Below are 70,809 nucleotides of genomic sequence, written 5' to 3'. Positions count from 1 at the left end.
TCGAGAAAATCCAGGAGGTTTTGCCCTCCAGGCGAGATGAGGCCCATTTCCGCTGAGGCTTCTCGAGGCTAATCACGTCTAACCACTGGAACTTCCAAAGGGTCCTTCACACCCTTGCTGCAACTCAAGAAGTTCCCCGACATACCCGTCTCCACTCGAGAGGAAGCACGTGGGGTCCCGCACACATCCAGGGGAGCCCCGTTTCCGCCTCCTAGCTCGAGATGAGGGATCCTTTCCCTGTTTCGTAGGGAAAGAATTCCCGGCGTTCCCGTCGCATCTCAAGAGGAGGCGCTCTCCACAGGAAAGGCGAGAGGAACTCCAGGGTCGTGCCACCATTCCAAGAGTCCCCCAGATGTGTCAGTCCATTCCAGAGGAACCTGTTTTCCCTGCACTGCCTTGACATTCAAGCCGAGGATCCACTCCCACCACGTGTGCACGTGGGACAGCCCTGTGGGAAAGCCTCGGGGGAAAGCCTCGTGGGAAAGACTCGAGGGAAAACCATAGATCCTTTGATCCACGCGGCGGACAGCGTGACACTGCTGCTACCGCTCTGGAGGAAAGCGCAAGTGCATGCCCGCATTCGAGACGAGGACTGACTCCCCTGGGGAGACTCCAGAAGTACCCCAAGATCCATGTCAGCACTGGAGAGGAATCCTCAGGTTCCGGCCCCGACTCCACACAAGGTCTTAGGCCCCGGCATCGACGGGAGAGGAATGCCGAGAGGCCCCTGAGGAACTCGAATGGGGACTGGCCTTTCCTGAGGCCACCAGAGCGGGTCCCTGAGGTCCCCGTCGTAAGTCGAGAGCACCTGCCGCAACTCGAGAAAATCCAGGAGGTTTTGCCCTCCAGGCGAGATGAGGCCCATTTCCGCTGAGGCTTCTCGAGGCTAATCACGTCTAACCACTGGAACTTCCAAAGGGTCCTTCACACCCTTGCTGCAAATCAAGAAGTTCCCCGACATACCCGTCTCCACTCGAGAGGAAGCACGTGGGGTCCCGCACACATCCAGGGGAGCCCCGTTTCCGCCTCCTAGCTCGAGATGAGGGATCCTTTCCCTGTTTCGTAGGGAAAGAATTCCCGGCGTTCCCGTCGCATCTCAAGAGGAGGCGCTCTCCACAGGAAAGGCGAGAGGAACTCCAGGGTCATGCCACCATTCCAAGAGTCCCCCAGATGTGTCAGTCCATTCCAGAGGAACCTGTTTTCCCTGCACTGCCTTGACGTTCAAGCCGAGGATCGACTCCCACCACGTGTGCACGTGGGACAGCCCTGTGGGAAAGCCTCGTGGGAAAGCCTCGTGGGAAAGACTCGAGGGAAAACCATAGATCCTTTGATCCACGCGGCGGACTGCGTGACACTGCTGCTACCGCTCTGGAGGAAAGCGCAAGTGCATGCCCGCATTCGAGACGAGGACTGACTCCCCTGGGGAGACTCCAGAAGTACCCCAAGATCCATGTCAGCACTGGAGAGGAATCCTCAGGTTCCGGCCCCGACTCCACACAAGGTCTTAGGCCCCGGCATCGACGGGAGAGGGATCCCGAGAGGCCCCCGAGGAACTCGCATGGGGACTGGCCTTTCCTGAGTCCACCAGAGCGGGTCCCTGAGGTCCCCGTCGTAAGTCGAGAGCACCTGCCGCAACTCGAGAAAATCCAGGAGGTTTTGCCCTCCAGGCGAGATGAGGCCCATTTCCGCTGAGGCTTCTCGAGGCTAATCACGTCTAACCACTGGAACTTCCAAAGGGTCCTTCACAGCATTGCTGCAACTCAAGAAGTTCCCCGACATACCCGTCTGCACTCGAGAGGAAGCACGTGGGGTCCCGCACACATCCAGGGAAGCCCCGTTTCCGCCTCCTAGCTCGAGATGAGGGATCCTTTCCCTGTTTCGTAGGGAAAGAATTCCCGGCGTTCCCGTTGCATCTCAAGAGGAGGCGCTCTCCACAGGAAAGCCGAGAGGAACTCCAGGGTCATGCCACCATTCCAAGAGTCCCCCAGATGTGTCAGTCCATTCCAGAGGAACCTGTTTTAGCTGCACTGCCTTGACGTTCAAGCCGAGGATCCACTCCCACCACGTGTGCACGTGGGACAGCCCTGTGGGAAAGCCTCGTTCGAAAGCCTCGTGGGAAAACTCGAGGGAAAACCATAGATCCTTTGATCCACGCGGCGGACTGCGTGACACTGCTGCTACCGCTCTGGAGGAAAGCGCAAGTGCATGCCCGCATTCGAGACGAGGACTGACTCCCCTGGGGAGACTCCAGAAGTACCCCAAGATCCATGTCAGCACTGGAGAGGAATCCTCAGGTTCCGGCCCCGACTCCACACAAGGTCTTAGGCCCCGGCATCGACGGGAGAGTAATCCCGAGAGGCCCCCGAGGAACTCGCATGGGGACTGGCCTTTCCTGAGGCCACCAGAGCGGGTCCCTGAGGTCCCCGTCGTAAGTCGAGAGCACCTGCCGTAACTCGAGAAAATCCAGGAGGTTTTGCCCTCCAGGCGAGATGAGGCCCATTTCCGCTGAGGCTTCTCGAGGCTAATCAGGTCTAACAACTGGAACTTCCAAAGGGTCCTTCACACCCTTGCTGCAACTCAAGAAGTTCCCCGACATACCCGTCTCCACTCGAGAGGAAGCACGTGGGGTCCCGCACACATCCAGGGGAGCCCCGTTTCCGCCTCCTAGCTCGAGATGAGGGATCCTTTCCCTGTTTCGTAGGGAAAGAATTCCCGGCGTTCCCGTCGCATCTCAAGAGGAGGCGCTCTCCACAGGAAAGGCGAGAGGAACTCCAGGGTCGTGCCACCATTCCAAGAGTCCCCCAGATGTGTCAGTCCATTCCAGAGGAACATGTTTTCCCTGCACTGCCTTGACGTTCAAGCCGAGGATCCACTGCCACCACGTGTGCACGTGGGACAGCCCTGTGGGAAAGCCTCGTGGGAAAGCCTCGTGGGAAAGACACGAGGGAAAACAATAGATCCTTTGATCCACGCGGCGGACTGCGTGACACTGCTGCTACCGCTCTGGAGGAAAGCGCAAGTGCATGCCCGCATTCGAGAAGAGGACTGACTCCCCTGGGGAGACTCCAGAAGTACCCCAAGATCCATGTCAGCACTGGAGAGGAATCCTCAGGTTCCGGCCCCGACTCCACACAAGGTCTTAGGCCCCGGCATCGACGGGAGAGGAATGCCGAGAGGCCCCCGAGGAACTCGCATGGGGACTGGCCTTTCCTGAGTCCACCAGAGCGGGTCCCTGAGGTCCCCGTCGTAAGTCGAGAGCACCTGCCGCAACTCGAGAAAATCCAGGAGGTTTTGCCCTCCAGGCGAGATGAGGCCCATTCCCGCTGAGGCTTCTAGAGGCTAATCACGTCTAACCACTGGAACTTCCAAAGGGTCCTTCACACCCTTGCTGCAACTCAAGAAGTTCCCCGACATACCCGTCTCCACTCGAGAGGAAGCACGTGGGGTCCCGCACACATCCAGGGGAGCCCCGTTTCCGCCTCCTAGCTCGAGATGAGGGATCCTTTCCCTGTTTCGTAGGGAAAGAATTCCCGGCGTTCCCGTCGCATCTCAAGAGGAGGCGCTCTCCACAGGAAAGGCGAGAGGAACTCCAGGGTCGTGCCACCATTCCAAGAGTCCCCCAGATGTGTCAGTCCATTCCAGAGGAACCTGTTTTCCCTGCACTGCCTTGACGTTCAAGCCGAGGATCCACTCCCACCACGTGTGCACGTGGGACAGCCCTGTGGGAAAGCCTCGGGGGAAAGCCTCGTGGGAAAGACTCGAGGGAAAACCATAGATCCTTTGATCCACGCGGCGGACTGCGTGACACTGCTGCTACCGCTCTGGAGGAAAGCGCAAGTGCATGCCCGCATTCGAGACGAGGACTGACTCCCCTGGGGAGACTCCAGAAGTACCCCAAGATCCATGTCAGCACTGGAGAGGAATCCTCAGGTTCCGGCCCCGACTCCACACAAGGTCTTAGGCCCCGGCATCGACGGGAGAGTAATCCCGAGAGGCCCCCGAGGAACTCGCATGGGGACTGGCCTTTCCTGAGGCCACCAGAGCGGGTCCCTGAGGTCCCCGTCGTAAGTCGAGAGCACCTGCCGTAACTCGAGAAAATCCAGGAGGTTTTGCCCTCCAGGCGAGATGAGGCCCATTTCCGCTGAGGCTTCTCGAGGCTAATCAGGTCTAACAACTGGAACTTCCAAAGGGTCCTTCACACCCTTGCTGCAACTCAAGAAGTTCCCCGACATACCCGTCTCCACTCGAGAGGAAGCACGTGGGGTCCCGCACACATCCAGGGGAGCCCCGTTTCCGCCTCCTAGCTCGAGATGAGGGATCCTTTCCCTGTTTCGTAGGGAAAGAATTCCCGGCGTTCCCGTCGCATCTCAAGAGGAGGCGCTCTCCACAGGAAAGGCGAGAGGAACTCCAGGGTCGTGCCACCATTCCAAGAGTCCCCCAGATGTGTCAGTCCATTCCAGAGGAACATGTTTTCCCTGCACTGCCTTGACGTTCAAGCCGAGGATCCACTGCCACCACGTGTGCACGTGGGACAGCCCTGTGGGAAAGCCTCGTGGGAAAGCCTCGTGGGAAAGACACGAGGGAAAACAATAGATCCTTTGATCCACGCGGCGGACTGCGTGACACTGCTGCTACCGCTCTGGAGGAAAGCGCAAGTGCATGCCCGCATTCGAGAAGAGGACTGACTCCCCTGGGGAGACTCCAGAAGTACCCCAAGATCCATGTCAGCACTGGAGAGGAATCCTCAGGTTCCGGCCCCGACTCCACACAAGGTCTTAGGCCCCGGCATCGACGGGAGAGGAATGCCGAGAGGCCCCCGAGGAACTCGCATGGGGACTGGCCTTTCCTGAGTCCACCAGAGCGGGTCCCTGAGGTCCCCGTAGTAAGTCGAGAGCACCTGCCGCAACTCGAGAAAATCCAGGAGGTTTTGCCCTCCAGGCGAGATGAGGCCCATTCCCGCTGAGGCTTCTAGAGGCTAATCACGTCTAACCACTGGAACTTCCAAAGGGTCCTTCACACCCTTGCTGCAACTCAAGAAGTTCCCCGACATACCCGTCTCCACTCGAGAGGAAGCACGTGGGGTCCCGCACACATCCAGGGGAGCCCCGTTTCCGCCTCCTAGCTCGAGATGAGGGATCCTTTCCCTGTTTCGTAGGGAAAGAATTCCCGGCGTTCCCGTCGCATCTCAAGAGGAGGCGCTCTCCACAGGAAAGGCGAGAGGAACTCCAGCGTCGTGCCACCATTCCAAGAGTCCCCCAGATGTGTCAGTCCATTCCAGAGGAACCTGTTTTCCCTGCACTGCCTTGACGTTCAAGCCGAGGATCCACTCCCACCACGTGTGCACGTGGGACAGCCCTGTGGGAAAGCCTCGTGGGAAAGCCTCGTGGGAAAGACTCGAGGGAAAACCATAGATCCTTTGATCCACGCGGCGGACTGCGTGACACTGCTGCTACCGCTCTGGAGGAAAGCGCAAGTGCATGCCCGCATTCGAGACGAGGACTGACTCCCCTGGGGAGACTCCAGAAGTACCCCAAGATCCATGTCAGCACTGGAGAGGAATCCTCAGGTTCCGGCCCCGACTCCACACAAGGTCTTAGGCCCCGGCATCGACGGGAGAGGAATGCCGAGAGGCCCCCGAGGAACTCGCATGGGGACTGGCCTTTCCTGAGGCCACCAGAGCGGGTCCCTGAGGTCCCCGTCGTAAGTCGAGAGCACCTGCCGCAACTCGAGAAAATCCAGGAGGTTTTGCCCTCCAGGCGAGATGAGGCCCATTTCCGCTGAGGCTTCTCGAGGCTAATCACGTCTAACCACTGGAACTTCCAAAGGGTCCTTCACACCCTTGCTGCAACTCAAGAAGTTCCCCGACATACCCGTCTCCACTCGAGAGGAAGCACGTGGGGTCCCGCACACATCCAGGGGAGCCCCGTTTCCGCCTCCTAGCTCGAGATGAGGGATCCTTTCCCTGTTTCGTAGGGAAAGAATTCCCGGCGTTCCCGTCGCATCTCAAGAGGAGGCGCTCTCCACAGGAAAGGCGAGAGGAACTCCAGGGTCATGCCACCATTCCAAGAGTCCCCCAGATGTGTCAGTCCATTCCAGAGGAACCTGTTTTAGCTGCACTGCCTTGACGTTCAAGCCGAGGATCGACTCCCACCACGTGTGCACGTGGGACAGCCCTGTGGGAAAGCCTCGTGGGAAAGCCTCGTGGGAAAGACTCGAGGGAAAACCATAGATCCTTTGATCCACGCGGCGGACTGCGTGACACTGCTGCTACCGCTCTGGAGGAAAGCGCAAGTGCATGCCCGCATTCGAGACGAGGACTGACTCCCCTGGGGAGACTCCAGAAGTACCCCAAGATCCATGTCAGCACTGGAGAGGAATCCTCAGGTTCCGGCCCCGACTCCACACAAGGTGTTAGGCCCCGGCATCGACGGGAGAGGGATCCCGAGAGGCCCCCGAGGAACTCGCATGGGGACTGGCCTTTCCTGAGGCCACCAGAGCGGGTCCCTGAGGTCCCCGTCGTAAGTCGAGAGCACCTGCCGCAACTCGAGAAAATCCAGGAGGTTTTGCCCTCCAGGCGAGATGAGGCCCATTTCCGCTGAGGCTTCTCGAGGCTAATCACGTCTAACCACTGGAACTTCCAAAGGGTCCTTCACAGCATTGCTGCAACTCAAGAAGTTCCCCGACATACCCGTCTCCACTCGAGAGGAAGCACGTGGGGTCCCGCACACATCCAGGGGAGCCCCGTTTCCGCCTCCTAGCTCGAGATGAGGGATCCTTTCCCTGTTTCGTAGGGAAAGAATTCCCGGCGTTCCCGTCGCATCTCAAGAGGAGGCGCTCTCCACAGGAAAGGCGAGAGGAACTCCAGGGTCGTGCCACCATTCCAAGAGTCCCCCAGATGTGTCAGTCCATTCCAGAGGAACCTGTTTTCCCTGCACTGCCTTGACGTTCAAGCCGAGGATCCACTCCCACCACGTGTGCACGTGGGACAGCCCTGTGGGAAAGCCTCGTGGGAAAGCCTCGTGGGAAAGACTCGAGGGAAAACCATAGATCCTTTGATCCACGCGGCGGACTGCGTGACACTGCTGCTACCGCTCTGGAGGAAAGCGCAAGTGCATGCCCGCATTCGAGACGAGGACTGACTCCCCTGGGGAGACTCCAGAAGTACCCCAAGATCCATGTCAGCACTGGAGAGGAATCCTCAGGTTCTGGCCCCGACTCCACACAAGGTCTTAGGCCCCGGCATCGACGGGAGAGGAATGCCGAGAGGCCCCCGAGGAACTCGCATGCGGACTGGCCTTTCCTGAGGCCACCAGAGCGGGTCCCTGAGGTCCCCGTCGTAAGTCGAGAGCACCTGCCGCAACTCCAGAAAATCCAGGAGGTTTTGCCCTCCAGGCGAGATGAGGCCCATTTCCGCTGAGGCTTCTCGAGGCTAATCACGTCTAACCACTGGAACTTCCAAAGGGTCCTTCACAGCATTGCTGCAACTCAAGAAGTTCCCCGACATACCCGTCTCCACTCGAGAGGAAGCACGTGGGGTCCCGCACACATCCAGGGGAGCCCCGTTTCCGCCTCCTAGCTCGAGATGAGGGATCCTTTCCCTGTTTCGTAGGGAAAGAATTCCCGGCGTTCCCGTCGCATCTCAAGAGGAGGCGCTCTCCACAGGAAAGCCGAGAGGAACTCCAGGGTGATGCCACCATTCCAAGAGTCCCCCAGATGTGTCAGTCCATTCCAGAGGAACCTGTTTTCCCTGCACTGCCTTGACGTTCAAGCCGAGGATCGACTCCCACCACGTGTGCACGTGGGACAGCCCTGTGGGAAAGCCTCGTGGGAAAGCCTCGTGGGAAAACTCGAGGGAAAACCATAGATCCTTTGATCCACGCGGCGGACTGCGTGACACTGCTGCTACCGCTCTGGAGGAAAGCGCAAGTGCATGCCCGCATTCGAGACGAGGACTGACTCCCCTGGGGAGACTCCAGAAGTACCCCAAGATCCATGTCAGCACTGGAGAGGAATCCTCAGGTTCCGGCCCCGACTCCACACAAGGTCTTAGGCCCCGGCATCGACGGGAGAGGAATGCCGAGAGGCCCCCGAGGAACTCGCATGGGGACCGGCCTTTCCTGAGGCCACCAGAGCGGGTCCCTGAGGTCCCCGTCGTAAGTCGAGAGCACCTGCCGCAACTCGAGAAAATCCAGGAGGTTTTGCCCTCCAGGCGAGATGAGGCCCATTTCCGCTGAGGCTTCTCGAGGCTAATCACGTCTAACCACTGGAACTTCCAAAGGGTCCTTCACACCCTTGCTGCAACTCAAGAAGTTCCCCGACATACCCGTCTCCACTCGAGAGGAAGCACGTGGGGTCCCGCACACATCCAGGGGAGCCCCGTTTCCGCCTCCTAGCTCGAGATGAGGGATCCTTTCCCTGTTTCGTAGGGAAAGAATTCCCGGCGTTCCCGTCGCATCTCAAGAGGAGGCGCTCTCCACAGGAAAGGCGAGAGGAACTCCAGGGTCGTGCCACCATTCCAAGAGTCCCCCAGATGTGTCAGTCCATTCCAGAGGAACCTGTTTTCCCTGCACTGCCTTGACATTCAAGCCGAGGATCCACTCCCACCACGTGTGCACGTGGGACAGCCCTGTGGGAAAGCCTCGGGGGAAAGCCTCGTGGGAAAGACTCGAGGGAAAACCATAGATCCTTTGATCCACGCGGCGGACAGCGTGACACTGCTGCTACCGCTCTGGAGGAAAGCGCAAGTGCATGCCCGCATTCGAGACGAGGACTGACTCCCCTGGGGAGACTCCAGAAGTACCCCAAGATCCATGTCAGCACTGGAGAGGAATCCTCAGGTTCCGGCCCCGACTCCACACAAGGTCTTAGGCCCCGGCATCGACGGGAGAGGAATGCCGAGAGGCCCCTGAGGAACTCGAATGGGGACTGGCCTTTCCTGAGGCCACCAGAGCGGGTCCCTGAGGTCCCCGTCGTAAGTCGAGAGCACCTGCCGCAACTCGAGAAAATCCAGGAGGTTTTGCCCTCCAGGCGAGATGAGGCCCATTTCCGCTGAGGCTTCTCGAGGCTAATCACGTCTAACCACTGGAACTTCCAAAGGGTCCTTCACACCCTTGCTGCAAATCAAGAAGTTCCCCGACATACCCGTCTCCACTCGAGAGGAAGCACGTGGGGTCCCGCACACATCCAGGGGAGCCCCGTTTCCGCCTCCTAGCTCGAGATGAGGGATCCTTTCCCTGTTTCGTAGGGAAAGAATTCCCGGCGTTCCCGTCGCATCTCAAGAGGAGGCGCTCTCCACAGGAAAGGCGAGAGGAACTCCAGGGTCATGCCACCATTCCAAGAGTCCCCCAGATGTGTCAGTCCATTCCAGAGGAACCTGTTTTCCCTGCACTGCCTTGACGTTCAAGCCGAGGATCGACTCCCACCACGTGTGCACGTGGGACAGCCCTGTGGGAAAGCCTCGTGGGAAAGCCTCGTGGGAAAGACTCGAGGGAAAACCATAGATCCTTTGATCCACGCGGCGGACTGCGTGACACTGCTGCTACCGCTCTGGAGGAAAGCGCAAGTGCATGCCCGCATTCGAGACGAGGACTGACTCCCCTGGGGAGACTCCAGAAGTACCCCAAGATCCATGTCAGCACTGGAGAGGAATCCTCAGGTTCCGGCCCCGACTCCACACAAGGTCTTAGGCCCCGGCATCGACGGGAGAGGGATCCCGAGAGGCCCCCGAGGAACTCGCATGGGGACTGGCCTTTCCTGAGTCCACCAGAGCGGGTCCCTGAGGTCCCCGTCGTAAGTCGAGAGCACCTGCCGCAACTCGAGAAAATCCAGGAGGTTTTGCCCTCCAGGCGAGATGAGGCCCATTTCCGCTGAGGCTTCTCGAGGCTAATCACGTCTAACCACTGGAACTTCCAAAGGGTCCTTCACAGCATTGCTGCAACTCAAGAAGTTCCCCGACATACCCGTCTGCACTCGAGAGGAAGCACGTGGGGTCCCGCACACATCCAGGGAAGCCCCGTTTCCGCCTCCTAGCTCGAGATGAGGGATCCTTTCCCTGTTTCGTAGGGAAAGAATTCCCGGCGTTCCCGTTGCATCTCAAGAGGAGGCGCTCTCCACAGGAAAGCCGAGAGGAACTCCAGGGTCATGCCACCATTCCAAGAGTCCCCCAGATGTGTCAGTCCATTCCAGAGGAACCTGTTTTAGCTGCACTGCCTTGACGTTCAAGCCGAGGATCCACTCCCACCACGTGTGCACGTGGGACAGCCCTGTGGGAAAGCCTCGTTCGAAAGCCTCGTGGGAAAACTCGAGGGAAAACCATAGATCCTTTGATCCACGCGGCGGACTGCGTGACACTGCTGCTACCGCTCTGGAGGAAAGCGCAAGTGCATGCCCGCATTCGAGACGAGGACTGACTCCCCTGGGGAGACTCCAGAAGTACCCCAAGATCCATGTCAGCACTGGAGAGGAATCCTCAGGTTCCGGCCCCGACTCCACACAAGGTCTTAGGCCCCGGCATCGACGGGAGAGTAATCCCGAGAGGCCCCCGAGGAACTCGCATGGGGACTGGCCTTTCCTGAGGCCACCAGAGCGGGTCCCTGAGGTCCCCGTCGTAAGTCGAGAGCACCTGCCGTAACTCGAGAAAATCCAGGAGGTTTTGCCCTCCAGGCGAGATGAGGCCCATTTCCGCTGAGGCTTCTCGAGGCTAATCAGGTCTAACAACTGGAACTTCCAAAGGGTCCTTCACACCCTTGCTGCAACTCAAGAAGTTCCCCGACATACCCGTCTCCACTCGAGAGGAAGCACGTGGGGTCCCGCACACATCCAGGGGAGCCCCGTTTCCGCCTCCTAGCTCGAGATGAGGGATCCTTTCCCTGTTTCGTAGGGAAAGAATTCCCGGCGTTCCCGTCGCATCTCAAGAGGAGGCGCTCTCCACAGGAAAGGCGAGAGGAACTCCAGGGTCGTGCCACCATTCCAAGAGTCCCCCAGATGTGTCAGTCCATTCCAGAGGAACATGTTTTCCCTGCACTGCCTTGACGTTCAAGCCGAGGATCCACTGCCACCACGTGTGCACGTGGGACAGCCCTGTGGGAAAGCCTCGTGGGAAAGCCTCGTGGGAAAGACACGAGGGAAAACAATAGATCCTTTGATCCACGCGGCGGACTGCGTGACACTGCTGCTACCGCTCTGGAGGAAAGCGCAAGTGCATGCCCGCATTCGAGAAGAGGACTGACTCCCCTGGGGAGACTCCAGAAGTACCCCAAGATCCATGTCAGCACTGGAGAGGAATCCTCAGGTTCCGGCCCCGACTCCACACAAGGTCTTAGGCCCCGGCATCGACGGGAGAGGAATGCCGAGAGGCCCCCGAGGAACTCGCATGGGGACTGGCCTTTCCTGAGTCCACCAGAGCGGGTCCCTGAGGTCCCCGTCGTAAGTCGAGAGCACCTGCCGCAACTCGAGAAAATCCAGGAGGTTTTGCCCTCCAGGCGAGATGAGGCCCATTCCCGCTGAGGCTTCTAGAGGCTAATCACGTCTAACCACTGGAACTTCCAAAGGGTCCTTCACACCCTTGCTGCAACTCAAGAAGTTCCCCGACATACCCGTCTCCACTCGAGAGGAAGCACGTGGGGTCCCGCACACATCCAGGGGAGCCCCGTTTCCGCCTCCTAGCTCGAGATGAGGGATCCTTTCCCTGTTTCGTAGGGAAAGAATTCCCGGCGTTCCCGTCGCATCTCAAGAGGAGGCGCTCTCCACAGGAAAGGCGAGAGGAACTCCAGGGTCGTGCCACCATTCCAAGAGTCCCCCAGATGTGTCAGTCCATTCCAGAGGAACCTGTTTTCCCTGCACTGCCTTGACGTTCAAGCCGAGGATCCACTCCCACCACGTGTGCACGTGGGACAGCCCTGTGGGAAAGCCTCGGGGGAAAGCCTCGTGGGAAAGACTCGAGGGAAAACCATAGATCCTTTGATCCACGCGGCGGACTGCGTGACACTGCTGCTACCGCTCTGGAGGAAAGCGCAAGTGCATGCCCGCATTCGAGACGAGGACTGACTCCCCTGGGGAGACTCCAGAAGTACCCCAAGATCCATGTCAGCACTGGAGAGGAATCCTCAGGTTCCGGCCCCGACTCCACACAAGGTCTTAGGCCCCGGCATCGACGGGAGAGTAATCCCGAGAGGCCCCCGAGGAACTCGCATGGGGACTGGCCTTTCCTGAGGCCACCAGAGCGGGTCCCTGAGGTCCCCGTCGTAAGTCGAGAGCACCTGCCGTAACTCGAGAAAATCCAGGAGGTTTTGCCCTCCAGGCGAGATGAGGCCCATTTCCGCTGAGGCTTCTCGAGGCTAATCAGGTCTAACAACTGGAACTTCCAAAGGGTCCTTCACACCCTTGCTGCAACTCAAGAAGTTCCCCGACATACCCGTCTCCACTCGAGAGGAAGCACGTGGGGTCCCGCACACATCCAGGGGAGCCCCGTTTCCGCCTCCTAGCTCGAGATGAGGGATCCTTTCCCTGTTTCGTAGGGAAAGAATTCCCGGCGTTCCCGTCGCATCTCAAGAGGAGGCGCTCTCCACAGGAAAGGCGAGAGGAACTCCAGGGTCGTGCCACCATTCCAAGAGTCCCCCAGATGTGTCAGTCCATTCCAGAGGAACATGTTTTCCCTGCACTGCCTTGACGTTCAAGCCGAGGATCCACTGCCACCACGTGTGCACGTGGGACAGCCCTGTGGGAAAGCCTCGTGGGAAAGCCTCGTGGGAAAGACACGAGGGAAAACAATAGATCCTTTGATCCACGCGGCGGACTGCGTGACACTGCTGCTACCGCTCTGGAGGAAAGCGCAAGTGCATGCCCGCATTCGAGAAGAGGACTGACTCCCCTGGGGAGACTCCAGAAGTACCCCAAGATCCATGTCAGCACTGGAGAGGAATCCTCAGGTTCCGGCCCCGACTCCACACAAGGTCTTAGGCCCCGGCATCGACGGGAGAGGAATGCCGAGAGGCCCCCGAGGAACTCGCATGGGGACTGGCCTTTCCTGAGTCCACCAGAGCGGGTCCCTGAGGTCCCCGTAGTAAGTCGAGAGCACCTGCCGCAACTCGAGAAAATCCAGGAGGTTTTGCCCTCCAGGCGAGATGAGGCCCATTCCCGCTGAGGCTTCTAGAGGCTAATCACGTCTAACCACTGGAACTTCCAAAGGGTCCTTCACACCCTTGCTGCAACTCAAGAAGTTCCCCGACATACCCGTCTCCACTCGAGAGGAAGCACGTGGGGTCCCGCACACATCCAGGGGAGCCCCGTTTCCGCCTCCTAGCTCGAGATGAGGGATCCTTTCCCTGTTTCGTAGGGAAAGAATTCCCGGCGTTCCCGTCGCATCTCAAGAGGAGGCGCTCTCCACAGGAAAGGCGAGAGGAACTCCAGCGTCGTGCCACCATTCCAAGAGTCCCCCAGATGTGTCAGTCCATTCCAGAGGAACCTGTTTTCCCTGCACTGCCTTGACGTTCAAGCCGAGGATCCACTCCCACCACGTGTGCACGTGGGACAGCCCTGTGGGAAAGCCTCGGGGGAAAGCCTCGTGGGAAAGACTCGAGGGAAAACCATAGATCCTTTGATCCACGCGGCGGACTGCGTGACACTGTTGCTACCGCTCTGGAGGAAAGCGCAAGTGCATGCCCGCATTCGAGACGAGGACTGACTCCCCTGGGGAGACTCCAGAAGTACCCCAAGATCCATGTCAGCACTGGAGAGGAATCCTCAGGTTCTGGCCCCGACTCCACACAAGGTCTTAGGCCCCGGCATCGACGGGAGAGGAATGCCGAGAGGCCCCCGAGGAACTCGCATGGGGACTGGCCTTTCCTGAGGCCACCAGAGCGGGTCCCTGAGGTCCCCGTCGTAAGTCGAGAGCACCTGCCGCAACTCGAGAAAATCCAGGAGGTTTTGCCCTCCAGGCGACATGAGGCCCATTTCCGCTGAGGCTTCTCGAGGCTAATCACGTCTAACCACTGGAACTTCCAAAGGGTCCTTCACACCCTTGCTGCAACTCAAGAAGTTCCCCGACATACCCGTCTCCACTCGAGAGGAAGCACGTGGGGTCCCGCACACATCCAGGGGAGCCCCGTTTCCGCCTCCTAGCTCGAGATGAGGGATCCTTTCCCTGTTTCGTAGGGAAAGAATTCCCGGCGTTCCCGTCGCATCTCAAGAGGAGGCGCTCTCCACAGGAAAGGCGAGAGGAACTCCAGGGTCATGCCACCATTCCAAGAGTCCCCCAGATGTGTCAGTCCATTCCAGAGGAACCTGTTTTCCCTGCACTGCCTTGACGTTCAAGGCGAGGATCGACTCCCACCACGTGTGTACGTGGGACAGCCCTGTGGGAAAGCCTCGTGGGAAAGCCTCGTGGGAAAGACTCGAGGGAAAACCATAGATCCTTTGATCCACGCGGCGGACTGCGTGACACTGTTGCTACCGCTCTGGAGGAAAGCGCAAGTGCATGCCCGCATTCGAGACGAGGACTGACTCCCCTGGGGAGACTCCAGAAGTACCCCAAGATCCATGTGAGCACTGGAGAGGAATCCTCAGGTTCCGGCCCCGACTCCACACAAGGTCTTAGGCCCTGGCATCGACGGGAGAGGGATCCCGAGAGGCCCCCGAGGAACTCGCATGGGGACTGGCCTTTCCTGAGTCCACCAGAGCGGGTCCCTGAGGTCCCCGTCGTAAGTCGAGAGCACCTGCCGCAACTCGAGAAAATCCAGGAGGTTTTGCCCTCCAGGCGAGATGAGGCCCATTTCCGCTGAGGCTTTTCGAGGCTAATCACGTCTAACCACTGGAACTTCCAAAGGGTCCTTCACACCCTTGCTGCAACTCAAGAAGTTCCCCGACATACCCGTCTCCACTCGAGAGGAAGCACGTGGGGTCCCGCACACATCCAGGGGAGCCCCGTTTCCGCCTCCTAGCTCGAGATGAGGGATCCTTTCCCTGTTTCGTAGGGAAAGAATTCCCGGCGTTCCCGTCGCATCTCAAGAGGAGGCGCTCTCCACAGGAAAGCCGAGAGGAACTCCAGGGTCATGCCACCATTCCAAGAGTCCCCCAGATGTGTCAGTCCATTCCAGAGGAACCTGTTTTCCCTGCACTGCCTTGACGTTCAAGCCGAGGATCGACTCCCACCACGTGTGCACGTGGGACAGCCCTGTGGGAAAGCCTCGTGGGAAAGCCTCGTGGGAAAACTCGAGGGAAAACCATAGATCCTTTGATCCACGCGGCGGACTGCGTGACACTGCTGCTACCGCTCTGGAGGAAAGCGCAAGTGCATGCCCGCATTCGAGACGAGGACTGACTCCCCTGGGGAGACTCCAGAAGTACCCCAAGATCCATGTCAGCACTGGAGAGGAATCCTCAGGTTCCGGCCCCGACTCCACACAAGGTCTTAGGCCCCGGCATCGACGGGAGAGGAATACCGAGAGGCCCCCGTGGAACTCGCATGGGGACTGGCCTTTCCTGAGGCCACCAGAGCGGGTCCCTGAGGTCCCCGTCGTAAGTCGAGAGCACCTGCCGCAACTCGAGAAAATCCAGGAGGTTTTGCCCTCCAGGCGAGATGAGGCCCATTTCCGCTGAGGCTTCTCGAGGCTAATCAGGTCTAACAACTGGAACTTCCAAAGGGTCCTTCACACCCTTGCTGCAACTCAAGAAGTTCCCCGACATACCCGTCTCCACTCGAGAGGAAGCACGTGGGGTCCCGCACACATCCAGGGGAGCCCCGTTTCCGCCTCCTAGCTCGAGATGAGGGATCCTTTCCCTGTTTCGTAGGGAAAGAATTCCCGGCGTTCCCGTCGCATCTCAAGAGGAGGCGCTCTCCACAGGAAAGGCGAGAGGAACTCCAGGGTCGTGCCACCATTCCAAGAGTCCCCCAGATGTGTCAGTCCATTCCAGAGGAACATGTTTTCCCTGCACTGCCTTGACGTTCAAGCCGAGGATCCACTGCCACCACGTGTGCACGTGGGACAGCCCTGTGGGAAAGCCTCGTGGGAAAGCCTCGTGGGAAAGACACGAGGGAAAACAATAGATCCTTTGATCCACGCGGCGGACTGCGTGACACTGCTGCTACCGCTCTGGAGGAAAGCGCAAGTGCATGCCCGCATTCGAGAAGAGGACTGACTCCCCTGGGGAGACTCCAGAAGTACCCCAAGATCCATGTCAGCACTGGAGAGGAATCCTCAGGTTCCGGCCCCGACTCCACACAAGGTCTTAGGCCCCGGCATCGACGGGAGAGGAATGCCGAGAGGCCCCCGAGGAACTCGCATGGGGACTGGCCTTTCCTGAGTCCACCAGAGCGGGTCCCTGAGGTCCCCGTCGTAAGTCGAGAGCACCTGCCGCAACTCGAGAAAATCCAGGAGGTTTTGCCCTCCAGGCGAGATGAGGCCCATTCCCGCTGAGGCTTCTAGAGGCTAATCACGTCTAACCACTGGAACTTCCAAAGGGTCCTTCACACCCTTGCTGCAACTCAAGAAGTTCCCCGACATACCCGTCTCCACTCGAGAGGAAGCACGTGGGGTCCCGCACACATCCAGGGGAGCCCCGTTTCCGCCTCCTAGCTCGAGATGAGGGATCCTTTCCCTGTTTCGTAGGGAAAGAATTCCCGGCGTTCCCGTCGCATCTCAAGAGGAGGCGCTCTCCACAGGAAAGGCGAGAGGAACTCCAGGGTCGTGCCACCATTCCAAGAGTCCCCCAGATGTGTCAGTCCATTCCAGAGGAACCTGTTTTCCCTGCACTGCCTTGACGTTCAAGCCGAGGATCCACTCCCACCACGTGTGCACGTGGGACAGCCCTGTGGGAAAGCCTCGGGGGAAAGCCTCGTGGGAAAGACTCGAGGGAAAACCATAGATCCTTTGATCCACGCGGCGGACTGCGTGACACTGTTGCTACCGCTCTGGAGGAAAGCGCAAGTGCATGCCCGCATTCGAGACGAGGACTGACTCCCCTGGGGAGACTCCAGAAGTACCCCAAGATCCATGTCAGCACTGGAGAGGAATCCTCAGGTTCTGGCCCCGACTCCACACAAGGTCTTAGGCCCCGGCATCGACGGGAGAGGAATGCCGAGAGGCCCCCGAGGAACTCGCATGGGGACTGGCCTTTCCTGAGGCCACCAGAGCGGGTCCCTGAGGTCCCCGTCGTAAGTCGAGAGCACCTGCCGCAACTCGAGAAAATCCAGGAGGTTTTGCCCTCCAGGCGAGATGAGGCCCATTTCCGCTGAGGCTTCTCGAGGCTAATCACGTCTAACCACTGGAACTTCCAAAGGGTCCTTCACACCCTTGCTGCAACTCAAGAAGTTCCCCGACATACCCGTCTCCACTCGAGAGGAAGCACGTGGGGTCCCGCACACATCCAGGGGAGCCCCGTTTCCGCCTCCTAGCTCGAGATGAGGGATCCTTTCCCTGTTTCATAGGGAAAGAATTCCCGGCGTTCCCGTCGCATCTCAAGAGGAGGCGCTCTCCACAGGAAAGGCGAGAGGAACTCCAGGGTCATGCCACCATTCCAAGAGTCCCCCAGATGTGTCAGTCCATTCCAGAGGAACCTGTTTTCCCTGCACTGCCTTGACGTTCAAGCCGAGGATCGACTCCCACCACGTGTGCACGTGGGACAGCCCTGTGGGAAAGCCTCGTGGGAAAGCCTCGTGGGAAAGACTCGAGGGAAAACCATAGATCCTTTGATCCACGCGGCGGACTGCGTGACACTGTTGCTACCGCTCTGGAGGAAAGCGCAAGTGCATGCCCGCATTCGAGACGAGGACTGACTCCCCTGGGGAGACTCCAGAAGTACCCCAAGATCCATGTGAGCACTGGAGAGGAATCCTCAGGTTCCGGCCCCGACTCCACACAAGGTCTTAGGCCCTGGCATCGACGGGAGAGGGATCCCGAGAGGCCCCCGAGGAACTCGCATGGGGACTGGCCTTTCCTGAGTCCACCAGAGCGGGTCCCTGAGGTCCCCGTCGTAAGTCGAGAGCACCTGCCGCAACTCGAGAAAATCCAGGAGGTTTTGCCCTCCAGGCGAGATGAGGCCCATTTCCGCTGAGGCTTCTCGAGGCTAATCACGTCTAACCACTGGAACTTCCAAAGGGTCCTTCACACCCTTGCTGCAACTCAAGAAGTTCCCCGACATACCCGTCTCCACTCGAGAGGAAGCACGTGGGGTCCCGCACACATCCAGGGGAGCCCCGTTTCCGCCTCCTAGCTCGAGATGAGGGATCCTTTCCCTGTTTCGTAGGGAAAGAATTCCCGGCGTTCCCGTCGCATCTCAAGAGGAGGCGCTCTCCACAGGAAAGCCGAGAGGAACTCCAGGGTCATGCCACCATTCCAAGAGTCCCCCAGATGTGTCAGTCCATTCCAGAGGAACCTGTTTTCCCTGCACTGCCTTGACGTTCAAGCCGAGGATCGACTCCCACCACGTGTGCACGTGGGACAGCCCTGTGGGAAAGCCTCGTGGGAAAGCCTCGTGGGAAAACTCGAGGGAAAACCATAGATCCTTTGATCCACGCGGCGGACTGCGTGACACTGCTGCTACCGCTCTGGAGGAAAGCGCAAGTGCATGCCCGCATTCGAGACGAGGACTGACTCCCCTGGGGAGACTCCAGAAGTACCCCAAGATCCATGTCAGCACTGGAGAGGAATCCTCAGGTTCCGGCCCCGACTCCACACAAGGTCTTAGGCCCCGGCATCGACGGGAGAGGAATGCCGAGAGGCCCCCGTGGAACTCGCATGGGGACTGGCCTTTCCTGAGGCCACCAGAGCGGGTCCCTGAGGTCCCCGTCGTAAGTCGAGAGCACCTGCCGCAACTCGAGATAATCCAGGAGGTTTTGCCCTCCAGGCGAGATGAGGCCCATTTCCGCTGAGGCTTCTCGAGGCTAATCACGTCTAACCACTGGAACTTCCAAAGGGTCCTTCACACCCTTGCTGCAACTCAAGAAGTTCCCCGACATACCCGTCTCCACTCGAGAGGAAGCACGTGGGGTCCCGCACACATCCAGGGGAGCCCCGTTTCCGCCTCCTAGCTCGAGATGAGGGATCCTTTCCCTGTTTCGTAGGGAAAGAATTCCCGGCGTTCCCGTCGCATCTCAAGAGGAGGCGCTCTCCACAGGAAAGGCGAGAGGAACTCCAGGGTCGTGCCACCATTCCAAGAGTCCCCCAGATGTGTCAGTCCATTCCAGAGGAACCTGTTTTCCCTGCACTGCCTTGACGTTCAAGCCGAGGATCCACTCCCACCACGTGTGCACGTGGGACAGCCCTGTGGGAAAGCCTCGGGGGAAAGCCTCGTGGGAAAGACTCGAGGGAAAACCATAGATCCTTTGATCCACGCGGCGGACTGCGTGACACTGCTGCTACCGCTCTGGAGGAAAGCGCAAGTGCATGCCCGCATTCGAGACGAGGACTGACTCCCCTGGGGAGACTCCAGAAGTACCCCAAGATCCATGTCAGCACTGGAGAGGAATCCTCAGGTTCCGGCCCCGACTCCACACAAGGTCTTAGGCCCCGGCATCGACGGGAGAGGAATGCCGAGAGGCCCCTGAGGAACTCGCATGGGGACTGGCCTTTCCTGAGGCCACCAGAGCGGGTCCCTGAGGTCCCCGTCGTAAGTCGAGAGCACCTGCCGCAACTCGAGAAAATCCAGGAGGTTTTGCCCTCCAGGCGAGATGAGGCCCATTTCCGCTGAGGCTTCTCGAGGCTAATCAGGTCTAACAACTGGAACTTCCAAAGGGTCCTTCACACCCTTGCTGCAACTCAAGAAGTTCCCCGACATACCCGTCTCCACTCGAGAGGAAGCACTTGGGGTCCCGCACACATCCAGGGGAGCCCCGTTTCCGCCTCCTAGCTCGAGATGAGGGATCCATTCCCAGTTTCGTAGGGAAAGAATTCCCGGCGTTCCCGTCGCATCTCAAGAGGAGGCGCTCTCCACAGGAAAGGCGAGAGGAACTCCAGGGTCGTGCCACCATTCCAAGAGTCCCCCAGATGTGTTAGTCCATTCCAGAGGAACCTGTTTTCCCTGCACTGCCTTGACGTTCAAGCCGAGGATCCACTCCCACCACGTGTGCACGTGGGACAGCCCTGTGGGAAAGCCTCGTGGGAAAGCCTCGTGGGAAAGACTCGAGGGAAAACCATAGATCCTTTGATCCACGCGGCGGACTGCGTGACACTGCTGCTACCGCTCTGGAGGAAAGCGCAAGTGCATGCCCGCATTCGAGACGAGGACTGACTCCCCTGGGGAGACTCCAGAAGTACCCCAAGATCCATGTCAGCACTGGAGAGGAATCCTCAGGTTCCGGCCCCGACTCCACACAAGGTCTTAGGCCCCGGCATCGACGGGAGAGGAATGCCGAGAGGCCCCCGAGGAACTCGCATGGGGACTGGCCTTTCCTGAGGCCACCAGAGCGGGTCCCTGAGGTCCCCGTCGTAAGTCGAGAGCACCTGCCGCAACTCGAGAAAATCCAGGAGGTTTTGCCCTCCAGGCGAGATGAGGCCCATTTCCGCTGAGGCTTCTCGAGGCTAATCACGTCTAACCACTGGAACTTCCAAAGGGTCCTTCACACCCTTGCTGCAACTCAAGAAGTTCCCCGACATACCCGTCTCCACTCGAGAGGAAGCACGTGGGGTCCCGCACACATCCAGGGGAGCCCCGTTTCCGCCTCCTAGCTCGAGATGAGGGATCCTTTCCCTGTTTCGTAGGGAAAGAATTCCCGGCGTTCCCGTCGCATCTCAAGAGGAGGCGCTCTCCACAGGAAAGGCGAGAGGAACTCCAGGGTCATGCCACCATTCCAAGAGTCCCCCAGATGTGTCAGTCCATTCCAGAGGAACCTGTTTTCCCTGCACTGCCTTGACGTTCAAGCCGAGGATCGACTCCCACCACGTGTGCACGTGGGACAGCCCTGTGGGAAAGCCTCGTGGGAAAGCCTCGTGGGAAAGACTCGAGGGAAAACCATAGATCCTTTGATCCACGCGGCGGACTGCGTGACACTGTTGCTACCGCTCTGGAGGAAAGCGCAAGTGCATGCCCGCATTCGAGACGAGGACTGACTCCCCTGGGGAGACTCCAGAAGTACCCCAAGATCCATGTCAGCACTGGAGAGGAATCCTCAGGTTCCGGCCCCGACTCCACACAAGGTCTTAGGCCCTGGCATCGACGGGAGAGGGATCCCGAGAGGCCCCCGAGGAACTCGCATGGGGACTGGCCTTTCCTGAGTCCACCAGAGCGGGTCCCTGAGGTCCCCGTCGTAAGTCGAGAGCACCTGCCGCAACTCGAGAAAATCCAGGAGGTTTTGCCCTCCAGGCGAGATGAGGCCCATTTCCGCTGAGGCTTCTCGAGGCTAATCACGTCTAACCACTGGAACTTCCAAAGGGTCCTTCACAGCATTGCTGCAACTCAAGAAGTTCCCCGACATACCCGTCTCCACTCGAGAGGAAGCACGTGGGGTCCCGCACACATCCAGGGGAGCCCCGTTTCCGCCTCCTAGCTCGAGATGAGGGATCCTTTCCCTGTTTCGTAGGGAAAGAATTCCCGGCGTTCCCGTCGCATCTCAAGAGGAGGCGCTCTCCACAGGAAAGCCGAGAGGAACTCCAGGGTGATGCCACCATTCCAAGAGTCCCCCAGATGTGTCAGTCCATTCCAGAGGAACCTGTTTTCCCTGCACTGCCTTGACGTTCAAGCCGAGGATCGACTCCCACCACGTGTGCACGTGGGACAGCCCTGTGGGAAAGCCTCGTGGGAAAGCCTCGTGGGAAAACTCGAGGGAAAACCATAGATCCTTTGATCCACGCGGCGGACTGCGTGACACTGCTGCTACCGCTCTGGAGGAAAGCGCAAGTGCATGCCCGCATTCGAGACGAGGACTGACTCCCCTGGGGAGACTCCAGAAGTACCCCAAGATCCATGTCAGCACTGGAGAGGAATCCTCAGGTTCCGGCCCCGACTCCACACAAGGTCTTAGGCCCCGGCATCGACGGGAGAGGAATGCCGAGAGGCCCCCGAGGAACTCGCATGGGGACTGGCCTTTCCTGAGGCCACCAGAGCGGGTCCCTGAGGTCCCCGTCGTAAGTCGAGAGCACCTGCCGCAACTCGAGAAAATCCAGGAGGTTTTGCCCTCCAGGCGAGATGAGGCCCATTTCCGCTGAGGCTTCTCGAGGCTAATCACGTCTAACCACTGGAACTTCCAAAGGGTCCTTCACACCCTTGCTGCAACTCAAGAAGTTCCCCGACATACCCGTCTCCACTCGAGAGGAAGCACGTGGGGTCCCGCACACATCCAGGGGAGCCCCGTTTCCGCCTCCTAGCTCGAGATGAGGGATCCTTTCCCTGTTTCGTAGGGAAAGAATTCCCGGCGTTCCCGTCGCATCTCAAGAGGAGGCGCTCTCCACAGGAAAGGCGAGAGGAACTCCAGGGTCGTGCCACCATTCCAAGAGTCCCCCAGATGTGTCAGTCCATTCCAGAGGAACCTGTTTTCCCTGCACTGCCTTGACGTTCAAGCCGAGGATCCACTCCCACCACGTGTGCACGTGGGACAGCCCTGTGGGAAAGCCTCGGGGGAAAGCCTCGTGGGAAAGACTCGAGGGAAAACCATAGATCCTTTGATCCACGCGGCGGACTGCGTGACACTGCTGCTACCGCTCTGGAGGAAAGCGCAAGTGCATGCCCGCATTCGAGACGAGGACTGACTCCCCTGGGGAGACTCCAGAAGTACCCCAAGATCCATGTCAGCACTGGAGAGGAATCCTCAGGTTCCAGCCCCGACTCCACACAAGGTCTTAGGCCCCGGCATCGACGGGAGAGGAATGCCGAGAGGCCCCTGAGGAACTCGCATGGGGACTGGCCTTTCCTGAGGCCACCAGAGCGGGTCCCTGAGGTCCCCGTCGTAAGTCGAGAGCACCTGCCGCAACTCGAGAAAATCCAGGAGGTTTTGCCCTCCAGGCGAGATGAGGCCCATTTCCGCTGAGGCTTCTCGAGGCTAATCAGGTCTAACAACTGGAACTTCCAAAGGGTCCTTCACACCCTTGCTGCAACTCAAGAAGTTCCCCGACATACCCGTCTCCACTCGAGAGGAAGCACGTGGGGTCCCGCACACATCCAGGGAAGCCCCGTTTCTGCCTCCTAGCTCGAGATGAGGGATCCTTTCCCTGTTTCGTAGGGAAAGAATTCCCGGCGTTCCCGTCGCATCTCAAGAGGAGGCGCTCTCCACAGGAAAGGCGAGAGGAACTCCAGGGTCGTGCCACCATTCCAAGAGTCCCCCAGATGTGTCAGTCCATTCCAGAGGAACCTGTTTTCCCTGCACTGCCTTGACGTTCAAGCCGAGGATCCACTCCCACCACGTGTGCACGTGGGACAGCCCTGTGGGAAAGCCTCGTGGGAAAGCCTCGTGGGAAAGACTCGAGGGAAAACCATAGATCCTTTGATCCACGCGGCGGACTGCGTGACACTGCTGCTACCGCTCTGGAGGAAAGCGCAAGTGCATGCCCGCATTCGAGACGAGGACTGACTCCCCTGGGGAGACTCCAGAAGTACCCCAAGATCCATGTCAGCACTGGAGAGGAATCCTCAGGTTCCGGCCCCGACTCCACACAAGGTCTTAGGCCCCGGCATCGACGGGAGAGGTATCCCGAGACACCCCCGAGGAACTCGCATGGGGACTGGCCTTTCCTGAGGCCACCAGAGCGGGTCCCTGAGGTCCCCGTCGTAAGTCGAGAGCACCTGCCGCAACTCGAGAAAATCCAGGAGGTTTTGCCCTCCAGGCGAGATGAGGCCCATTTCCGCTGAGGCTTCTCGAGGCTAATCACGTCTAACCACTGGAACTTCCAAAGGGTCCTTCACACCCTTGCTGCAACTCAAGAAGTTCCCCGACATACCCGTCTCCACTCGAGAGGAAGCACGTGGGGTCCCGCACACATCCAGGGGAGCCCCGTTTCCGCCTCCTAGCTCGAGATGAGGGATCCTTTCCCTGTTTCGTAGGGAAAGAATTCCCGGCGTTCCCGTCGCATCTCAAGAGGAGGCGCTCTCCACAGGAAAGGCGAGAGGAACTCCAGGGTCATGCCACCATTCCAAGAGTCCCCCAGATGTGTCAGTCCATTCCAGAGGAACCTGTTTTCCCTGCACTGCCTTGACGTTCAAGCCGAGGATCGACTCCCACCACGTGTGCACGTGGGACAGCCCTGTGGGAAAGCCTCGTGGGAAAGCCTCGTGGGAAAGACTCGAGGGAAAACCATAGATCCTTTGATCCACGCGGCGGACTGCGTGACACTGTTGCTACCTCTCTGGAGGAAAGCGCAAGTGCATGCCCGCATTCGAGACGAGGACTGACTCCCCTGGGGAGACTCCAGAAGTACCCCAAGATCCATGTCAGCACTGGAGAGGAATCCTCAGGTTCCGGCCCCGACTCCACACAAGGTCTTAGGCCCTGGCATCGACGGGAGAGGGATCCCGAGAGGCCCCCGAGGAACTCGCATGGGGACTGGCCTTTCCTGAGTCCACCAGAGCGGGTCCCTGAGGTCCCCGTCGTAAGTCGAGAGCACCTGCCGCAACTTGAGAAAATCCAGGAGGTTTTGCCCTCCAGGCGAGATGAGGCCCATTTCCGCTGAGGCTTCTCGAGGCTAATCACGTCTAACCACTGGAACTTCCAAAGGGTCCTTCACAGCATTGCTGCAACTCAAGAAGTTCCCCGACATACCCGTCTCCACTCGAGAGGAAGCACGTGGGCTCCCGCACACATCCAGGGGAGCCCCGTTTCCGCCTCCTAGCTCGAGATGAGGGATCCTTTCCCTGTTTCGTAGGGAAAGAATTCCCGGCGTTCCCGTCGCATCTCAAGAGGAGGCGCTCTCCACAGGAAAGCCGAGAGGAACTCCAGGGTGATGCCACCATTCCAAGAGTCCCCCAGATGTGTCAGTCCATTCCAGAGGAACCTGTTTTCCCTGCACTGCCTTGACGTTCAAGCCGAGGATCGACTCCCACCACGTGTGCACGTGGGACAGCCCTGTGGGAAAGCCTCGTGGGAAAGCCTCGTGGGAAAACTCGAGGGAAAACCATAGATCCTTTGATCCACGCGGCGGACTGCGTGACACTGCTGCTACCGCTCTGGAGGAAAGCGCAAGTGCATGCCCGCATTCGAGAAGAGGACTGACTCCCCTGGGGAGACTCCAGAAGTACCCCAAGATCCATGTCAGCACTGGAGAGGAATCCTCAGGTTCCGGCCCCGACTCCACACAAGGTGTTAGGCCCCGGCATCGACGGGAGAGAAATGCCGAGAGGCCCCCGAGGAACTCGCATGGGGACTGGCCTTTCCTGAGGCCACCAGAGCGGGTCCCTGAGGTCCCCGTCGTAAGTCGAGAGCACCTGCCGCAACTCGAGAAAATCCAGGAGGTTTTGCCCTCCAGGCGAGATGAGGCCCATTTCCACTGAGGCTTCTCGAGGCTAATCACGTCTAACCACTGGAACTTCCAAAGGGTCCTTCACACCCTTGCTGCAACTCAAGAAGTTCCCCGACATACCCGTCTCCACTCGAGAGGAAGCACGTGGGGTCCCGCACACATCTAGGGGAGCCCCGTTTCCGCCTCCTAGCTCGAGATGAGGGATCCTTTCCCTGTTTCGTAGGGAAAGAATTCCCGGCGTTCCCGTCGCATCTCAAGAGGAGGCGCTCTCCACAGGAAAGGCGAGAGGAACTCCAGGGTCGTGCCACCATTCCAAGAGTCCACCAGATGTGTCAGTCCATTCCAGAGGAACCTGTTTTCCCTGCACTGCCTTGACGTTCAAGCCGAGGATCCACTCCCACCACGTGTGCACGTGGGACAGCCCTGTGGGAAAGCCTCGTGGGAAAGCCTCGTGGGAAAGACTCGAGGGAAAACCATAGATCCTTTGATCCACGCGGCGGACTGCGTGACACTGCTGCTACCGCTCTGGAGGAAAGCGCAAGTGCATGCCCGCATTCGAGACGAGGACTGACTCCCCTGGGGAGACTCCAGTAGTACCCAAGATCCATGTCAGCACTGGAGAGGAATCCTCAGGTTCCGGCCCCGACTCCACACAAGGTCTTAGGCCCCGGCATCGACGGGAGAGGAATGCCGAGAGGCCCCCGAGGAACTCGAATGGGGACTGGCCTTTCCTGAGGCCACCAGAGCGGGTCCCTGAGGTCCCCATCGTAAGTCGAGAGCACCTGCCGCAACTCGAGAAAATCCAGGAGGTTTTGCCCACCAGGCGAGATGAGGCCCATTTCCGCTGAGGCTTCTCGAGGCTAATCACATCTAACCGCTGGAACTTCCAAAGGGTCCTTCACACCCTTGCTGCAACTCAAGAAGTTCCCCGACATACCCGTCTCCACTCGAGAGGAAGCACGTGGGTTCCCGCACACATCCAGGGGAGCCCCGTTTCCGCCTCCTAGCTCGAGATGAGGGATCCTTTCCCTGTTTCGTAGGGAAAGAATTCCCGGCGTTCCCGTCGCATCTCAAGAGGAGGCGCTCTCCACAGGAAAGGCGAGAGGAACTCCAGGGTCGTGCCACCATTCCAAGAGTCCCCCAGATGTGTCAGTCCATTCCAGAGGAACATGTTTTCCCTGCACTGCCTTGACGTTCAAGCCGAGGATCCACTCCCACCACGTGTGCACGTGGGACAGCCCTGTGGGAAAGCCTCGTGGGAAAGCCTCGTGGGAAACACTCGAGGGAAAACCATAGATCCTTTGATCCACGCGGCGGACTGCGTGACACTGCTGCTACCACTCTGGAGGAAAGCGCAAGTGCATGCCCGCATTCGAGACGAGGACTGACTCCCCTGGGGAGACTCCAGAAGTACCCCAAGATCCATGTCAGCACTGGAGAGGAATCCTCAGGTTCCGGCCCCGACTCCACACAAGGTCTTAGGCCCCGGCATCGACGGGAGAGGAATCCCGAGAGGCCCCCGAGGAACTCGCATGGGGACTGGCCTTTCCTGAGGCCACCAGAGCGGGTCCCTGAGGTCCCCGTCGTAAGACGAGAGCACCTGCCGCAACTCGAGAAAATCCAGGAGGTTTTGCCCTCCAGGCGAGATGAGGCCCATTTCCGCTGAGGCTTCTCGAGGCGAATCATGTCTAACCACTGGAACTTCCAAAGGGTCCTTCACAACCTTGCTGCAACTCAAGAAGTTCCCCGACATACCCGTCTCCACTCGAGAGTAAGCACGTGGGGTCCCGCACACATCCAGGGCAGCCCCGTTTCCGCCTCCTAGCTCGAGATGAGGGATCCTTTCCCTGTTTCGTAGGGAAAGAATTCCCGGCGTTCCCGTCGCATCTCAAGAGGAGGCGCTCTCCACAGGAAAGGCGAGAGGAACTCCAGGGTCGTGCCACCATTCCAAGAGTCCCCCAGATGTGTCAGTCCATTCCAGAGGAACCTGTTTTCCCTGCACTGCCTTGACGTTCAAGCCGAGGATCCACTCCCACCACGTGTGCACGTGGGACAGCCCTGTGGGAAAGCCTCGTGGGAAAGCCTCGTGGGAAAGACTCGAGGGAAAAACATAGATCCTTTGATCCACGCGGCGGACTGCGTGACACTGCTGCTACCGCTCTGGAGGAAAGCGCAAGTGCATGCCCGCATTCGAGACGAGGACTGACTCCCCTGGGGAGACTCCAGAAGTACCCCAAGATCCATGTCAGCACTGGAGAGGAATCCTCAGGTTCCGGCCCCGACTCCACACAAGGTCTTAGGCCCCGGCATCGACGGGAGAGGAATGCCGAGAGGCCCCCGAGGAACTCGCATGGGGACTGGCCTTTCCTGAGGCCACCAGAGCGGGTCCCTGAGGTCCCCGTCGTAAGTCGAGAGCACCTGCCGCAACTCGAGAAAATCCAGGAGGTTTTGCCCTCCAGGCGAGATGAGGCCCATTTCCGCTGAGGCTTCTCGAGGCTAATCACGTCTAACCACTGGAACTTCCAAAGGGTCCTTCACACCCTTGCTGCAACTCAAGAAGTTCCCCGACATACCCGTCTCCACTCGAGAGGAAGCACGTGGGGTCCCGCACACATCCAGGGGAGCCCCGTTTCCGCCTCCTAGCTCGAGATGAGGGATCCTTTCCCTGTTTCGTAGGGAAAGAATTCCCGGCGTTCCCGTCGCATCTCAAGAGGAGGCGCTCTCCACAGGAAAGACGAGAGGAACTCCAGGGTCGTGCCACCATTCCAAGAGTCCCCCAGATGTGTCAGTCCATTCCAGAGGAACCTGTTTTCCCTGCACTGCCTTGACGTTCAAGCCGAGGATCCACTCCCACCACGTGTGCACGTGGGACAGCCCTGTGGGAAAGCCTCGTGGGAAAGCCTCGTGGGAAAGACTCGAGGGAAAACCATAGATCCTTTGATCCACGCGGCGGACTGCGTGACACTGCTGCTACCGCTCTGGAGGAAAGCGCAAGTGCATGCCCGCATTCGAGACGAGGACTGACTCCCCTGGGGAGACTCCAGAAGTACCCCAAGATCCATGTCAGCACTGGAGAGGAATCCTCAGGTTCCGGCCCCGACTCCACACAAGGTCTTAGGCCCCGGCATCGACGGGAGAGGAATGCCGAGAGGCCCCCGAGGAACTCGAAAGGGGACTGGCCTTTCCTGAGGCCACCAGAGCGGGTCCCTGAGGTCCCCATCGTAAGTCGAGAGCACCTGCCGCAACTCGAGAAAATCCAGGAGGTTTTGCCCACCAGGCGAGATGAGGCCCATTTCCGCTGAGGCTTCTCGAGGCTAATCACATCTAACCGCTGGAACTTCCAAAGGGTCCTTCACACCCTTGCTGCAACTCAAGAAGTTCCCCGACATACCCTTCTCCACTCGAGCGGAAGCACGTGGGTTCCCGCACACATCCAGGGGAGCCCCGTTTCCGCCTCCTAGCTCGAGATGAGGGATCCTTTCCCTGTTTCGTAGGGAAAGAATTCCCGGCGTTCCCGTCGCATCTCAAGAGGAGGCGCTCTCCACAGGAAAGGCGAGAGGAACTCCAGGGTCGTGCCACCATTCCAAGAGTCCCCCAGATGTGTCAGTCCATTCCAGAGGAACCTGTTTTCCCTGCACTGCCTTGACGTTCAAGCCGAGGATCCACTCCCACCACGTGTGCACGTGGGACAGCCCTGTGGGAAAGCCTCGTGGGAAAGCCTCGTGGGAAAGACTCGAGGGAAAAACATAGATCCTTTGATCCACGCGGCGGACTGCGTGACACTGCTGCTACCACTCTGGAGGAAAGCGCAAGTGCATGCCCGCATTCGAGACGAGGACTGACTCCCCTGGGGAGACTCCAGAAGTACCCCAAGATCCATGTCAGCACTGGAGAGGAATCCTCAGGTTCCGGCCCCGACTCCACACAAGGTCTTAGGCCCCGGCATCGACGGGAGAGGAATCCCGAGAGGCCCCCGAGGAACTCGCATGGGGACTGGCCTTTCCTGAGGCCACCAGAGCGGGTCCCTGAGGTCCCCGTCGTAAGTCGAGAGCACCTGCCGCAACTCGAGAAAATCCAGGAGGTTTTGCCCTCCAGGCGAGATGAGGCCCATTTCCGCTGAGGCTTCTCGAGGCGAATCATGTCTAACCACTGGAACTTCCAAAGGGTCCTTCACACCCTTGCTGCAACTCAAGAAGTTCCCCGACATACCCGTCTCCACTCGAGAGTAAGCACGTGGGGTCCCGCACACATCCAGGGCAGCCCCGTTTCCGCCTCCTAGCTCGAGATGAGGGATCCTTTCCCTGTTTCGTAGGGAAAGAATTCCCGGCGTTCCCGTCGCATCTCAAGAGGAGGCGCTCTCCACAGGAAAGGCGAGAGGAACTCCAGGGTCGTGCCACCATTCCAAGAGTCCCCCAGATGTGTCAGTCCATTCCAGAGGAACCTGTTTTCCCTGCACTGCCTTGACGTTCAAGCCGAGGATCCACTCCCACCACGTGTGCACGTGGGACAGCCCTGTGGGAAAGCCTCGTGGGAAAGCCTCGTGGGAAAGACTCGAGGGAAAAACATAGATCCTTTGATCCACGCGGCGGACTGCGTGACACTGCTGCTACCGCTCTGGAGGAAAGCGCAAGTGCATGCCCGCATTCGAGACGAGGACTGACTCCCCTGGGGAGACTCCAGAAGTACCCCAAGATCCATGTCAGCACTGGAGAGGAATCCTCAGGTTCCGGCCCCGACTCCACACAAGGTCTTAGGCCCCGGCATCGACGGGAGAGGGATCCCGAGAGGCCCCCGAGGAACTCGCATGGGGACTGGCCTTTCCTGAGGCCACCAGAGCGGGTCCCTGAGGTCCCCGTCGTAAGTCGAGAGCACCTGCCGCAACTCGAGAAAATCCAGGAGGTTTTGCCCTCCAGGCAAGATGAGGCCTATTTCCGCTGAGGCTTCTCGAGGCTAATCACGTCTAACCACTGGAACTTCCAAAGGGTCCTTCACACCCTTGCTGCAACTCAAGAAGTTCCCCGACATACCCGTCTCCACTCGAGAGGAAGCACGTGGGGTCCCGCACACATCCAGGGGAGCCCCGTTTCCGCCTCCTAGCTCGAGATGAGGGATCCTTTCCCTGTTTCTTAGGGAAAGAATTCCCGGCGTTCCCGTCACATCTCAAGAGGAGGCGCTCTCCACAGGAAAGCCGAGAGGAACTCCAGGGTCATGCCCCCATTCCAAGAGTCCCCCAGATGTGTCAGTCCATTCCAGAGGAACCTGTTTTCCCTGCACTGCCTTGACCTTCAAGCCGAGGATCGACTCCCACCACCTGTGCACGTGGGACAGCCCTGTGGGAAAGCCTCGTGGGAAAGCCTCGTGGGAAAGACTCGAGGGAAAACCATAGATCCTTTGATCCACGCGGTGGACTGCGTGACACTGCTGCTACCGCTCTGGAGGAAAGCGCAAGTGCATGCCCGCACTCGAGACGAGGACTGACTCCCCTGGGGAGACTCCAGAAGTACCCCAAGATCCATGTCAGCACTGGAGAGGAATCCTCAGGTTCCGGCCCCGACTCCACACAAGGTCTTAGGCCCCGGCATCGACGGGAGAGGAATGCCGAGAGGCCCCCGAGGAACTCGCATGGGGACTGGCCTTTCCTGAGGCCACCAGAGCGGGTCCCTGAGGTCCCCATCGTAAGTCGAGAGCACCTGCCGCAACTCGAGAAAATCCAGGAGGTTTTGCCCTCCAGGCGAGATGAGGCCCATTTCCGCTGAGGCTTCTCGAGGCTAATCACATCTAACCACTGGAACTTCCAAAGGGTCCTTCACACCCTTGCTGCACTGAAGCAGTTCCGCGACATACCCGTCTCCACTCGAGAGGATGCACGTGGGGTCCCGCACACATCCAGGGGAGCCCTGTTTCCGCCTCCTAGCTCGAGGTGAGGGATCCTTTCCCTGTTTCGTAGGGAAAGAATTCCCGGCGTTCCCGTCGCATCTCAAGAGGAGGCGATCTCCGCAGGAAAGGCGAGAGGAACTCCAGGGTCGTGGCACCATTCCAAGAGACCCCCAGATGTGTCAGTCCATTCCAGAGGAACCTGTTTTCCCTGCACTGCCTTGACGTTCAAGCCGAGGATCCACTCCCACCACGTGTGAACGTGGGACAGCCCTGTGGGAAAGCCTCGTGGGAAAGCCTCGTGGGAAAGACTCGAGGGAAAACCATAGATCCTTTGATCCACGCGGCGGACTGCGTGACACTGCTGCTACCGCTCTGGAGGAAAGAGCAAGTGCATGCCCGCATTCGAGACGAGGAATGACTCCCCTGGGGAGACTCCAGAAGTACCCCAAGATCCATGTCAGCACTGGAGAGGAATCCTCAGGTTCCGGCCCCGACTCCACACAAGGTCTTAGGCCCCGGCATCGATGGGAGAGGAATCCCGAGAGGCCCCCGAGGAACTCGCATGGGGACTGGCCTTTCCTGAGGCCACCAGAGCGGGTCCCCGAGGTCCCCGTCGTAAGTCAAGAGCACATGCCGCAACTCGAGAAAATCCAGGAGGTTATGCCCTCCAGGCGAGATGAGGCCCATTTCCGCTGAGGCTTCTCGAGGCTAATCACATCTAACCACTGGAACTTCCAAAGGGTCCTTCACACCCTTGCTGCAACTCAAGAAGTTCCCCGACATACCCGTCTCCACTCGAGAGGAAGCATGTGGGTTCCCGCACACATCCAGGGGAGCCCCGTTTCCGCCTCCTAGCTCGAGATGAGGGATCCTTTCCCTGTTTCTTAGGGAAAGAATTCCCGGGGTTCCCGTCGCATCTCAAGAGGAGGCGCTCTCCACAGGAGAGGCGAGAGGAACTCCAGGGTCGTGCCACCATTCCAAGAGACGCCCAGATGTGTCAGTCCATTATAGAGGAACCTGTTTTCCCTGCACTGCCTTGACGTTCAAGCCGAGGCTCGACTCCCACCACCTGTGCACGTGGGACAGCCCTGTGGGAAAGCCTCGTGGGAAAGCCTCGTGGGAAAGACTCGAGGGAAAACCATAGATCCTTTGATCCACGCGGTGGACTGCGTGACACTGCTGCTACCGCTCTGGAGGAAAGCGCAAGTGCATGCCCGCATTCGAGACGAGGACTGACTCCCCTGGGGAGACTCCAGAAGTACCCCAAGATCCATGTCAGCACTGGAGAGGAATCCTCAGGTTCCGGCCCCGACTCCACACAAGGTCTTAGGCCCCGGCATCGACGGGAGAGGAATGCCGAGAGGCCCCCGAGGAACTCGCATGGGGACTGGCCTTTCCTGAGGCCACCAGAGCGGGTCCCTGAGGTCCCCATCGTAAGTCGAGAGCACCTGCCGCAACTCGAGAAAATCCAGGAGGTTTTGCCCTCCAGGCGAGATGAGGCCCATTTCCGCTGAGGCTTCTCGAGGCTAATCACATCTAACCACTGGAACTTCCAAAGGGTCCTTCACACCCTTGCTGCAACTGAAGCAGTTCCGCGACATACCCGTCTCTACTCGAGAGGAAGCACGTGGGGTCCCGCACACATCCAGGGGAGCCCTGTTTCCGCCTCCTAGCTCGAGATGAGGGATCTTTTCCCTGTTTCGTAGGGAAAGAATTCCCGGCGTTCCCGTCGCATCTCAAGAGGAGGCGCTCTCCGCAGGAAAGGCGAGAGGAACTCCAGGGTGGTGGCACCATTCCAAGAGACCCCCAGATGTGTCAGTCCATTCCAGAGGAACCTGTTTTCCCTGCACTGCCTTGACGTTCAAGCCGAGGATCCACTCCCACCACGTGTGCACGTGGGACAGCCCTGTGGGAAAGCCTCGTGGGAAAGCCTCGTGGGAAAGACTCGAGGGAAAACCATAGATCCTTTGATCCACGCGGCGGACTGCGTGACACTGCTGCTACCGCTCTGGAGGAAAGCGCAAGTGCATGCCCGCATTCGAGACGAGGACTGACTCCCCTGGGGAGACTCCAGAAGTACTCCAAGATCCATGTCAGCACTGGAGAGGAATCCTCAGGTTCCGGCCCCGACTCCACACAAGGACTTAGGCCCCGGCATCGACGGGAGAGGAATCCCGAGAGGCCCCCGAGGAACTTGCATGGGGACTGGCCTTTCCTGAGGCCACCAGAGCGGGTCCCTGAGGTCCCCGTCGTAAGTCGAGAGCACCTGCCACAACTCGAGAAAATCCAGGAGGTTTTGCCCTCCAGGCGAGATGAGGCCCATTTCCGCTGAGGCTTCTCGAGGCTAATCACGTCTAACCACTGGAACTTCCAAAGGGTCCTTCACACCCTTGCTGCAACTCAAGAAGTTCCCCGACATACCCGTCTCCACTCGAGAGGAAGCACGTGGAGTCCCGCACACATCCAGGGGAGCCCCGTTTCCGCCTCCTAGCTCGAGATGAGGGATCCTTTCCCTGTTTCGTAGGGAAAGCATTCCCGGCGTTCCCGTCGCATCTCAAGAGGAGGCGCTCTCCACAGGAAAGGCGAGAGGAACTCCAGGGTCGTGCCAACATTCCAAGAGTCCCCCAGATGTCTCAGTCCATTCCAGAGGAACCTGTTTTCCCTGCACTGCCTTGACGTTCAAGCCGAGGATCGACTCCCACCACGTGTGCACGTGGGACAGCCCTGTGGGAAAGCCTCGTGGGAAAGCCTCGTGGGAAAGACTCGAGGGAAAACCATAGATCCTTTGATCCACGCGGCGGACTGCGTGACACTGCTGCTTCCGCTCTGGAGGAAAGCGCAAGTGCATGCCCGCATTCGAGACGAGGACTGACTCCCCTGGGGAGACTCCAGAAGTACCCCAAGATCCATGTCAGCACTGGAGAGGAATCCTCAGGTTCCGGCCCCGACTCCACACAAGGTCTTAGGCCCCGGCATCGATGGGAGAGGAATCCCGAGAGGCCCCCGAGGAACTCGCATGGGGACTGGCCTTTCCTGAGGCCACCAGAGCGGGTCCCCGAGGTCCCCGTCGTAAGTCAAGAGCACATGCCGCAACTCGAGAAAATCCAGGAGGTTTTGCCCTCCAGGCGAGATGAGGCCCATTTCCGCTGAGGCTTCTCGAGGCTAATCACATCTAACCACTGAAACTTCCAAAGGGTCCTTCACACCCTTGCTGCAACTCAAGAAGTTCCCCGACATACCCGTCTCCACTCGAGAGGAAGCACGTGGGGTCCCGCACACATCCAGGGGAGCCCCGTTTCCGCCTCCTAGCTCGAGATGAGGGATCCTTTCCCTGTTTCTTAGGGAAAGAATTCCCGGCGTTCCCGTCGCATCTCAAGAGGAGGCGCTCTCCACAGGAGAGGCGAGAGGAACTCCAGGGTCGTGCCACCATTCCAAGAGACGCCCAGATGTGTCAGTCCATTATAGAGGAACCTGTTTTCCCTGCACTGCCTTGACGTTCAAGCCGAGGATCGACTCCCACCACCTGTGCACGTGGGACAGCCCTGTGGGAAAGCCTCGTGGGAAAGCCTCGTGGGAAAGACTCGAGGGAAAACCATAGATCCTTTGATCCACGCGGTGGACTGCGTGACACTGCTGCTACCGCTCTGGAGGAAAGCGCAAGTGCATGCCCGCATTCGAGACGAGGACTGACTCCCCTGGGGAGACTCCAGAAGTACCCCAAGATCCATGTCAGCACTGGAGAGGAATCCTCAGGTTCCGGCCCCGACTCCACACAAGGTCTTAGGCCCCGGCATCGACGGGAGAGGAATGCCGAGAGGCCCCCGAGGAACTCACATGGGGCCTGGCCTTTCCTGAGGCCACCAGAGCGGGTCCCTGAGGTCCCCATCGTAAGGCGAGAGCACCTGCTGCAACTCGAGAAAATCCAGGAGGTTTTGCCCTCCAGGCCAGATGAGGCCCATTTCCACTGAGGCTTCTCGAGGCTAATCACATCTAACCACTGGAACTTCCAAAGGGTCCTTCACAGCCTTGCTGCACTGAAGCAGTTCCGCGACATACCCGTCTCCACTCGAGAGGATGCACGTGGGGTCCCGCACACATCCAGGGGAGCCCTGTTTCCGCCTCCTAGCTCGAGGTGAGGGATCCTTTCCCTGTTTCTTAGGGAAAGAATTCCCGGTGTTCCCGTCGCATCTCAAGAGGAGGCGCTCTCCGCAGGAAAGGCGAGAGGAACTCCAGGGTCGTGGCACCATTCCAAGAGACCCCCAGATGTGTCAGTCCATTCCAGAGGAACCTGTTTTCCCTACACTGCCTTGACGTTCAAGCCGAGGATCCACTCCCACCACGTGTGCACGTGGGACAGCCCTGTGGGAAAGCCTCGTGGGAAAGCCTCGTGGGAAAGACTCGAGGGAAAACCATAGATCCTTTGATCCACGCGGCGGACTGCGTGACACTGCTGCTACCGCTCTGGAGGAAAGCGCAAGTGCATGCCCGCATTCGAGACGAGGACTGACTCCCCTGGGGAGACTCCAGAAGTACCCCAAGATCCATGTCAGCACTGGAGAGGAATCCTCAGGTTCCGGCCCCGACTCCACACAAGGACTTAGGCCCCGGCATCGACGGGAGAGGAATCCCGAGAGGCCCCCGAGGAACTTGCATGGGGACTGGCCTTTCCTGAGGCCACCAGAGCGGGTCCCTGAGGTCCCCGTCGTAAGTCGAGAGCACCTGCCACAACTCGAGAAAATCCTGGAGGTTTTGCCCTCCAGGCGAGATGAGGCCCATTTCCGCTGAGGCTTCTCGTGGCTAATCACGTCTAACCACTGGAACTTCCAAAGGGTCCTTCACACCCTTGCTGCAACTCAAGAAGTTCCCCGACATACCCGTCTCCACTCGAGAGGAAGCACGTGGAGTCCCGCACACATCCAGGGGAGCCCCGTTTCCGCCTCCTAGCTCGAGATGAGGGATCCTTTCCCTGTTTCGTAGGGAAAGCATTCCCGGCGTTCCCGTCGCATCTCAAGAGGAGGCGCTCTCCACAGGAAAGGCGAGAGGAACTCCAGGGTCGTGCCAACATTCCAAGAGTCCCCCAGATGTGTCAGTCCATTCCAGAGGAACCTGTTTTCCCTGCACTGCCTTGACGTTCAAGCCGAGGATCGACTCCCACCACGTGTGCACGTGGGACAGCCCTGTGGGAAAGCCTCGTGGGAAAGCCTCGTGGGAAAGACTCGAGGGAAAACCATAGATCCTTTGATCCACGCGGAGGACTGCGTGACACTGCTGCTACCGCTCTGGAGGAAAGCGCAAGTGCATGCCCGCATTCGAGACGAGGACTGACTCCCCTGGGGAGACTCAAGAAGTACCCCAAGATCCATGTCAGCACGGGAGAGGAATCCTCAGGTTACGGCCCCGACTCCACACAAGGTCTTAGGCCCCGGCATCGACGGGAGAGGAATCCCGAGAGGCCCCCGAGGAACTCGCATGGGGACTGGCCTGTCCTGAGGCCACCAGAGCGGGTCCCTGAGGTCCCGGTCGTATGTCGAGAGCACCTGCTGCAACTCGAGAAAATACAGGAGGTTTTGCCCTCCAGGCGAGATGAGGCCCATTTCCGCTGAGGCTTCTCGAGGCTAATCACGTCTAAGCACTGGAACTTCCAAAGGGTCCTTCACACCCTTGCTGCAACTCAAGAAGTTCCCCGACATACCCGTCTCCACTCGAGAGGAAGCACGTGGAGTCCCGCACACATCCAGGGGAGCCCCGTTTCCGCCTCCTAGCTCGAGATGAGGGATCCTTTCCCTGTTTCGTAGGGAAAGAATTCCCGGCGTTCCCGTCGCATGTCAAGAGGAGGCGCTCTCCACAGGAAAGGCGAGAGGAACTCCAGGGTCGTGCCACCATTCCAAGAGTCCCCCAGATGTGTCAGTCCATTCCAGAGGAACCTGTTTTCCCTGCACTGCCTTGACGTTCAAGCCGAGGATCGACTCCCACCACGTGTGCACGTGGGACAGCCCTGTGGGAAAGCCTCGTGGGAAAGCCTCGTGGGAAAGACTCGAGGGAAAACCATAGATCCTTTGATCCACGCGGCGGACTGCGTGACACTGCTGCTACCGCTCTGGAGGAAAGCGCAAGTGCATGCCCGCATTCGAGACGAGGACTGACTCCCCTGGGGAGACTCCAGAAGTACCCCAAGATCCATGTCAGCACTGGAGAGGAATCCTCAGGTTCCGGCCCCGACTCCACACAAGGTCTTAGGCCCCGGCATCGACGGGAGAGGAATGCCGAGAGGCCCCCGAGGAACTCGCATGGGGACTGGCCTTTCCTGATGCCACCAGAGCGGGTCCCTGAGGTCCCCATCGTAAGTCGAGAGCACCTGCCGCAACTCGAGAAAATCCAGGAGGTTTTGCCCTCCAGGCGAGATGAGGCCCATTTCCGCTGAGGCTTCTCGAGGCTAATCACATCTAACCACTGGAACTTCCAAAGGGTCCTTCACACCCTTGCTGCACTGAAGCAGTTCCGCGACATACCCGTCTCCACTCGAGAGGATGCACGTGGGGTCCCGCACACATCCAGGGGAGCCCTGTTTCCGCCTCCTAGCTCGAGGTGAGGGATCCTTTCCCTGTTTCGTAGGGAAAGAATTCCCGGCGTTCCCGTCGCATCTCAAGAGGAGGCGATCTCCGCAGGAAAGGCGAGAGGAACTCCAGGGTCGTGGCACCATTCCAAGAGACCCCCAGATGTGTCAGTCCATTCCAGAGGAACCTGTTTTCCCTGCACTGCCTTGACGTTCAAGCCGAGGATCGACTCCCACCACGTGTGCACGTGGGACAGCCCTGTGGGAAAGCCTCGTGGGAAAGCCTCGTGGGAAAGACTCGAGGGAAAACCATAGATCCTTTGATCCACGCGGCGGACTGCGTGACACTGCTGCTACCGCTCTGGAGGAAAGAGCAAGTGCATGCCCGCATTCGAGACGAGGACTGACTCCCCTGGGGAGACTCCAGAAGTACCCCAAGATCCATGTCAGCACTGGAGAGGAATCCTCAGGTTCCGGCCCCGACTCCACACAAGGTCTTAGGCCCCGGCATCGATGGGAGAGGAATCCCGAGAGGCCCCCGAGGAACTCGCATGGGGACTGGCCTTTCCTGAGGCCACCAGAGCGGGTCCCCGAGGTCCCCGTCGTAAGTCAAGAGCACATGACGCAACTCGAGAAAATCCAGGAGGTTATGCCCTCCAGGCAAGATGAGGCCTATTTCCGCTGAGGCTTCTCGAGGCTAATCACGTCTAACCACTGGAACTTCCAAAGGGTCCTTCACACCCTTGCTGCAACTCAAGAAGTTCCCCGACATACCCGTCTCCACTCGAGAGGAAGCACGTGGGGTCCCGCACACATCCAGGGGAGCCCCGTTTCCGCCTCCTAGCTCGAGATGAGGGATCCTTTCCCTGTTTCTTAGGGAAAGAATTCCCGGCGTTCCCGTCACATCTCAAGAGGAGGCGCTCTCCACAGGAAAGCCGAGAGGAACTCCAGGGTCATGCCCCCATTCCAAGAGTCCCCCAGATGTGTCAGTCCATTCCAGAGGAACCTGTTTTCCCTGCACTGCCTTGACCTTCAAGCCGAGGATCGACTCCCACCACCTGTGCACGTGGGACAGCCCTGTGGGAAAGCCTCGTGGGAAAGCCTCGTGGGAAAGACTCGAGGGAAAACCATAGATCCTTTGATCCACGCGGTGGACTGCGTGACACTGCTGCTACCGCTCTGGAGGAAAGCGCAAGTGCATGCCCGCACTCGAGACGAGGACTGACTCCCCTGGGGAGACTCCAGAAGTACCCCAAGATCCATGTCAGCACTGGAGAGGAATCCTCAGGTTCCGGCCCCGACTCCACACAAGGTCTTAGGCCCCGGCATCGACGGGAGAGGAATGCCGAGAGGCCCCCGAGGAACTCGCATGGGGACTGGCCTTTCCTGAGGCCACCAGAGCGGGTCCCTGAGGTCCCCATCGTAAGTCGAGAGCACCTGCCGCAACTCGAGAAAATCCAGGAGGTTTTGCCCTCCAGGCGAGATGAGGCCCATTTCCGCTGAGGCTTCTCGAGGCTAATCACATCTAACCACTGGAACTTCCAAAGGGTCCTTCACACCCTTGCTGCACTGAAGCAGTTCCGCGACATACCCGTCTCCACTCGAGAGGATGCACGTGGGGTCCCGCACACATCCAGGGGAGCCCTGTTTCCGCCTCCTAGCTCGAGGTGAGGGATCCTTTCCCTGTTTCGTAGGGAAAGAATTCCCGGCGTTCCCGTCGCATCTCAAGAGGAGGCGATCTCCGCAGGAAAGGCGAGAGGAACTCCAGGGTCGTGGCACCATTCCAAGAGACCCCCAGATGTGTCAGTCCATTCCAGAGGAACCTGTTTTCCCTGCACTGCCTTGACGTTCAAGCCGAGGATCCACTCCCACCACGTGTGAACGTGGGACAGCCCTGTGGGAAAGCCTCGTGGGAAAGCCTCGTGGGAAAGACTCGAGGGAAAACCATAGATCCTTTGATCCACGCGGCGGACTGCGTGACACTGCTGCTACCGCTCTGGAGGAAAGAGCAAGTGCATGCCCGCATTCGAGACGAGGAATGACTCCCCTGGGGAGACTCCAGAAGTACCCCAAGATCCATGTCAGCACTGGAGAGGAATCCTCAGGTTCCGGCCCCGACTCCACACAAGGTCTTAGGCCCCGGCATCGATGGGAGAGGAATCCCGAGAGGCCCCCGAGGAACTCGCATGGGGACTGGCCTTTCCTGAGGCCACCAGAGCGGGTCCCCGAGGTCCCCGTCGTAAGTCAAGAGCACATGCCGCAACTCGAGAAAATCCAGGAGGTTATGCCCTCCAGGCGAGATGAGGCCCATTTCCGCTGAGGCTTCTCGAGGCTAATCACATCTAACCACTGGAACTTCCAAAGGGTCCTTCACACCCTTGCTGCAACTCAAGAAGTTCCCCGACATACCCGTCTCCACTCGAGAGGAAGCATGTGGGTTCCCGCACACATCCAGGGGAGCCCCGTTTCCGCCTCCTAGCTCGAGATGAGGGATCCTTTCCCTGTTTCTTAGGGAAAGAATTCCCGGGGTTCCCGTCGCATCTCAAGAGGAGGCGCTCTCCACAGGAGAGGCGAGAGGAACTCCAGGGTCGTGCCACCATTCCAAGAGACGCCCAGATGTGTCAGTCCATTATAGAGGAACCTGTTTTCCCTGCACTGCCTTGACGTTCAAGCCGAGGATCGACTCCCACCTCCTGTGCACGTGGGACAGCCCTGTGGGAAAGCCTCGTGGGAAAGCCTCGTGGGAAAGACTCGAGGGAAAACCATAGATCCTTTGATCCACGCGGTGGACTGCGTGACACTGCTGCTACCGCTCTGGAGGAAAGCGCAAGTGCATGCCCGCATTCGAGACGAGGACTGACTCCCCTGGGGAGACTCCAGAAGTACCCCAAGATCCATGTCAGCACTGGAGAGGAATCCTCAGGTTCCGGCCCCGACTCCACACAAGGTCTTAGGCCCCGGCATCGACGGGAGAGGAATGCCGAGAGGCCCCCGAGGAACTCGCATGGGGACTGGCCTTTCCTGAGGCCACCAGAGCGGGTCCCTGAGGTCCCCATCGTAAGTCGAGAGCACCTGCCGCAACTCGAGAAAATCCAGGAGGTTTTGCCCTCCAGGCGAGATGAGGCCCATTTCCGCTGAGGCTTCTCGAGGCTAATCACATCTAACCACTGGAACTTCCAAAGGGTCCTTCACACCCTTGCTGCAACTGAAGCAGTTCCGCGACATACCCGTCTCTACTCGAGAGGAAGCACGTGGGGTCCCGCACACATCCAGGGGAGCCCTGTTTCCGCCTCCTAGCTCGAGATGAGGGATCTTTTCCCTGTTTCGTAGGGAAAGAATTCCCGGCGTTCCCGTCGCATCTCAAGAGGAGGCGCTCTCCGCAGGAAAGGCGAGAGGAACTCCAGGGTGGTGGCACCATTCCAAGAGACCCCCAGATGTGTCAGTCCATTCCAGAGGAACCTGTTTTCCCTGCACTGCCTTGACGTTCAAGCCGAGGATCCACTCCCACCACGTGTGCACGTGGGACAGCCCTGTGGGAAAGCCTCGTGGGAAAGCCTCGTGGGAAAGACTCGAGGGAAAACCATAGATCCTTTGATCCACGCGGCGGACTGCGTGACACTGCTGCTACCGCTCTGGAGGAAAGCGCAAGTGCATGCCCGCATTCGAGACGAGGACTGACTCCCCTGGGGAGACTCCAGAAGTACTCCAAGATCCATGTCAGCACTGGAGAGGAATCCTCAGGTTCCGGCCCCGACTCCACACAAGGACTTAGGCCCCGGCATCGACGGGAGAGGAATCCCGAGAGGCCCCCAAGGAACTTGCATGGGGACTGGCCTTTCCTGAGGCCACCAGAGCGGGTCCCTGAGGTCCCCGTCGTAAGTCGAGAGCACCTGCCACAACTCGAGAAAATCCAGGAGGTTTTGCCCTCCAGGCGAGATGAGGCCCATTTCCGCTGAGGCTTCTCGAGGCTAATCACGTCTAACCACTGGAACTTCCAAAGGGTCCTTCACACCCTTGCTGCAACTCAAGAAGTTCCCCGACATACCCGTCTCCACTCGAGAGGAAGCACGTGGAGTCCCGCACACATCCAGGGGAGCCCCGTTTCCGCCTCCTAGCTCGAGATGAGGGATCCTTTCCCTGTTTCGTAGGGAAAGCATTCCCGGCGTTCCCGTCGCATCTCAAGAGGAGGCGCTCTCCACAGGAAAGGCGAGAGGAACTCCAGGGTCGTGCCAACATTCCAAGAGTCCCCCAGATGTGTCAGTCCATTCCAGAGGAACCTGTTTTCCCTGCACTGCCTTGACGTTCAAGCCGAGGATCGACTCCCACCACGTGTGCACGTGGGACAGCCCTGTGGGAAAGCCTCGTGGGAAAGCCTCGTGGGAAAGACTCGAGGGAAAACCATAGATCCTTTGATCCACGCGGCGGACTGCGTGACACTGCTGCTTCCGCTCTGGAGGAAAGCGCAAGTGCATGCCCGCATTCGAGACGAGGACTGACTCCCCTGGGGAGACTCCAGAAGTACCCCAAGATCCATGTCAGCACTGGAGAGGAATCCTCAGGTTCCGGCCCCGACTCCACACAAGGTCTTAGGCCCCGGCATCGATGGGAGAGGAATCCCGAGAGGCCCCCGAGGAACTCGCATGGGGACTGGCCTTTCCTGAGGCCACCAGAGCGGGTCCCCGAGGTCCCCGTCGTAAGTCAAGAGCACATGCCGCAACTCGAGAAAATCCAGGAGGTTTTGCCCTCCAGGCGAGATGAGGCCCATTTCCGCTGAGGCTTCTCGAGGCTAATCACATCTAACCACTGAAACTTCCAAAGGGTCCTTCACACCCTTGCTGCAACTCAAGAAGTTCCCCGACATACCCGTCTCCACTCGAGAGGAAGCACGTGGGGTCCCGCACACATCCAGGGGAGCCCCGTTTCCGCCTCCTAGCTCGAGATGAGGGATCCTTTCCCTGTTTCTTAGGGAAAGAATTCCCGGGGTTCCCGTCGCATCTCAAGAGGAGGCGCTCTCCACAGGAGAGGCGAGAGGAACTCCAGGGTCGTGCCACCATTCCAAGAGACGCCCAGATGTGTCAGTCCATTATAGAGGAACCTGTTTTCCCTGCACTGCCTTGACGTTCAAGCCGAGGATCGACTCCCACCACCTGTGCACGTGGGACAGCCCTGTGGGAAAGCCTCGTGGGAAAGCCTCGTGGGAAAGACTCGAGGGAAAACCATAGATCCTTTGATCCACGCGGTGGACTGCGTGACACTGCTGCTACCGCTCTGGAGGAAAGCGCAAGTGCATGCCCGCATTCGAGACGAGGACTGACTCCCCTGGGGAGACTCCAGAAGTACCCCAAGATCCATGTCAGCACTGGAGAGGAATCCTCAGGTTCCGGCCCCGACTCCACACAAGGTCTTAGGCCCCGGCATCGACGGGAGAGGAATGCCGAGAGGCCCCCGAGGAACTCGCATGGGGACTGGCCTTTCCTGAGGCCACCAGAGCGGGTCCCTGAGGTCCCCATCGTAAGTCGAGAGCACCTGCCGCAACTCGAGAAAATCCAGGAGGTTTTGCCCTCCAGGCGAGATGAGGCCCATTTCCGCTGAGGCTTCTCGAGGCTAATCACATCTAACCACTGGAACTTCCAAAGGGTCCTTCACACCCTTGCTGCAACTGAAGCAGTTCCGCGACATACCCGTCTCTACTCGAGAGGAAGCACGTGGGGTCCCGCACACATCCAGGGGAGCCCTGTTTCCGCCTCCTAGCTCGAGATGAGGGATCTTTTCCCTGTTTCGTAGGGAAAGAATTCCCGGCGTTCCCGTCGCATCTCAAGAGGAGGCGCTCTCCGCAGGAAAGGCGAGAGGAACTCCAGGGTGGTGGCACCATTCCAAGAGACCCCCAGATGTGTCAGTCCATTCCAGAGGAACCTGTTTTCCCTGCACTGCCTTGACGTTCAAGCCGAGGATCCACTCCCACCACGTGTGCACGTGGGACAGCCCTGTGGGAAAGCCTCGTGGGAAAGCCTCGTGGGAAAGACTCGAGGGAAAACCATAGATCCTTTGATCCACGCGGCGGACTGCGTGACACTGCTGCTACCGCTCTGGAGGAAAGCGCAAGTGCATGCCCGCATTCGAGACGAGGACTGACTCCCCTGGGGAGACTCCAGAAGTACTCCAAGATCCATGTCAGCACTGGAGAGGAATCCTCAGGTTCCGGCCCCGACTCCACACAAGGACTTAGGCCCCGGCATCGACGGGAGAGGAATCCCGAGAGGCCCCCGAGGAACTTGCATGGGGACTGGCCTTTCCTGAGGCCACCAGAGCGGGTCCCTGAGGTCCCCGTCGTAAGTCGAGAGCACCTGCCACAACTCGAGAAAATCCAGGAGGTTTTGCCCTCCAGGCGAGATGAGGCCCATTTCCGCTGAGGCTTCTCGAGGCTAATCACGTCTAACCACTGGAACTTCCAAAGGGTCCTTCACACCCTTGCTGCAACTCAAGAAGTTCCCCGACATACCCGTCTCCACTCGAGAGGAAGCACGTGGAGTCCCGCACACATCCAGGGGAGCCCCGTTTCCGCCTCCTAGCTCGAGATGAGGGATCCTTTCCCTGTTTCGTAGGGAAAGCATTCCCGGCGTTCCCGTCGCATCTCAAGAGGAGGCGCTCTCCACAGGAAAGGCGAGAGGAACTCCAGGGTCGTGCCAACATTCCAAGAGTCCCCCAGATGTGTCAGTCCATTCCAGAGGAACCTGTTTTCCCTGCACTGCCTTGACGTTCAAGCCGAGGATCGACTCCCACCACGTGTGCACGTGGGACAGCCCTGTGGGAAAGCCTCGTGGGAAAGCCTCGTGGGAAAGACTCGAGGGAAAACCATAGATCCTTTGATCCACGCGGCGGACTGCGTGACACTGCTGCTTCCGCTCTGGAGGAAAGCGCAAGTGCATGCCCGCATTCGAGACGAGGACTGACTCCCCTGGGGAGACTCCAGAAGTACCCCAAGATCCATGTCAGCACTGGAGAGGAATCCTCAGGTTCCGGCCCCGACTCCACACAAGGTCTTAGGCCCCGGCATCGATGGGAGAGGAATCCCGAGAGGCCCCCGAGGAACTCGCATGGGGACTGGCCTTTCCTGAGGCCACCAGAGCGGGTCCCCGAGGTCCCCGTCGTAAGTCAAGAGCACATGCCGCAACTCGAGAAAATCCAGGAGGTTTTGCCCTCCAGGCGAGATGAGGCCCATTTCCGCTGAGGCTTCTCGAGGCTAATCACATCTAACCACTGAAACTTCCAAAGGGTCCTTCACACCCTTGCTGCAACTCAAGAAGTTCCCCGACATACCCGTCTCCACTCGAGAGGAAGCACGTGGGGTCCCGCACACATCCAGGGGAGCCCCGTTTCCGCCTCCTAGCTCGAGATGAGGGATCCTTTCCCTGTTTCTTAGGGAAAGAATTCCCGGGGTTCCCGTCGCATCTCAAGAGGAGGCGCTCTCCACAGGAGAGGCGAGAGGAACTCCAGGGTCGTGCCACCATTCCAAGAGACGCCCAGATGTGTCAGTCCATTATAGAGGAACCTGTTTTCCCTGCACTGCCTTGACGTTCAAGCCGAGGATCGACTCCCACCACCTGTGCACGTGGGACAGCCCTGTGGGAAAGCCTCGTGGGAAAGCCTCGTGGGAAAGACTCGAGGGAAAACCATAGATCCTTTGATCCACGCGGTGGACTGCGTGACACTGCTGCTACCGCTCTGGAGGAAAGCGCAAGTGCATGCCCGCATTCGAGACGAGGACTGACTCCCCTGGGGAGACTCCAGAAGTACCCCAAGATCCATGTCAGCACTGGAGAGGAATCCTCAGGTTCCGGCCCCGACTCCACACAAGGTCTTAGGCCCCGGCATCGACGGGAGAGGAATGCCGAGAGGCCCCCGAGGAACTCGCATGGGGACTGGCCTTTCCTGAGGCCACCAGAGCGGGTCCCTGAGGTCCCCATCGTAAGTCGAGAGCACCTGCCGCAACTCGAGAAAATCCAGGAGGTTTTGCCCTCCAGGCGAGATGAGGCCCATTTCCGCTGAGGCTTCTCGAGGCTAATCACATCTAACCACTGGAACTTCCAAAGGGTCCTTCACACCCTTGCTGCAACTGAAGCAGTTCCGCGACATACCCGTCTCTACTCGAGAGGAAGCACGTGGGGTCCCGCACACATCCAGGGGAGCCCTGTTTCCGCCTCCTAGCTCGAGATGAGGGATCTTTTCCCTGTTTCGTAGGGAAAGAATTCCCGGCGTTCCCGTCGCATCTCAAGAGGAGGCGCTCTCCGCAGGAAAGGCGAGAGGAACTCCAGGGTGGTGGCACCATTCCAAGAGACCCCCAGATGTGTCAGTCCATTCCAGAGGAACCTGTTTTCCCTGCACTGCCTTGACGTTCAAGCCGAGGATCCACTCCCACCACGTGTGCACGTGGGACAGCCCTGTGGGAAAGCCTCGTGGGAAAGCCTCGTGGGAAAGACTCGAGGGAAAACCATAGATCCTTTGATCCACGCGGCGGACTGCGTGACACTGCTGCTACCGCTCTGGAGGAAAGCGCAAGTGCATGCCCGCATTCGAGACGAGGACTGACTCCCCTGGGGAGACTCCAGAAGTACTCCAAGATCCATGTCAGCACTGGAGAGGAATCCTCAGGTTCCGGCCCCGACTCCACACAAGGACTTAGGCCCCGGCATCGACGGGAGAGGAATCCCGAGAGGCCCCCGAGGAACTTGCATGGGGACTGGCCTTTCCTGAGGCCACCAGAGCGGGTCCCTGAGGTCCCCGTCGTAAGTCGAGAGCACCTGCCACAACTCGAGAAAATCCAGGAGGTTTTGCCCTCCAGGCGAGATGAGGCCCATTTCCGCTGAGGCTTCTCGAGGCTAATCACGTCTAACCACTGGAACTTCCAAAGGGTCCTTCACACCCTTGCTGCAACTCAAGAAGTTCCCCGACATACCCGTCTCCACTCGAGAGGAAGCACGTGGAGTCCCGCACACATCCAGGGGAGCCCCGTTTCCGCCTCCTAGCTCGAGATGAGGGATCCTTTCCCTGTTTCGTAGGGAAAGCATTCCCGGCGTTCCCGTCGCATCTCAAGAGGAGGCGCTCTCCACAGGAAAGGCGAGAGGAACTCCAGGGTCGTGCCAACATTCCAAGAGTCCCCCAGATGTGTCAGTCCATTCCAGAGGAACCTGTTTTCCCTGCACTGCCTTGACGTTCAAGCCGAGGATCGACTCCCACCACGTGTGCACGTGGGACAGCCCTGTGGGAAAGCCTCGTGGGAAAGCCTCGTGGGAAAGACTCGAGGGAAAACCATAGATCCTTTGATCCACGCGGCGGACTGCGTGACACTGCTGCTTCCGCTCTGGAGGAAAGCGCAAGTGCATGCCCGCATTCGAGACGAGGACTGACTCCCCTGGGGAGACTCCAGAAGTACCCCAAGATCCATGTCAGCACTGGAGAGGAATCCTCAGGTTCCGGCCCCGACTCCACACAAGGTCTTAGGCCCCGGCATCGATGGGAGAGGAATCCCGAGAGGCCCCCGAGGAACTCGCATGGGGACTGGCCTTTCCTGAGGCCACCAGAGCGGGTCCCCGAGGTCCCCGTCGTAAGTCAAGAGCACATGCCGCAACTCGAGAAAATCCAGGAGGTTTTGCCCTCCAGGCGAGATGAGGCCCATTTCCGCTGAGGCTTCTCGAGGCTAATCACATCTAACCACTGAAACTTCCAAAGGGTCCTTCACACCCTTGCTGCAACTCAAGAAGTTCCCCGACATACCCGTCTCCACTCGAGAGGAAGCACGTGGGGTCCCGCACACATCCAGGGGAGCCCCGTTTCCGCCTCCTAGCTCGAGATGAGGGATCCTTTCCCTGTTTCTTAGGGAAAGAATTCCCGGCGTTCCCGTCGCATCTCAAGAGGAGGCGCTCTCCACAGGAGAGGCGAGAGGAACTCCAGGGTCGTGCCACCATTCCAAGAGACGCCCAGATGTGTCAGTCCATTATAGAGGAACCTGTTTTCCCTGCACTGCCTTGACGTTCAAGCCGAGGATCGACTCCCACCACCTGTGCACGTGGGACAGCCCTGTGGGAAAGCCTCGTGGGAAAGCCTCGTGGGAAAGACTCGAGGGAAAACCATAGATCCTTTGATCCACGCGGTGGACTGCGTGACACTGCTGCTACCGCTCTGGAGGAAAGCGCAAGTGCATGCCCGCATTCGAGACGAGGACTGACTCCCCTGGGGAGACTCCAGAAGTACCCCAAGATCCATGTCAGCACTGGAGAGGAATCCTCAGGTTCCGGCCCCGACTCCACACAAGGTCTTAGGCCCCGGCATCGACGGGAGAGGAATGCCGAGAGGCCCCCGAGGAACTCACATGGGGCCTGGCCTTTCCTGAGGCCACCAGAGCGGGTCCCTGAGGTCCCCATCGTAAGGCGAGAGCACCTGCTGCAACTCGAGAAAATCCAGGAGGTTTTGCCCTCCAGGCCAGATGAGGCCCATTTCCACTGAGGCTTCTCGAGGCTAATCACATCTAACCACTGGAACTTCCAAAGGGTCCTTCACAGCCTTGCTGCACTGAAGCAGTTCCGCGACATACCCGTCTCCACTCGAGAGGATGCACGTGGGGTCCCGCACACATCCAGGGGAGCCCTGTTTCCGCCTCCTAGCTCGAGGTGAGGGATCCTTTCCCTGTTTCTTAGGGAAAGAATTCCCGGTGTTCCCGTCGCATCTCAAGAGGAGGCGCTCTCCGCAGGAAAGGCGAGAGGAACTCCAGGGTCGTGGCACCATTCCAAGAGACCCCCAGATGTGTCAGTCCATTCCAGAGGAACCTGTTTTCCCTACACTGCCTTGACGTTCAAGCCGAGGATCCACTCCCACCACGTGTGCACGTGGGACAGCCCTGTGGGAAAGCCTCGTGGGAAAGCCTCGTGGGAAAGACTCGAGGGAAAACCATAGATCCTTTGATCCACGCGGCGGACTGCGTGACACTGCTGCTACCGCTCTGGAGGAAAGCGCAAGTGCATGCCCGCATTCGAGACGAGGACTGACTCCCCTGGGGAGACTCCAGAAGTACCCCAAGATCCATGTCAGCACTGGAGAGGAATCCTCAGGTTCCGGCCCCGACTCCACACAAGGACTTAGGCCCCGGCATCGACGGGAGAGGAATCCCGAGAGGCCCCCGAGGAACTTGCATGGGGACTGGCCTTTCCTGAGGCCACCAGAGCGGGTCCCTGAGGTCCCCGTCGTAAGTCGAGAGCACCTGCCACAACTCGAGAAAATCCTGGAGGTTTTGCCCTCCAGGCGAGATGAGGCCCATTTCCGCTGAGGCTTCTCGTGGCTAATCACGTCTAACCACTGGAACTTCCAAAGGGTCCTTCACACCCTTGCTGCAACTCAAGAAGTTCCCCGACATACCCGTCTCCACTCGAGAGGAAGCACGTGGAGTCCCGCACACATCCAGGGGAGCCCCGTTTCCGCCTCCTAGCTCGAGATGAGGGATCCTTTCCCTGTTTCGTAGGGAAAGCATTCCCGGCGTTCCCGTCGCATCTCAAGAGGAGGCGCTCTCCACAGGAAAGGCGAGAGGAACTCCAGGGTCGTGCCAACATTCCAAGAGTCCCCCAGATGTGTCAGTCCATTCCAGAGGAACCTGTTTTCCCTGCACTGCCTTGACGTTCAAGCCGAGGATCGACTCCCACCACGTGTGCACGTGGGACAGCCCTGTGGGAAAGCCTCGTGGGAAAGCCTCGTGGGAAAGACTCGAGGGAAAACCATAGATCCTTTGATCCACGCGGAGGACTGCGTGACACTGCTGCTACCGCTCTGGAGGAAAGCGCAAGTGCATGCCCGCATTCGAGACGAGGACTGACTCCCCTGGGGAGACTCAAGAAGTACCCCAAGATCCATGTCAGCACGGGAGAGGAATCCTCAGGTTACGGCCCCGACTCCACACAAGGTCTTAGGCCCCGGCATCGACGGGAGAGGAATCCCGAGAGGCCCCCGAGGAACTCGCATGGGGACTGGCCTTTCCTGAGGCCACCAGAGCGGGTCCCTGAGGTCCCGGTCGTATGTCGAGAGCACCTGCTGCAACTCGAGAAAATACAGGAGGTTTTGCCCTCCAGGCGAGATGAGGCCCATTTCCGCTGAGGCTTCTCGAGGCTAATCACGTCTAAGCACTGGAACTTCCAAAGGGTCCTTCACACCCTTGCTGCAACTCAAGAAGTTCCCCGACATACCCGTCTCCACTCGAGAGGAAGCACGTGGAGTCCCGCACACATCCAGGGGAGCCCCGTTTCCGCCTCCTAGCTCGAGATGAGGGATCCTTTCCCTGTTTCGTAGGGAAAGAATTCCCGGCGTTCCCGTCGCATGTCAAGAGGAGGCGCTCTCCACAGGAAAGGCGAGAGGAACTCCAGGGTCGTGCCACCATTCCAAGAGTCCCCCAGATGTGTCAGTCCATTCCAGAGGAACCTGTTTTCCCTGCACTGCCTTGACGTTCAAGCCGAGGATCGACTCCCACCACGTGTGCACGTGGGACAGCCCTGTGGGAAAGCCTCGTGGGAAAGCCTCGTGGGAAAGACTCGAGGGAAAACCATAGATCCTTTGATCCACGCGGCGGACTGCGTGACACTGCTGCTACCGCTCTGGAGGAAAGCGCAAGTGCATGCCCGCATTCGAGACGAGGACTGACTCCCCTGGGGAGACTCCAGAAGTACCCCAAGATCCATGTCAGCACTGGAGAGGAATCCTCAGGTTCCGGCCCCGACTCCACACAAGGTCTTAGGCCCCGGCATCGACGGGAGAGGAATGCCGAGAGGCCCCCGAGGAACTCGCATGGGGACTGGCCTTTCCTGATGCCACCAGAGCGGGTCCCTGAGGTCCCCATCGTAAGTCGAGAGCACCTGCCGCAACTCGAGAAAATCCAGGAGGTTTTGCCCTCCAGGCGAGATGAGGCCCATTTCCTCTGAGGCTTCTCGAGGCTAATCACATCTAACCACTGGAACTTCCAAAGGGTCCTTCACACCCTTGCTGCACTGAAGCAGTTCCGCGACATACCCGTCTCCACTCGAGAGGATGCACGTGGGGTCCCGCACACATCCAGGGGAGCCCTGTTTCCGCCTCCTAGCTCGAGGTGAGGGATCCTTTCCCTGTTTCGTAGGGAAAGAATTCCCGGCGTTCCCGTCGCATCTCAAGAGGAGGCGATCTCCGCAGGAAAGGCGAGAGGAACTCCAGGGTCGTGGCACCATTCCAAGAGACCCCCAGATGTGTCAGTCCATTCCAGAGGAACCTGTTTTCCCTGCACTGCCTTGACGTTCAAGCCGAGGATCGACTCCCACCACGTGTGCACGTGGGACAGCCCTGTGGGAAAGCCTCGTGGGAAAGCCTCGTGGGAAAGACTCGAGGGAAAACCATAGATCCTTTGATCCACGCGGCGGACTGCGTGACACTGCTGCTACCGCTCTGGAGGAAAGAGCAAGTGCATGCCCGCATTCGAGACGAGGACTGACTCCCCTGGGGAGACTCCAGAAGTACCCCAAGATCCATGTCAGCACTGGAGAGGAATCCTCAGGTTCCGGCCCCGACTCCACACAAGGTCTTAGGCCCCGGCATCGATGGGAGAGGAATCCCGAGAGGCCCCCGAGGAACTCGCATGGGGACTGGCCTTTCCTGAGGCCACCAGAGCGGGTCCCCGAGGTCCCCGTCGTAAGTCAAGAGCACATGCCGCAACTCGAGAAAATCCAGGAGGTTATGCCCTCCAGGCGAGATGAGGCCCATTTCCGCTGAGGCTTCTCGAGGCTAATCACATCTAACCACTGGAACTTCCAAAGGGTCCTTCACACCCTTGCTGCAACTCAAGAAGTTCCCCGACATACCCGTCTCCACTCGAGAGGAAGCACGTGGGTTCCCGCACACATCCAGGGGAGCCCCGTTTCCGCCTCCTAGCTCGAGATGAGGGATCCTTTCCCTGTTTCTTAGGGAAAGAATTCCCGGGGTTCCCGTCGCATCTCAAGAGGAGGCGCTCTCCACAGGAGAGGCGAGAGGAACTCCAGGGTCGTGCCACCATTCCAAGAGACGCCCAGATGTGTCAGTCCATTATAGAGGAACCTGTTTTCCCTGCACTGCCTTGACGTTCAAGCCAAGGATCGACTCCCACCACCTGTGCACGTGGGACAGCCCTGTGGGAAAGCCTCGTGGGAAAGCCTCGTGGGAAAGACTCGAGGGAAAACCATAGATCCTTTGATCCACGCGGTGGACTGCGTGACACTGCTGCTACCGCTCTGGAGGAAAGCGCAAGTGCATGCCCGCATTCGAGACGAGGACTGACTCCCCTGGGGAGACTCCAGAAGTACCCCAAGATCCATGTCAGCACTGGAGAGGAATCCTCAGGTTCCGGCCCCGACTCCACACAAGGTCTTAGGCCCCGGCATCGACGGGAGAGGAATGCCGAGAGGCCCCCGAGGAACTCGCATGGGGACTGGCCTTTCCTGAGGCCACCAGAGCGGGTCCCTGAGGTCCCCATCGTAAGTCGAGAGCACCTGCCCCAACTCGAGAAAATCCAGGAGGTTTTGCCCTCCAGGCGAGATGAGGCCCATTTCCGCTGAGGCTTCTCGAGGCTAATCACATCTAACCACTGGAACTTCCAAAGGGTCCTTCACACCCTTGCTGCAACTGAAGCAGTTCCGCGACATACCCGTCTCTACTCGAGAGGAAGCACGTGGGGTCCCGCACACATCCAGGGGAGCCCTGTTTAAGCCTCCTAGCTCGAGATGAGGGATCTTTTCCCTGTTTCGTAGGGAAAGAATTCCCGGCGTTCCCGTCGCATCTCAAGAGGAGGCGCTCTCCGCAGGAAAGGCGAGAGGAACTCCAGGGTGGTGGCACCATTCCAAGAGACCCCCAGATGTGTCGGTCCATTCCAGAGGAACCTGTTTTCCCTGCACTGCCTTGACGTTCAAGCCGAGGATCGACTCCCACCACGTGTGCACGTGGGACAGCCCTGTGGGAAAGCCTCGTGGGAAAGCCTCGTGGGAAAGACTCGAGGGAAAACCATAGATCCTTTGATCCACGCGGCGGACTGCGTGACACTGCTGCTACCGCTCTGGAGGAAAGCGCAAGTGCATGCCCGCACTCGAGACGAGGACTGACTCCCCTGGGGAGACTCCAGAAGTACCCCAAGATCCATGTCAGCACTGGAGAGGAATCCTCAGGTTCCGGCCCCGACTCCACACAAGGTCTTAGGCCCCGGCATCGACGGGAGAGGAATGCCGAGAGGCCCCCGAGGAACTCACATGGGGACTGGCCTTTCCTGAGGCCACCAGAGCGGGTCCCTGAGGTCCCCATCGTAAGTCGAGAGCACCTGCTGCAACTCGAGAAAATCCAGGAGGTTTTGCCCTCCAGGTGAGATGAGGCCCATTTCCGCTGAGGCTTCTCGAGGCTAATCACATCTAACCACTGGAACTTCCAAAGGGTCCTTCACACCCTTGCTGCACTGAAGCAGTTCTGCGATATACCCGTCTCCACTCGAGAGGATGCACGTGGGGTCCCGCACACATCCAGGGGAGCCCTGTTTCCGCCTCCTAGCTCGAGGTGAGGGATCCTTTCCCTGTTTCGTAGGGAAAGAATTCCCGGCGTTCCCGTCGCATCTCAAGAGGAGGCGCTCTCCGCAGGAAAGGCGAGAGGAACTCCAGGGTCGTGGCACCATTCCAAGAGACCCCCAGATGTGTCAGTCCAATCCAGAGGAACCTGTTTTCCCTGCACTGCCTTGACGTTCAAGCCGAGGATCCACTCCCACCACGTGTGCACGTGGGACAGCCCTGTGGGAAAGCCTCGTGGGAAAGCCTCGTGGGAAAGACTCGAGGGAAAACCATAGATCCTTTGATCCACGCGGCGGACTGCGTGACACTGCTGCTACCGCTCTGGAGGAAAGCGCAAGTGCATGCCCGCATTCGAGACGAGGACTGACTCCCCTGGGGAGACTCCAGAAGTACTCCAAGATCCATGTCAGCACTGGAGAGGAATCCTCAGGTTCCGGCCCCGACTCCACACAAGGACTTAGGCCCCGGCATCGACGGGAGAGGAATCCCGAGAGGCCCCCGAGGAACTTGCATGGGGACTGGCCTTTCCTGAGGCCACCAGAGCGGGTCCCTGAGGTCCCCGTCGTAAGTCGAGAGCACCTGCCACAACTCGAGAAAATCCTGGAGGTTTTGCCCTCCAGGCGAGATGAGGCCCATTTCCGCTGAGGCTTCTCGAGGCTAATCACGTCTAACCACTGGAACTTCCAAAGGGTCCTTCACACCCTTGCTGCAACTCAAGAAGTTCCCCGACATACCCGTCTCCACTCGAGAGGAAGCACGTGGAGTCCCGCACACATCCAGGGGAGCCCCGTTTCCGCCTCCTAGCTCGAGATGAGGGATCCTTTCCCTGTTTCGTAGGGAAAGCATTCCCGGCGTTCCCGTCGCATCTCAAGAGGAGGCGCTCTCCACAGGAAAGGCGAGAGGAACTCCAGGGTCGTGCCAACATTCCAAGAGTCCCCCAGATGTGTCAGTCCATTCCAGAGGAACCTGTTTTCCCTGCACTGCCTTGACGTTCAAGCCGAGGATCGACTCCCACCACGTGTGCACGTGGGACAGCCCTGTGGGAAAGCCTCGTGGGAAAGCCTCGTGGGAAAGACTCGAGGGAAAACCATAGATCCTTTGATCCATGCGGCGGACTGCGTGACACTGCTGCTTCCTCTCTGGAGGAAAGCGCAAGTGCATGCCCGCATTCGAGACGAGAACTGACTCCCCTGGGGAGACTCCAGAAGTACCCCAAGATCCATGTCAGCACTGGAGAGGAATCCTCAGGTTCCGGCCCCGACTCCACACAAGGTCTTAGGCCCCGGCATCGATGGGAGAGGAATCCCGAGAGGCCCCCGAGGAACTCGCATGGGGACTGGCCTTTCCTGAGGCCACCAGAGCGGGTCCCCGAGGTCCCCGTCGTAAGTCAAGAGCACATGCCGCAACTCGAGAAAATCCAGGAGGTTTTGCCCTCCAGGCGAGATGAGGCCCATTTCCGCTGAGGCTTCTCGAGGCTAATCACATCTAACCACTGAAATTTCCAAAGGGTCCTTCACACCCTTGCTGCAACTCAAGAAGTTCCCCGACATACCCGTCTCCACTCGAGAGGAAGCACGTGGGGTCCCGCACACATCCAGGGGAGCCCCGTTTCCGCCTCCTAGCTCGAGATGAGGGATCCTTTCCCTGTTTCTTAGGGAAAGAATTCCCGGCATTCCCGTCGCATCTCAAGAGGAGGCGCTCTCCACAGGAGAGGCGAGAGGAACTCCAGGGTCGTGCCACCATTCCAAGAGACGCCCAGATGTGTCAGTCCATTATAGAGGAACCTGTTTTCCCTGCACTGCCTTGACGTTCAAGCCGAGGATCGACTCCCACCACGTGTGCACGTGGGACACCCCTGTGGGAAAGCCTCTTGGGAAAGACTCGAGGGAAAACCATAGATCCTTTGATCCACGCGGCGGACTGCGTGACACTGCTGCTACCGCTCTGGAGGAAAGCGCAAGTGCATGCCCGCATTCAAGACGAGGACTGACTCCCCTGGGGAGACTCCAGAAGTACCCCAAGATCCATGTCAGCACTGGAGAGGAATCCTCAGGTTCCGGGCCCGACTACACACAAGGTCTTAGGCCCCGGCATCGACGGGAGAGGAATCCCGAGACGCCCCCGAGGAACTCGCATGGGGACTGGCCTTTCCTGAGGCCACCAGAGCGGGTCCCTGAGGTCCCGGTCGTATGTCGAGAGCACCTGCTGCAACTCGAGAAAATACAGGAGGTTTTGCCCTCCAGGCGAGATGAGGCCCATTTCCGCTGAGGCTTCTCGAGGCTAATCACGTCTAACCACTGGAACTTCCAAAGGGTCCTTCACACCCTTGCTGCAACTCAAGAAGTTCCCCGACATACCCGTCTCCACTCGAGAGGAAGCACGTGGAGTCCCGCACACATCCAGGGGAGCCCCGTTTCCGCCTCCTAGCTCGAGATGAGGGATCCTTTCCCTGTTTCATAGGGAAAGAATTCCCGGCGTTCCCGTCGCATCTCAAGAGGAGGCGCTCTCCACAGGAAAGGCGAGAGGAACTCCAGGGTCGTGCCACCATTCCAAGAGTCCCCCAGATGTGTCAGTCCATTGCAGAGGAACCTGTTTTCCCTGCACTGCCTTGACGTTCAAGCCGAGGATCGACTCCCACCACGTGTGCACGTGGGACAGCCCTGTGGGAAAGCCTCGTGGGAAAGCCTCGTGGGAAAGACTCGAGGGAAAACCATAGATCCTTTGATCCACGCGGCGGACTGCGTGACACTGCTGATACCGCTCTGGAGGAAAGCGCAAGTGCATGCCCGCATTCGAGACGAGGACTGACTCCCCTGGGGAGACTCCAGAAGTACCCCAAGATCCATGTCAGCACTGGAGAGGAATCCTCAGGTTCCGGCCCCGACTCCACACAAGGTGTTAGGCCCCGGCATCGACGGGAGAGGAATGCCGAGAGGCCCCCGAGGAACTCGCATGGGGACTGGCCTTTCCTGAGGCCACCAGAGCGGGTCCCTGAGGTCCCCGTCGTAAGTGGAGAGCACCTGCCGCAACTCGAGAAAATCCAGGAGGTTTTGCCCTCCAGGCGAGATGAGGCCCATTTCTGCTGAGGCTTCTCGAGGCTAATCACGTCTAACCACTGGAACTTCCAAAGGGTCCTTCACACCCTTGCTGCAACTCAAGAAGTTCCCCGACATACCCGTCTCCACTCGAGAGGAAGCACGTGGGGTCCCGCACACATCCAGGGGAGCCCCGTTTCCGCCTCCTAGCTCGAGATGAGGGATCCTTTCCCTGTTTCGTAGGGAAAGAATTCCCGGCGTTCCCGTCGCATCTCAAGAGGAGGCGCTCTCCGCAGGAAAGGCGAGAGGAACTCCAGGGTGGTGGCACCATTCCAAGAGACCCCCAGATGTGTCGGTCCATTCCAGAGGAACCTGTTTTCCCTGCACTGCCTTGACGTTCAAGCCGAGGATCGACTCCCACCACGTGTGCACGTGGGACAGCCCTGTGGGAAAGCCTCGTGGGAAAGCCTCGTGGGAAAGACTCGAGGGAAAACCATAGATCCTTTGATCCACGCGGCGGACTGCGTGACACTGCTGCTACCGCTCTGGAGGAAAGCGCAAGTGCATGCCCGCACTCGAGACGAGGACTGACTCCCCTGGGGAGACTCCAGAAGTACCCCAAGATCCATGTCAGCACTGGAGAGGAATCCTCAGGTTCCGGCCCCGACTCCACACAAGGTCTTAGGCCCCGGCATCGACGGGAGAGGAATGCCGAGAGGCCCCCGAGGAACTCACATGGGGACTGGCCTTTCCTGAGGCCACCAGAGCGGGTCCCTGAGGTCCCCATCGTAAGTCGAGAGCACCTGCTGCAACTCGAGAAAATCCAGGAGGTTTTGCCCTCCAGGTGAGATGAGGCCCATTTCCGCTGAGGCTTCTCGAGGCTAATCACATCTAACCACTGGAACTTCCAAAGGGTCCTTCACACCCTTGCTGCACTGAAGCAGTTCTGCGATATACCCGTCTCCACTCGAGAGGATGCACGTGGGGTCCCGCACACATCCAGGGGAGCCCTGTTTCCGCCTCCTAGCTCGAGGTGAGGGATCCTTTCCCTGTTTCGTAGGGAAAGAATTCCCGGCGTTCCCGTCGCATCTCAAGAGGAGGCGCTCTCCGCAGGAAAGGCGAGAGGAACTCCAGGGTCGTGGCACCATTCCAAGAGACCCCCAGATATGTCAGTCCAATCCAGAGGAACCTGTTTTCCCTGCACTGCCTTGACGTTCAAGCCGAGGATCCACTCCCACCACGTGTGCACGTGGGACAGCCCTGTGGGAAAGCCTCGTGGGAAAGCCTCGTGGGAAAGACTCGAGGGAAAACCATAGATCCTTTGATCCACGCGGCGGACTGCGTGACACTGCTGCTACCGCTCTGGAGGAAAGCGCAAGTGCATGCCCGCATTCGAGACGAGGACTGACTCCCCTGGGGAGACTCCAGAAATACTCCAAGATCCATGTCAGCACTGGAGAGGAATCCTCAGGTTCCGGCCCCGACTCCACACAAGGACTTAGGCCCCGGCATCGACGGGAGAGGAATCCCGAGACGCCCCCGAGGAACTCGCATGGGGACTGGCCTTTCCTGAGGCCACCAGAGCGGGTCCCTGAGGTCCCCGTCGTAAGTCGAGAGCACCTGCCACAACTCGAGAAAATCCTGGAGGTTTTGCCCTCCAGGCGAGATGAGGCCCATTTCCGCTGAGGCTTCTCGAGGCTAATCACGTCTAACCACTGGAACTTCCAAAGGGTCCTTCACACCCTTGCTGCAACTCAAGAAGTTCCCCGACATACCCGTCTCCACTCGAGAGGAAGCACGTGGAGTCCCGCACACATCCAGGGGAGCCCCGTTTCCGCCTCCTAGCTCGAGATGAGGGATCCTTTACCTCTTTCGTAGGGAAAGCATTCCCGGCGTTCCCGTCGCATCTCAAGAGGAGGCGCTCTCCACAGGAAAGGCGAGAGGAACTCCAGGGTCGTGCCAACATTCCAAGAGTCCCCCAGATGTGTCAGTCCATTCCAGAGGAACCTGTTTTCCCTGCACTGCCTTGACGTTCAAGCCGAGGATCGACTCCCACCACGTGTGCACGTGGGACAGCCCTGTGGGAAAGCCTCGTGGGAAAGCCTCGTGGGAAAGACTCGAGGGAAAACCATAGATCCTTTGATCCACGCGGAGGACTGCGTGACACTGCTGCTACCGCTCTGGAGGAAAGCGCAAGTGCATGCCCGCATTCGAGACGAGGACTGACTCCCCTGGGGAGACTCAAGAAGTACCCCAAGATCCATGTCAGCACGGGAGAGGAATCCTCAGGTTACGGCCCCGACTCCACACAAGGTCTTAGGCCCCGGCATCGACGGGAGAGGAATCCCGAGAGGCCCCCGAGGAACTCGCATGGGGACTGGCCTTTCCTGAGGCCACCAGAGCGGGTCCCTGAGGTCCCGGTCGTATGTCGAGAGCACCTGCTGCAACTCGAGAAAATACAGGAGGTTTTGCCCTCCAGGCGAGATGAGGCCCATTTCCGCTGAGGCTTCTCGAGGCTAATCACGTCTAACCACTGGAACTTCCAAAGGGTCCTTCACACCCTTGCTGCAACTCAAGAAGTTCCCCGACATACCCGTCTCCACTCGAGAGGAAGCACGTGGAGTCCCGCACACATCCAGGGGAGCCCCGTTTCCGCCTCCTAGCTCGAGATGAGGGATCCTTTCCCTGTTTCATAGGGAAAGAATTCCCGGCGTTCCCGTCGCATCTCAAGAGGAGGCGCTCTCCACAGGAAAGGCGAGAGGAACTCCAGGGTCGTGCCACCATTCCAAGAGTCCCCCAGATGTGTCAGTCCATTGCAGAGGAACCTGTTTTCCCTGCACTGCCTTGACGTTCAAGCCGAGGATCGACTCCCACCACGTGTGCACGTGGGACAGCCCTGTGGGAAAGCCTCGTGGGAAAGCCTCGTGGGAAAGACTCGAGGGAAAACCATAGATCCTTTGATCCACGCGGCGGACTGCGTGACACTGCTGATACCGCTCTGGAGGAAAGCGCAAGTGCATGCCCGCATTCGAGACGAGGACTGACTCCCCTGGGGAGACTCCAGAAGTACCCCAAGATCCATGTCAGCACTGGAGAGGAATCCTCAGGTTCCGGCCCCGACTCCACACAAGGTGTTAGGCCCCGGCATCGACGGGAGAGGAATGCCGAGAGGCCCCCGAGGAACTCGCATGGGGACTGGCCTTTCCTGAGGCCACCAGAGCGGGTCCCTGAGGTCCCCGTCGTAAGTGGAGAGCACCTGCCGCAACTCGAGAAAATCCAGGAGGTTTTGCCCTCCAGGCGAGATGAGGCCCATTTCTGCTGAGGCTTCTCGAGGCTAATCACGTCTAACCACTGGAACTTCCAAAGGGTCCTTCACACCCTTGCTGCAACTCAAGAAGTTCCCCGACATACCCGTCTCCACTCGAGAGGAAGCACGTGGGGTCCCGCACACATCCAGGGGAGCCCCGTTTCCGCCTCCTAGCTCGAGATGAGGGATCCTTTCCCTGTTTCGTAGGGAAAGAATTCCCGGCGTTCCCGTCGCATCTCAAGAGGAGGCGCTCTCCACAGGAAAGGCGAGAGGAACTCCAGGGTCGTGCCACCATTCCAAGAATCCCCCAGATGTGTCAGTCCATTCCAGAGGAACCTGTTTTCCCTGCACTGCCTTGACGTTCAAGCCGAGGATCGACTCCCACCACGTGTGCACGTGGGACAGCCCTGTGGGAAAGCCTCGTGGGAAAGCCTCATGGGAAAGACTCGAGGGAAAACCATAGATCCTTTGATCCACGCGGCGTACTGCGTGACACTGCTGCTACCGCTCTGGAGGAAAGCGCAAGTGCATGCCCGCATTCGAGACGAGGACTGACTCCCCTGGGGAGACTCCAGAAGTACCCCAAGATCCATGTCAGCACTGGAGAGGAATCCTCAGGTTCCGGCCCCGACTCCACACAAGGTCTTAGGCCCCGGCATCGACGGGAGAGGAATCCCGAGAGGCCCCCGAGGAACTCGCATGGGGACTGGTCTTTCCTGAGGCCACCAGAGCGGGTCCCTGAGGTCCCCGTCGTAAGTCGAGAGCACCTGCCGCACCTCGAGAAAATCCAGGAGGTTTTGCCCTCCAGGCGAGATGAGGCCCATTTCCGCTGAGGCTTCTCGAGGCTAATCACGTCTAACCACTGGAACTTCCAAAGGGTCCTTCACACCCTTGCTGCAACTCAAGAAGTTCCCCGACATACCTGTCTGCACTCGAGAGGAAGCACGTGGGGTCCCGTACACATTCAGGGGAGCCCCGTTTCCGCCTCCTAGCTCGAGATGAGGGATCCTTTCCCTGTTTCATAGGGAAAGAATTCCCGGCGTTCCCGTCGCATCTCAAGAGGAGGCGCTCTCCACAGGAAAGGCGAGAGGAACTCCAGGGTCGTGGCACCATTCCAAGAGACCCACAGATGTGTCAGTCCATTCCAGAGGAACCTGTTTTCCCTGCACTGCCTTGACGTTCAAGCCGAGGATCGACTCCCACCACGTGTGCACGTGGGACACCCCTGTGGGAAAGCCTCTTGGGAAAGACTCGAGGGAAAACCATAGATCCTTTGATCCACGCGGCGGACTGCGTGACACTGCTGCTACCGCTCTGGAGGAAAGCGCAAGTGCATGCCCGCATTCAAGACGAGGACTGACTCCCCTGGGGAGACTCCAGAAGTACCCCAAGATCCATGTGAGCACTGGAGAGGAATCCTCAGGTTCCGGCCCCGACTACACACAAGGTCTTAGGCCCCGGCATCGACGGGAGAGGAATCCCGAGACGCCCCCGAGGAACTCGCATGGGGACTGGCCTTTCCTGAGGCCACCAGAGCGAGTCCCTGAGGTCCCCGTCGTAAGTCGAGAGCACCTGCCGCAACTCGAGAAAATCCAGGAGGTTTTGCCCTCCAGGCGAGATGAGGCCCATTTCCGCTGAGGCTTCTCGAGGCCAATCACATCTAACCACTGGAACTTCCAAAGGGTCCTTCACACCCTTGCTGCAGCTCAAGAAGTTCCCCTACATACACGTCTCTACTCGAGAGGAAGCACGAGGGTCCCGCACACATCCAGGGGAGCCCCGTTTCCGCCTCCTAGCTCGAGATGAGGGATCCTTTCCCTGTTTCGTAGGGAAAGAATTCCCGGCGTTGCCGTCGCATCTCAAGAGGAGGCGCTCTCCACAGCAAAGGCGAGAGGAACTCCAGGGTCGTGCCACCATTCCAAGAGTCCCCCAGATGTGTCAGTCCATTCCAGAGGAACCTGTTTTCCCTGCACTGCCTTGACGTTCAAGCCGAGGATCCACTCCCACCACGTGTGCACGTGGGACAGCCCTGTGGGAAAGCCTCGTGGGAAAGCCTCGTGGGAAAGACTCGAGGGAAAACCATAGATCCTTTGATCTACGCGGCGGACTGCGTGACACTGCTGCTACCGCTCTGGAGGAAAGCGCAAGTGCATGCCCGCATTCGAGACGAGGACTGACTCCCCTGGGGAGACTCCAGAAGTACCCCAAGATCCATGTCAGCACTGGAGAGGAATCCTCAGGTTCCGGCCCCGACTCCACACAAGGACTTAGGCCCCGGCATCGACGGGAGAGGAATCCCGAGAGGCCCCCGAGGATCTCGCATGGGGACTGGCCTTTCCTGAGGCCACCAGAGCGGGTCCCTGAGGTCCCCGTCGTAAGTCGAGAGCACCTGCCGCAACTCGAGAAAATCCAGGAGGTTTTGCCCTCCAGGCGAGATGAGGCCCATTTCCGCTGAGGCTTCTCGAGGCTAATCACGTCTAACCACTGGAACTTCCAAAGGGTCCTTCACACCCTTGCTGCAACTCAAGAAGTTCCCCGACATACCCGTCTCCACTCGAGAGGAAGCACGTGGGGTCCCGCACACATCCAGGGGAGCCCCGTTTCCGCCTCCTAGCTCGAGATGAGGGATCCTTTCCCTGTTTCGTAGGGAAAGAATTCCCGGCGTTCCCGTCGCATCTCAAGAGGAGGCGCTCTCCACAGGAAAGGCGAGAGGAACTCCAGGGTCGTGCCACCATTCCAAGAGTCCCCCAGATGTGTCAGTCCATTCCAGAGGAACCTGTTTTCCCTGCACTGCCTTGACGTTCAAGCCGAGGATCCACTCCCACCACGTGTGCACGTGGGACAGCCCTGTGGGAAAGCCTCGTGGGAAAGCCTCGTGGGAAAGACTCGAGGGAAAACCATAGATCCTTTGATCCACGCGGCCGACTGCGTGACACTGCTGCTACCGCTCTGGAGGAAAGCGCAAGTGCATGCCCGCATTCGAGACGAGGAATGACTCCCCTGGGGAGACTCCAGAAGTACCCCAAGATCCATGTCAGCACTGGAGAGGAAACCTCATGTTCCGGCCCCGACTCCACACAAGGTCTTAGGCCCCGGCATCGACGGGAGAGGAATGCCGAGAGGCCCCCGAGGAACTCGCATGGGGACTGGCCTTTCCTGAGGCCACCATAGCGGGTCCCTGAGGTCCCCGTCGTAAGTCGAGAGCACCTGCCGCAACTCGAGAAAATCCAGGAGGTTTTGCCCTCCAGGCGAGATGAGGCCCATTTCCGCTGAGGCTTCTCGAGGCTAATCACGTCTAACCACTGGAACTTCCAATGGCTCCTTCACACCCTTGCTGCAACTCAAGAAGTTCCCCGACATACCCGTCTCAACTCGAGAGGAAGCACTTGGGGTCCCGCACACATCCAGGGGAGCCCCGTTTCCGCCTCCTAGCTCGAGATGAGGGATCCATTCCCAGTTTCGTAGGGAAAGAATTCCCGGCGTTCCCGTCGCATCTCAAGAGGAGGCGCTCTCCACAGGAAAGGCGAGAGGAACTCCAGGGTCGTGCCACCATTCCAAGAGTCCCCCAGATGTGTTAGTCCAGTCCAGAGGAACCTGTTTTCCCTGCACTGCCTTGACGTTCAAGCCGAGGATCGACTCCCACCACGTGTGCACGTGGGACAGCCCTGTGGGAAAGCCTCGTGGGAAAGCCTCGTGGGAAAGACTCGAGTGAAAACCATAGATCCTTTGGTCCACGCGGCGGACTGCGTGACACTGCTGCAACCGCTCTGGAGGAAGGCGCAAGTGCATGCCCGCATTCGAGACGAGGACTGACTCCCCTGGAGAGACTCCAGAAGTACCCCAAGATCCATGTCAGCACTGGAGAGGAATCCTCAGGTTCCGGCGCCGACTCCGCACAAGGTCTTAGGCCCCGGCATCGACGGGAGAGGAATGCTGAGAGGCCCCCGAGGAACTCGCATGGGGACTGGCCTTTCCTGAGGCCACCATAGCGGGTCCCTGAGGTCCCCGTCGTAAGTCGAGAGCACCTGCCGCAACTCGAGAAAATCCAGGAGGTTTTGCCCTCCAGGCGAGATGAGGCCCATTTCCGCTGAGGCTTCTCGAGGCTAATCACGTCTAACCACTGGAACTTCCAAAGGGTCCTTCACACCCTTGCTGCAACTCAAGAAGTTCCCCGACATACCCGTCTCCACTCGAGAGGAAGCACGTGGTGTCCCGCACACATCCAGGGGAGCCCCGTTTCCGGCTCCTAGCTCGAGATGAGGGATCCTTTCCCTGTTTCGTATGGAAAGAATTCCTGGTGTTCCCGTCGCATCTCAAGAGGAGGCGCTCTCCACAGGAAAGGCGAGAGGAACTCCAGGGTCGTGCCACCATTCCAAGAGTCCCCCAGATGTGTCAGTCCATTCCAGAGGAACCTGTTTTCCCTGCACTGCCTTGACGTTCAAGCCGAGGATCGACTCCCACCACGTGTGCACGTGGGACAGCCCTGTGGGAAAGCCTCGTGGGAAAGCCTCGTGGGAAAGACTCGAGGGAAAACCATAGATCCTTTGATCCACGCGGCGGACTGCGTGACACTGCTGCTACCGCTCTGGAGGAAAGCGCAGGTGCATGCCCGCATTCGAGACGAGGACTGACTCCCCTGGGGAGACTCCAGAAGTACCCCAAGATCCATGTCAGCACTGGAGAGGAATCCTCAGGTTCCGGCCCCGACTCCACACAAGGTCATAGGCCGCGGCATCGACGGGAGAGGAATGCCGAGAGGCCCCCGGGGAACTCGCATGGGGACTGGCCTTTCCTGAGGCCACCAGAGCGGGTCCCTGAGGTCCCCGTCGTAATTCGAGAGCACCTGCCGCAACTCGGGATAATCCAGGAGGTTTTGCCCTCCAGGCGAGATGAGGCCCATTTCCGCTGAGGCTTCTCGAGGCTAATCACGTCTAACCACTGGAACTTCCAAAGGGTCCTTCACACCCTTGCTGCAACTCAAGAAGTTCCCCGACATACCCGTCTCCACTCGAGAGGAAGCACGTGGGGTCCCGCACACATCCAGGGGAGCCCCGTTTCCGCCTCCTAGCTCGAGATGAGGGATCCTTTCCCTGTTTCGTAGGGAAAGAATTCCTGGCGTTCCCGTCGCATCTCAAGAGGAGGCGCTCTCCACAGGAAAGGCGAGAGGAACTCCAGGGTCGTGCCACCATTCCTAGAGACGCCCAGATGTGTCAGTCCATTACAGAGGAACCTGTTTTCCCTGCACTGCCTTGACGTTCAAGCCGAGGATCGACTCCCACCACCTGTGCACGTGGGACAGCCCTGTGGGAAAGCCTCGTGGGAAAGCCTCGTGGGAAAGACTCGAGGGAAAACCATAGATCCTTTGATCCACGCGGCGGACTGCGTGACACTGCTGCTACCGCTCTGGAGGAAAGCGCAGGTGCATGCCCGCATTCGAGACGAGGACTGACTCCCCTGGGGAGACTCCAGAAGTACCCCAAGATCCATGTCAGCACTGGAGAGGAATCCTCAGGTTCCGGCCCCGACTCCACACAAGGTCTTAGGCCCCGGCATCGACGGGAGAGGAATGCCGAGAGGCCCCCGAGGAACTCGCATGGGGACTGGCCTTTCCTGAGGCCACCATAGCGGGTCCCTGAGGTCCCCGTCGTAAGTCGAGAGCACCTGCCGCAACTCGAGAAAATCCAGGAGGTTTTGCCCTCCAGGCGAGATGAGGCCCATTTCCGCTGAGGCTTCTCGAGGCTAATCACGTCTAACCACTGGAACTTCCAAAGGGTCCTTCACACCCTTGCTGCAACTCAAGAAGTTCCCCGACATACCCGTCTCCACTCGAGAGGAAGCACGTGTGGTCCCGCACACATCCAGGGGAGCCCCGTTTCCGCCTCCTAGCTCGAGATGAGGGATCCTTTCCCTGTTTCGTAGGGAAAGAATTCCCGGCGTTCCCGTCGCATCTCAAGAGGAGGCGCTCTCCACAGGAAAGGCGAGAGGAACTCCAGGGTCGTGCCACCATTCCAAGAGTCCCCCAGATGTGTCAGTCCATTCCAGAGGAACCTGTTTTCCCTGCACTGCCTTGACGTTCAAGCCGAGGATCCACTCCCACCACGTGTGCACGTGGGACAGCCCTGTGGGAAAGCCTCGTGGGAAAGCCTCGTGGGAAAGACTCGAGGGAAAACCATAGATCCTTTGATCCACGCGGCGGACTGCGTGACACTGCTGCTACCGCTCTGGAGGAAAGCGCAAGTGCATGCCCGCATTCGAGACGAGGAATGACTCCCCTGGGGAGACTCCAGAAGTACCCCAAGATCCATGTCAGCACTGGAGAGGAAACCTCAGGTTCCGGCCCCGACTCCACACAAGGTCTTAGGCCCCGGCATCGACGGGAGAGGAATGCCGAGAGGCCCCCGAGGAACTCGCATGGGGACTGGCCTTTCCTGAGGCCACCATAGCGGGTCCCTGAGGTCCCCGTCGTAAGTCGAGAGCACCTGCCGCAACTCGAGAAAATCCAGGAGGTTTTGCCCTCCAGGCGAGATGAGGCCCATTTCCGCTGAGGCTTCTCGAGGCTAATCACGTCTAACCACTGGAACTTCCAATGGCTCCTTCACACCCTTGCTGCAACTCAAGAAGTTCCCCGACATACCCGTCTCAACTCGAGAGGAAGCACTTGGGGTCCCGCACACATCCAGGGGAGCCCCGTTTCCGCCTCCTAGCTCGAGATGAGGGATCCATTCCCAGTTTCGTAGGGAAAGAATTCCCGGCGTTCCCGTCGCATCTCAAGAGGAGGCGCTCTCCACAGGAAAGGCGAGAGGAACTCCAGGGTCGTGCCACCATTCCAAGAGTCCCCCAGATGTGTTAGTCCAGTCCAGAGGAACCTGTTTTCCCTGCACTGCCTTGACGTTCAAGCCGAGGATCGACTCCCACCACGTGTGCACGTGGGACAGCCCTGTGGGAAAGCCTCGTGGGAAAGCCTCGTGGGAAAGACTCGAGTGAAAACCATAGATCCTTTGGTCCACGCGGCGGACTGCGTGACACTGCTGCAACCGCTCTGGAGGAAGGCGCAAGTGCATGCCCGCATTCGAGACGAGGACTGACTCCCCTGGAGAGACTCCAGAAGTACCCCAAGATCCATGTCAGCACTGGAGAGGAATCCTCAGGTTCCAGCCCCGACTCCGCACAAGGTCTTAGGCCCCGGCATCGATGGGAGAGGAATGCTGAGAGGCCCCCGAGGAACTCGCATGGGGACTGGCCTTTCCTGAGGCCACCATAGCGGGTCCCTGAGGTCCCCGTCGTAAGTCGAGAGCACCTGCCGCAACTCGAGAAAATCCAGGAGGTTTTGCCCTCCAGGCGAGATGAGGCCCATTTCCGCTGAGGCTTCTCGAGGCTAATCACGTCTAACCACTGGAACTTCCAAAGGGTCCTTCACACCCTTGCTGCAACTCAAGAAGTTCCCCGACATACCCGTCTCCACTCGAGAGGAAGCACGTGGGGTCCCGCACACATCCAGGGGAGCCCCGTTTCCGGCTCCTAGCTCGCGATGAGGGATCCTTTCCCTGTTTCGTATGGAAAGAATTCCTGGTGTTCCCGTCGCATCTCAAGAGGAGGCGCTCTCCACAGGAAAGGCGAGAGGAACTCCAGGGTCGTGCCACCATTCCAAGAGTCCCCCAGATGTGTCAGTCCATTCCAGAGGAACCTGTTTTCCCTGCACTGCCTTGACGTTCAAGCCGAGGATCGACTCCCACCACGTGTGCACGTGGGACAGCCCTGTGGGAAAGCCTCGTGGGAAAGCCTCGTGGGAAAGACTCGAGGGAAAACCATAGATCCTTTGATCCACGCGGCGGACTGCGTGACACTGCTGCTACCGCTCTGGAGGAAAGCGCAGGTGCATGCCCGCATTCGAGACGAGGACTGACTCCCCTGGGGAGACTCCAGAAGTACCCCAAGATCCATGTCAGCACTGGAGAGGAATCCTCAGGTTCCGGCCCCGACTCCACACAAGGTCTTAGGCCGCGGCATCGACGGGAGAGGAATGCCGAGAGGCCCCCGGGGAACTCGCATGGGGACTGGCCTTTCCTGAGGCCACCAGAGCGGGTCCCTGAGGTCCCCGTCGTAATTCGAGAGCACCTGCCGCAACTCGGGAAAATCCAGGAGGTTTTGCCCTCCAGGCGAGATGAGGCCCATTTCCGCTGAGGCTTCTCGAGGCTAATCACGTCTAACCACTGGAACTTCCAAAGGGTCCTTCACACCCTTGCTGCAACTCAAGAAGTTCCCCGACATACCCGTCTCCACTCGAGAGGAAGCACGTGGGGTCCCGCACACATCCAGGGGAGCCCCGTTTCCGCCTCCTAGCTCGAGATGAGCGATCCTTTCCCTGTTTCGTAGGGAAAGAATTCCTGGCGTTCCCGTCGCATCTCAAGAGGAGGCGCTCTCCACAGGAAAGGCGAGAGGAACTCCAGGGTCGTGCCACCATTCCTAGAGACGCCCAGATGTGTCAGTCCATTACAGAGGAACCTGTTTTCCCTGCACTGCCTTGACGTTCAAGCCGAGGATCGACTCCCACCACCTGTGCACGTGGGACAGCCCTGTGGGAAAGCCTCGTGGGGAAGCCTCGTGGGAAAGACTCGAGGGAAAACCATAGATCCTTTGATCCACGCGGCGGACTGCGTGACACTGCTGCTACCGCTCTGGAGGAAAGCGCAGGTGCATGCCCGCATTCGAGACGAGGACTGACTCCCCTGGGGAGACTCCAGAAGTACCCCAAGATCCATGTCAGCACTGGAGAGGAATCCTCAGGTTCCGGCCCCGACTCCACACAAGGTCTTAGGCCCCGGCATCGACGGGAGAGGAATGCCGAGAGGCCCCCGAGGAACTCGCATGGGGACTGGCCTTTCCTGAGGCCACCATAGCGGGTCCCTGAGGTCCCCGTCGTAAGTCGAGAGCACCTGCCGCAACTCGAGAAAATCCAGGAGGTTTTGCCCTCCAGGCGAGATGAGGCCCATTTCCGCTGAGGCTTCTCGAGGCTAATCACGTCTAACCACTGGAACTTCCAATGGCTCCTTCACACCCTTGCTGCAACTCAAGAAGTTCCCCAACATACCCGTCTCCACTCGAGAGGAAGCACTTGGGGTCCCGCACACATCCAGGGGAGCCCCGTTTCCGCCTCCTAGCTCGAGATGAGGGATCCATTCCCAGTTTCGTAGGGAAAGAATTCCCGGCGTTCCCGTCTCATCTCAAGAGGAGGCGCTCTCAACAGGAAAGGCGAGAGGAACTCCAGGGTCGTGCCACCATTCCAAGAGTCCCCCAGATGTGTTAGTCCAGTCCAGAGGAACCTGTTTTCCCTGCACTGCCTTGACGTTCAAGCCGAGGATCCACTCCCACCACGTGTGCACGTGGGACAGCCCTGTGGGAAAGCCTCGTGGGAAAGACTCGAGGGAAAACCATAGATCCTTTGGTCCACGCGGCGGACTGCGTGACACTGCTGCTACCGCTCTGGAGGAAGGCGCAAGTGCATGCCCGCATTCGAGACGAGGACTGACTCCCCTGGGGAGACTCCAGAAGTACCCCAAGATCCATGTCAGCACTGGAGAGGAATCCTCAGGTTCCGGCCCCGACTCCACACAAGGTCTTAGGCCGCGGCATCGACGGGAGAGGAATGCCGAGAGGCCCCCGGGGAACTCGCATGGGGACTGGCCTTTCCTGAGGCCACCAGAGCGGGTCCCTGAGGTCCCCGTCGTAAGTCGAGAGCACCTGCCGCAACTCGGGAAAATCCAGGAGGTTTTTCCCTCCAGGCGAGATGAGGCCCATTTCCGCTGAGGCTTCTCGAGGCTAATCACGTCTAACCACTGGAACTTCCAAAGGGTGCTTCACACCCTTGCTGCAACTCAAGCAGTTCCGCGTCATACCCGTCTACACTCGAGAGGAAGCACGTGGGGTCCCGCACACATCCAGGGGAGCCCCGTTTCCGCCTCCTAGCTGGAGATGAGGGATCCTTTCCCTGTTTCGTAGGGAAAGAATTCCCGGCGTTCCCGTCGCATGTCAAGAGGAGGCGCTCTCCACAGGAAAGGCGAGAGGAACTCCAGGGTCGTGCCACCATTCCAAGAGTCCCCCAGATGTGTCAGTCCATTCCAGAGGAACCTGTTTTCCCTGCACTGCCTTGACGTTCAAGCCGAGGATCGACTCCCACCACGTGTGCACGTGGGACAGCCCTGTGGGAAAGCCTCGTGGGAAAGCCTCGTGGGAAAGACTCGAGGGAAAAACATAGATCCTTTGATCCACGCGGCGGACTGCGTGACACTGCTGCTACCGCTCTGGAGGAAAGCGCAAGTGCATGCCCGCATTCGAGACGAGGACTGACTCCCCTGGGGAGACTCCAGAAGTACCCCAAGATCCATGTCAGCACTGGAGAGGAATCCTCACGTTCCGGCCCCGACTCCACACAAGGTCTTAGGCCCCGGCATCGACGGGAGAGGAATCCCGAGAGGCCCCCGAGGAACTCGCATGGGGACTGGCCTTTCCTGAGGCCACCAGAGCGGGTCCCTGAGGTCCCCATCGTAAGTCGAGAGCACCTGCCGCAACTCGAGAAAATCCAGGAGGTTTTGCCCTCCAGGCGAGATGAGGCCCATTTCCGCTGAGGCTTCTCGAGGCTAATCACATCTAACCACTGGAACTTCAAAGGGTCCTTCACACCCTTGCTGCAACTGAAGCAGTTCCGCGACATACCCGTCTCCACTCGAGAGGAAGCGCGTGGGGTCCCGCACACATCCAGGGGAGCCCCGTTTCCGCCTCCTAGCTCGAGATGAGGGATCCTTTCCCTGTTTCGTAGGGAAAGAATTCCCGGCGTTCCCGTCGCATCTCAAGAGGAGGCGCTCTCCGCAGGAAAGGGGAGAGGAACTCCAGGGTGGTGGCACCATTCCAAGAGACCCCCAGATGTGTCAGTCCATTCCAGAGGAACCTGTTTTCCCTGCACTGCCTTGACGTTCAAGCCGAGGATCGACTCCCACCACGTGTGCACGTGGGACAGCCCTGTGGGAAAGCCTCGTGGGAAAGCCTCGTGGGAAAGACTCGAGGGAAAACCATAGATCCTTTGATCCAC

Source organism: Ovis canadensis, chromosome 16 (genome assembly GCF_042477335.2).
Source record: "Ovis canadensis isolate MfBH-ARS-UI-01 breed Bighorn chromosome 16, ARS-UI_OviCan_v2, whole genome shotgun sequence".
Taxonomy (NCBI): domain Eukaryota; kingdom Metazoa; phylum Chordata; class Mammalia; order Artiodactyla; family Bovidae; genus Ovis; species Ovis canadensis.
This window is presented reverse-complemented; position numbering follows the sequence as displayed.